The sequence below is a fragment of the Artibeus jamaicensis genome, unplaced genomic scaffold (assembly GCF_021234435.1).
Source record: "Artibeus jamaicensis isolate MK-2021 breed Jamaican fruit bat unplaced genomic scaffold, CSHL_Jam_final scaffold_36, whole genome shotgun sequence".
NCBI lineage: Eukaryota > Metazoa > Chordata > Mammalia > Chiroptera > Phyllostomidae > Artibeus > Artibeus jamaicensis.
This window is the reverse complement of record NW_026522041.1, coordinates 687,040-759,128: the sequence shown is the minus strand read 5'-3', so window position 1 is coordinate 759,128 and position 72,089 is coordinate 687,040. Positions and strand designations below refer to the sequence as shown.

Here is a 72,089-nt window from a genome sequence, read left to right as displayed (position 1 = left end):
CCGTACAGATAGGGACCCCTCCCTGCTTGGAGTCCAGGCCAGAGACTCACCCCAAAACAGGAACGAACACATCACAGAACCAGCCCACAGACCACGTTCCAGCTGGGCAATCCTTCCTTCTCTCAGTTTCACATCCATCTTCTTTGTCAGGGTTGTGGAGTGAGCACGTTGAGGAAATCAAAATTTTGCACAAGTCATTGATTGTATTTTAAGAGTCATGGAGATTAAAGATATGCAAGCAGGTTTCTGAAGAAAAATTTAAGGATACGCAAGCAGATGCAATCTCTTCTCATCTTTCTAATGCAATGTGATATTTTGTAGTGCAACTGAAATTTTGTCAACTACAAATATCAGCAGGTCCTTGATTAGATCTGGAGCGTCTCGGTCTAAGTCGTTCACAATTACCTCCATTCCATGCGCTATTAATTGGCCTCTCAGGAAATTCCACACGATCTTGGCGACAGTGGCAAGCCCTGCCTCCACTAAGGGGTGCATGACTTCACCCTCGCTGATTTCGGCCGGCTTTGGCGGTATGGCAGGAAAGTTGGCTTCTTCCTAGAGAGAAGTAGGCCTCGCCCAGAAGGAACTCTCACTGATGAGTGTTGCATCAGGCCGAGTACCCAATGCCCCTTGCGCCTGTGCGTCATGTGTGACCCCAGGTCGGGCGCCCTGATGACTAAGCAAGGAGGCCAGGCAGGGGGTGGGGCGAGGCAACGGTGGAGTGGGTGATGCAATGAGAGGCCTGGTGGATACCCGGGCAGCCTGGAGCTGTTCAACGATAGGAGCAAAGTACGTTTTATATATGAAGACTGACCGTTTGGCAGGCATTTTAATGTTGTGGTGGGATAAATGGGGTCCCACAAGAGCAGCCTTTGTGCCCACAAGTGGAAGCCCGTCCACGTGGCAGAGAGGGTGGGTGGGGCGCAGCACCACACCCATGCTGACCTCCGAGACTGTTGAAACTCCACATCCATTTTCGCTTTGAGGTTGAGGAACAGGCTCACACAGATGTTAAAAGCCTTCTTTCATAACCCTGACTGCGCGTTTACTGTCACAGGCCCTTAGGAAGCCACAGGCCCTCCCCTTGCAGTGGAGTCCAGGTCCCAGCTGCTGTCCACTGGCGCTGGGCCTCGGGGCGGGCTCGCCACCTCTCAGCTGACATTGGTGTGCGCAAGCACGGGCTTGCTTTGTTTGCTTCACAAATTCGTGTGTCCATCTGAAACAGAGTTCAAAACAGGTCTGTGAGGTGGAGAAACAGCCTCTACCATGTAGGTTGCCTTGCATTTTGAGCATCGAGTTGAATCCTAGAGGATCTTCCCCAGAGGCAGCCAATTGAAAAGGAGGATGTGCTCCTGTGCAGAGTGGGGGTGAGGACATTGTAAAGCCCGGGAAGGGTTTGGGCTGGTGGGTCATTTTGGGATTAAGTGAATGTCCTGGTGCCACAGAGGAGGGGGGGCTGTTTTAAGAGAGGGAGTAAGGATGAGGCTGAGGACTGTGAGGGGAGGGGCAGAACTATCATTTGAGGGGGTGGCCACTGACATTGTGTGGATGAAGTGCAGGGTGCTGTTCTTCCAGACTGGGATGGGTTAAGATGTGCAATATGGAGACTGGAGGAATAGAGAAAACTCAATATGACTTTTGAAAACTCATCTCGGTGCCCTGACATTAGGGACAGAAGGATCTCCAGATGTGTAGGCCAACAGGGGCCATGAGACAGAAGGCAAGTAGGAGAAGAAGATGGGCATCCAGTGGGGTCTGTTAGCCTGGAGAGTGAGGAGGGAATGGAGGTCTGAGGGCACCAGGAACACAGGAATCCTGATCTGAGGGTGTTTGAGGACTTGAGTCTGGAAGGGAGTTTGAGTGGGAGGAAATCAGACTTGAAAGGGGACTGAGATGGCAATGAGGGTGAAGGTGGTGAATGCAAAGTGGGGAACAAATAGAGAGCAAGCCATTTGAAGAGTCAGATCCAAAGTTGTACAGTGTCTATCTGTGAGCAGTATGATGTGTGCAGCTTGTGGCAAAGCATGGTCTGAATTCACACATTTTCAGCATTTTGGGGAGCATTGCAGAAAAGCAAAATGTTGCCCTTCTTTGAAAGTCTTCCTTTATTCCAGTAAGCAAGCTAGCCATGTCCCAATGATTGGTATGAGACTGTGTTAAATCTGAATTGGTGTTTGGAAAGGTTGGGGGTATTGTGGATTGGCCAGGGATTATGGTAAATTCGAATAGATGCTTGGACAACTAGGGGAATTGTGGATGGTTTAGGGATGAAGGTGAAGAATAGACTCCCAGAAGTCCAGAAGGCTCAGAGAGTCCTAAAGAGATTGAACCCAAGGAAGCACACACCAAGACACATCGTAATTACATTTTCCAAGATTAAAATGAAGGAGAGAATCCTAGAAGCAACAAGAGATAAGAGGACAGTCCCCTACGAAGGAGTTCTCATCAGGTGGTCAGCTGATTTCTCAAAATAGACCTTGCAGGCAAGAAGGGGCTGGAAAGAAGTATTCCAAGTCATGAAAGCCAAGGACCTACAACCAAGATTGCTCTATCCTGCAAAGTTTTCATTTAGAATGGAAGGACAGATAAAGTGCTTCTCAGATAAGATCAAATTCAAGGAATTCACCATCACCAAGCCCTTATTATATGAAATGTTAAAAGGACTTACCTAAGAAGAAGAAGATAAAAAATATGAACAGTGAAAGGACAGCAAACTCACAGTTATTAACAACCACACCTAAAACAAAAGCAAATTAAGAGGACAGATAGATCAGGAGCAGAACCATAGAAATGAAGATCACGTGGAGGGTTAGCAACAGGGGAGTGGGAGAAGGAGAAGGGGGAGAAGGTACAGAAAATAAGTAGCATAGACAGTAGATAGAAAATAGATAGGGGGAGGGTAAGAATAGTAGGGGAAATAGAATCTAAAGAACTTGAGACACGTGGTCATGAACTAAAGGGGGGGAATGGTGGGGGAGGGGCGTGCAGGGTGGAGGGGAACAGAGGGGGGGAAATGGAACAAATGTAAAGGCATAATCAATAAAATTAAAAAAGAAACAAGTGAATAAGCAAGATAATTTCAGATAGTGTTTGATAAGAGGCAAATGAAAACAGGTAGTATAATGGGGAGAGTCTGTGGTAGGTCTACTGCCAAAAGCCTCTCTGAGGGGATGACATTTAAGAGGAGGAAACTTGAAGATTTGGGAGGAAAGTGTTCCAGGCAAAGATGACAGCCAGTGCAAGGAACTGTCTTGCAGAGAGAGGTAGAAGCCTGGGTCAGAGAGATGGGCAGGGGGCTGACTGTTCAGGCCTGGTAGGAGTTTACTGCATTCATAGGATTTAGACTTTACAACTATCATTTCTGCCAGGGTGAAAAGAGATCTTAGAGAGCAAGGGTGGAAGCTTTGGGGCAACAAAGAGGCTACGGTATTCATCCAGCCCAGAGATGAATGGGAACAGGTGCAGGGATGGGTCAACAGAAGTAGTGAGAGGTGCTTAGATGATGAGTTTGTTTGAAGGCTGAGCCAACAGCTGGAGAAACTAAAGAGATGCTGATGCTACTGATAGAGATGGGGAAAGTGGGGGAGCAGCAGGTGTTTGGACAGACAGGTGTGGTAGGCTGCAAATGACACCCCTGCCAATTCCACGTTATGATGCCTGGAAACTGTGACTATGTTACTTGATTTGGAAAATGAAAGATGTGATTAGGTTAAAAGTTTAAGATGAGGAGATTATCCTGGATAATTAAAGCAGGCCTAGTGTAATCACGGGGGTATTTTTAAATGGCGGCAGGAGAGTCCTGAAGGTAGGAGTGCTGCAAGGAGGGGGCTGTGAGCCAAGGAACACGGTGGCTTTTGTAAACTGGGCAAGGGTGGGAAATACATACTCCCCTAAGGCCTCCAGAAGGAACCTAGCCCTGTGAACCCACTTGAGGCTTCTGGCCCCTAGAAGTGTAAGAGAATAATTTGGTGCTGTTTTAAGCCACTAAGTTTGTGGTAATTTGTTACAGTAGCTCCACAAAACTAGTAGTGCTGTGGGTCCCAATTAAGAATTGTGCTTTGACCACATTCATGTGGAGACATCCAGGTGGAGAAGCTCAGGAGGGAGGTCAGGACTGGAGTCAGGGGTTTAGGAACCCTTGACAGGTTGATGGAATTTGAACCTCCAGTCCCGACCAAGGGAGGCCTGCAGTGTGTTCCAATCTCTTCCCTGCCAGAGCCCAGTGCCCATAGTGATAATGTCTCTGGGCAAATCTAGAGTCAGCAGCACTGGCTGCTCAGTGTAAAGCAGCAGCCTGGACACTGAGACACCCCAGCTGAGGGATCCCTGTCTTGGAAGCTGCTCCTGATTCCTGAGGCACACTGGTTGGGAAGCCCTGGGATGGGCTGAGTGGAGAGAGTCAAAACCAAGCTTGGGGTTGAGGGTGAGTGGAGGGTGGGACCCAGGAGAAGGCCAGACAGGGGGAGGCCAGGCATCAATAGACACAAAACACAGGGAGGGATTAGGCCTGAGAAGAGGCAGGGAGGGGTAGAGTCACACCCTGTGAGCAGAGTTGAAGACAGACTTCAGAAAGAATGAATGCAGACTCACACTGGGGAATGGACTCTGGGATGCCATTACAGACATTACAGACCCTCTCCCCTCTTCCATCGTCCATTAGTCCCCACACACCCAGACCCACATGGGATTGTGTGCATCTGGACTACTTGTTCTTGGCAGCCACTACTCAGAGTCAGTGGAGCTGTGGAGGCAGCTGAGGCAGGCTGGACTGTTGCCCCCAGGGCTGTGCCCACCCCACTAAGCCTTAAGGTGTGTCCTCCACCAGCAAGAACATTCCAGTGTCTCATGTTTCCACAGACACACTCTGGTGGCAGTTTCTTCTGTGGATCTAGGAGAAGCTGTGAGTGAAGAAATTGTAGGGGCAAGAGTATAGGGTAGGGGTGAAGAAAGAATGAATGAATGGATGTGAATGCATGGATAGAAAGAGGTAAGAATTGAGAACTAGAAATAGAGAGAGATGAATAGAGAAACAAAGGGAGGGAGGGTGGGTGGGAGAGAGGGAGAGGGAGAGAGAGAGAGAGAGAGAGAGAGAGAGAGAGAGAGAGAGAGAGAGAGAGAGAGAGATAGGAGGAGCAGAGTGGGGAGAAGAGACACAGACCCAAATAGTGACAGATAAGAATAGAGACAGAAACAGAGAGATAGAGATGAAAATCAGAGATTGAGAATAGCAACAAAGAGAGCCTGGTATTAAATTCTGAGAGACAGAAAGAAGGAGGAAAAGGCAAAAAATAGAGATGGAAAGACAGGGATAAGGAAAGACAAAGACAGTCTTACACAGAGACAGAGAGACTGAGATAAAGAGAGAGACAGACACCATGAGAGCGAAATAAGAGAGAGAGTACCAGAAAGACACACCCAGGTAGACACAGTGAGGGACAATGAAATGGAGAGTCAGAGACAGAGACAGAGATCAAGAGACTGTGAGAAGCAGAATGGCAGTGAGGGTCCAGACACAGTGAGGACAGGCCCAGGAACACATGTTACAGGCAATGAGGAGGCTAGTATAGGGACCATTCCAATGGGATTTTGCAGTAGAAGAGACAGATTGGGCTCAAGACCAAATTAAGCATGGGGGAGTGGAAATTTGTGGCTTTGAAGCAGTTGAGGTTTAGTGAATGGAAAATGTACCAGTGGGAAGAGGGAATTTGGGGTAAACTGACTCAGCAGAATTCCTGCAGAAGGCAGGCCATGGTGATGAGATATCAGCTGGTGGTTGTAGAGGCTTGAGGAACCCAAGTAAATAAGATATGGAGAGTGTTCTGGTGTGGGGAATGGGGATTCTAGTGAAAACTAGATTTCACAAGGAGATGCACAGATAGGCCTACAAGAAGTTTCATCAGCCTGACTGAAGTGTGGTCAAACACAGAATCTTTGTGAGGTCTTGAGCTGAGACCTACTGGCACTCAGGTGGTGGTGGTGGGGGCATGCTCTCTGGAGTGGAATGCCATGACCCCCACTTCCCTCTGGCAGGGGAACCTCCACAGAGTGGATGTCCAGTTGCTGGACCAGGTGTAACCTGGGGCTGAAGGTGGGCGTGCTCTGGGAGAATCGGATTGCCTTCCTAAAAGAGAGGGAGGATGAGACCCTCGAGGAAGAGGAGGAGGATGAAGAGCCTGGAGGTAGCAAGAGGAAGGACACCTGTGTGTCTCCTGCCCGGACCAAGCCTAACACCTTCCCAAGTTTGCAATGACTATCTGCTGCTGTGCCGGCATGTTTCCCAGTGGCATATGAAATTTTATGCAAACTTGTGCAAAAGAGGGGTGATTTTTCTAGTCAGATCAACCTGCAAATGCTGATTTGTAGTCAACACATGGTCCTGAGCAAGTGTTTTCTCTGAAGATGTGCGATGAGATTCAGGGATTGGCCTATTGGCTGTGGGCATGTTGAGGACGAGGTGGGAAGCTTGGAGGGTAACTGTAGGTGTATTTGCAGATGAGCTGCGGGAGGTGATGAGGGTCTTTGTAAATAGAATAGAGATACGCAAGTCTTGTGGGTGACGTTTTCAATCAAGGCCACCCACTGGCCCCTCGTGGCTATTGAGCACTTAAATTTGGCTAATGCTAATTGAGGTGCACACTAATTGTAATATGCATGGTGAATGATGAATTTGCAAATGCTTGGTATGATAACAAGTATATGCAACATTTCAAAAATCTTAAAAATCAATTACATATAAAAATGATAATATTTGGAGTACATTGTGATACATAAAATATTACTAAAACTAATTTTACCTGCTTGTTTAAGTTTTTACTGTGGATAACTATCCATTAAAATGAACTATTTTGACTATTTTTAAACGTGTAGACCAATAGTGTTAAATACATTCACATCGTTTTGTGACCATCACCATGATCTATCTCCAGAGCTCCTTTAACCTTGGAAAACTGAAAGTGTACCCATTAAACAACTCTTTTCCTCTACCCCCAGCCCCTGGCAAACACCATTCTGCTTTGTGTCTCTATATATCTGACTTCAATATGAACCTCATGTAAGTGGGATTGTTGGCGTAAGTAGCTAGCAAGTTATTAATAAAGAGGGAGAACAAACATTCTTCCTTATTACTAAGCATAATAAACTAGGGAGATGAATGAAAGCTTATTCAATGGAGACACTGAATCCAATGTTGCCCTGCTTCTACTAGGAAGCTATAGCTTTCACAGACTCCTTAACACATTCCAGGGGACTGTAGCCCAAAGTAAAGCAGGTAGGAAAGCCTCCTTCTGGGTACCACAACTGCCCCCTTATCTGGATTATTAAAGGAAACAGAAGGGGAAATTCCACTGCTGGGCATATGCACAGTAGAAACAAGATGACCAACAGAACTACTAGGCATGTGCAGTTGAAGCCAAAATGGTGACCTGAAGAGATGGAGCTTAGCCTGGGAAACTCTGGAAAAAGACTCAGATTTGATAAGGGATGCAGAACCTTGGTATGTCAAGGACAGGGTTGGTTAAGGGGAGGGCCTAACACAGGCTCTGGAAGATTATGAATTAAGTTGGATGTTTTTTAAAATATATGTATATTTCATTGACTATGCTCTTACAGCTGTCCCTTTCCCCCCTTTACCCCTCCACCCTGTACCACCCCTCGCACCTACATTCTCCCAACTTAGTTCAGGTCCATGGGTCGTACATGAAGTTTTTTGACTTGTACATTTCCTATACCATTCTTAACCTGCCCTGTCCATTATCTACCTACCATTTATGCTTCTTATTTATTACCTGTTCCTCTTTCCCTATCCTCCCCTCTCCTTCCCTGCTAGTAACCCTCCATATGATCTTGATTTCTGTGAATCTATTACTGTTCTAGTTGTTTGCTTGGTTGGTTTTTGTTTTTGTTTTTAGTTTCAGTTTTTCATAGCTGCATGAGTTTGTTGTTGTTTTAATGTTCATATTTTTATCTTCTTCTTTTTCTTACATAAGCCTCTTTAACATTTCATATAATAAGGGATTAGTGATGATGAACTCCTTTAACTTGACCTTATCTGGGAAGCACTTTATCTGCCCTTCCATTCTAAATGATAGTTTTGCTGGATAGAGTAATCTTGGATGTAGGTCCTTAACTTACATGATTTCAGACACTTCTTTCTAGTCCTTTATTACTTGTAAGGTTTCTTTTGATAAATCAGCTGATAGTCTTATGAGAACTCCTTTGTAGGTAACTGTCTCCTCTTCTTGTGATGCTTTTAAAATTCTCTCCTTATCTTTAATCTTAGGTAATGTAATTATGATGGGCCTTGGTGTGTGCTTCTTTGAGTCCACCTTCTTTGGTACTCTCTCAGCTTCCTGAATTTCCTGGTAGTCTATATCCTTGGCCAGATTGGGGAAGTTCTCCTTCATTATTTTTTCAAATCAGTTTTCAATTTGTTGCTCTTCCTCTCCTCCTTCTGGAACCCCTATGATTTGGATGTTGGATGTTTAAAGTTGTCCCAGAGGTTCCTAAGCCTCTCCTCATTTGTTTGGATTCTTGTTTCTTCATTCTGCTCTGATCAAATGTTTATTTTTTTTCTTCTGGTCCAAATTGTTGATTTGAGTCTTGGTTTCCTTCCCATCACTGTTGGTTCCCAGTACATTTTCCTTTATTTCACTTTTCATAGCCTTCACTTTTTTCTCTATTTTACAATCATACTCAACCAATCCTGTGAGCATCCTGATTACCAGTGCTTTGAACCCTGCATCTGATAGATTGGCTATCTCTTCATCACTTAGTTGTACATTTCCTGGAGCCTTGATCTGTTCTTTAATTTGGGCTATTTTTTTTCTCAGCATGCCTGTTACATAGTAAGGGGTACAGCCTTAGGTGTTCACCAGGGTGGGGCAACCCTCATTGCTGAATTGTGGAACTGTATGTGGGGGAAAGGTTTGAGGGGGAATAATGCCAGCTGTTCAGGACTCGTCCGGCTTTCAGGCACTTCTTCCTCAACCCACAAGCAAATTGGGACCTTTCGGTGCTGATTCCCAGGGTGGACATGTGGGTTTGCATACATTGTAGGACCCTGTGGGTCTCTCCAACAAACTTTCCTGTGAGGCTGGGAGTTTCTCCCGCCACCTCAACTCCCAGGTTTTTTCAGTCAGAGGTTTTGAGGCTTTATTTCACTGCACTGGAACCCTGGGTTGTGCAGTCTGTCTTGCTCCCCAGCTGTTCCCCGCAGTTTATCCACATGCAATGTGGGACCGCCCACTCTGGCAGTGGCCACTTAGCCCACTTTGGTCCTCCACCACAGCCTTGCCAGAAGTCCTCTCTGCCCTGGCTGACTGTCTCCGCCCCTCCTTCAGGTCTAGGTGAATATTTCTTCTTTAACTCCTTGGTCGTGTCTTTCATATAGTTCAATTTTCTGTCAGTTCTGGTTGTTCTTTGTTTTTAAATTTGTTGTTGTACTTTTTGGTTGTGGGAGGAGACACAGTGTATCTCCCTACGCATCCTTCTTGGCCAGAAATTTGGATTGGATGATTTCAATGGCACTTTGCTCATGAGCAAAAGTCAGGAAAACATCTGGAGGATTAGCAGGACTCTTGGGGAAGCAGCTGCTACAACCTGCCTGCTCTCTACATTCCTGATGTTGTATTATTTCCCCCACCCAATAAAGTCCTACAACCATGTTTAAACTACTCAGTGCACGTGCCCTTTGAAATTCCTTTGTTGCAACACTGCCAAACAGCCCACTGCCACTGGCAACAAGATCACATATTATTTCTCCTTTTGTTCCTGTTTCATTTCACTCAGCATCATGCCTTTAGTGTTCATGTATGTGTAGCATATGTCAGTATTTCCTTTTTTTATGCTGACTAATATCCCATAGTGTGCACTTTCCACATTTTGTTTATCATTCAACTGTCCGTGGACAGTTGGGTTGTTTCTACCTTTTGCCTAGTGTGAATAATGCCATTATAGACCTGGATGTACAGATACATGTTCAAGACCTCGCTTTCAGTACTTTTGGGTCTCTCCCTGCAAGTGGGATTTCCAGATGGTATAATAATTCTAGCTTTAATTGCTCCAGGAATCACAGGATGGTTTTCCACAGTGACCATACCATTTCTCATCCACCCCGAACACTGCACAAGAGTTTTGATTTCTCCACATTGTTACTAATAGTATTTTGTTTATTTTTTGTTAGTTTTTTCTACAGTTTTATTTTTTATTGATTATGCCATTACAGTTGTTCTATTTCCCCCTTTCATTCCCCTCCACCCTGCACCTCCCACTATTCCCCCCTTTAGTTTATGACCACAGGTCTCAAGTTCTTTAGATTCTATATTTCCCATACTATTCTTGCCCCCCATCTATTTTCTACCTACCGTCTATGCTACTTATTTTCTGTACCTTCTCCCCACTTCTCCTTCTCCCACTCCCCTATTGCTAACCCTCCATGTGATCTTCATTTCTATGTTTCCACTCCTGATCTAGGTGTCCTCTCAGTTTGCTTTTCTTTTAGGTATGGTAGTTAATAACTGAGTTTGCTATCCTTTCACTGTTCATATTTTTTATCTTCTTTTTCTTAGATAAAGTCCCTTTAACATTTCATGTTAAAGTCCCTTTAACATTTCATATAATAAGGGCTTGGTGATGGTGAACTCCTTGAATTTGATCTTATTTGAGAAGCACTTTATCTGTCCTTCCATTCTAAATGAAAACTTTGCAGGATAGAGCAATCTTGGATGTAGGTCTTTGAGTTTCATGACTTGGAAAACTTCTTTCCAGCCCCTTCTTGCCTGTAAGGTCTCTTTTGAGAAATCAGCTGACAGTCTGATGGGAACTCCTTTGTAGGTGACTGTCCCCTTATCTCTTGCTGCTTCTAGGATTCTCTCCTTCATTTTAATCTTGGCTAATGTAGTTATAATGTGCCTTGGTGTGTTCCTTCTTGGGTCCAACTTCTTTGGGACTCTGAGCTTCCTGGATTTCCTGGAAGTCTATTTCCTTTGCCAGATTGGGGAAGTTCTCCTTTATTACTTGTTCAAATAAGTTTTCCACTTCTAGCTGTTCCTTTTCCTCTTCTGGTACCCCTATAATTCGGATGTTGGAGCATTTAAAGATGTCCTGAAGGTTCCTGAGCCTTTCCTCATTTTTTTTGAATTCTATTTTCTTCATATTCTTCCTTCTGCTCCACTGCTTTGAGTCCCAGTTTCCTTTTCATCACTATTGGTTTTCTGTGCATTTCCCTTCATTTCAGTTAGTTTAGCCTTCATTTGTTCCTCTAATTTGTGACTAAAATCAACCAGTTCTTTGATCATCCTTTCAAGTGTTTTGAACTGAGCATCTGAAAGTTTGGCTATTTCTTCATCGCTTAGAGTTATGGGCTCTGGGACTTTGAGTTCTTCTTGAGCCATGTTTTGGTCTGTTCGCACCTGTTACATATGAGGAGCAGAGCCTTAAGTGTTCAACAGGGCAAAGCCGCCCAGGTCGCTGGGTTGTGACACTATGTGGGGGCAGGGTCACAGGGGGGCATTAGTGGTCCCCTCTGTTGCTTCCTGTCGCTGGGGACTGTGTGGTCTGTCTCAATGCTCACTCCTTTGCTGGTTTATCTGCACATGAATGTGTGACCACGGTCAGCCTGCCGCCTTGCATCCTCACTGGTTCTGCCCGTCACAACCCCATGCGTGGGATCCGCCAACTGCCGCCCTCACCGGGGTTGGTCTGGTCAAGTTTTCCTGCACAACCCTGCTCTGCCAGTCGCTGGCTCTGCTCCTCTTACCGGTCTGGCTGAATGTTCAGTTATTGTCAGACTTCCATATAGTTCACTTTTTTGTGTTTAGGCTGCATTTTTTGTTACTAAAACTTTGTTGTCTTTAAACTTGATTGTGTGAGAAGGCACAGTGTTTCCACATATGCCTCCATCTTGGCAGAAGTCCCTGTAGTTTTCTTTTTTACAATAGCCATTTTAATGGGTGTGAGATGAAATCACTTTGTGGAGGGTTTTTTTTTCATTTTCCTAATGATTAAAAATGTTCAGCATCCTTTCAAGTGCTTATTCATCTCTTTCTACTGACATTTTTATTTTTAATTAAAAAATTTATTCCTTGTTTTTTAGCAAGAGATAGTAACATCAATTTCATTTTCCACATATGTGTGAATACATTAGTTGATTCTTTTATGTGCCATGACCAGAGATCAAATCTACAAACTTGATGCATTGGGATGACCCAGGGATTCTGTACCCCTGGACCACACCTGTTAGGAACTGGGCTGCACTACAGGAGGAAAGTGGCACATGAGCATCATCATCCTCTGTATCTACAGCTGCTTGAATTACTGCCTGAGTTCTGTCTCCTGTCATTTTCCCCACAACCACTCCAACTTCCATGAAACTGGTCCCTGGTGCAAAAAACCTGAAGCCCATCCTCTCACCAGTTGAGTCATATGACTAGGGCCTCCTCTTTCATTTTTGACTGGAAATATGACTGGAAAAAATGAAAACCACATACATAGTTCCCATTATATGTCAACTGCACAGCACTATTTCAGAGATTTGACAATGGAACAGAGGCTTTGACAATGGATGCTAGCAGATGAGCAGTGAGGGCTTCTAGATGTTCCCAGATGTGTTGCCATTGACTCGCAGCCCCATCTGCAAGGCAGTTATTGTGCATGGTGGCTGAGGAGAAGAGGACTGTAAATATCACTCTTGCTTTGGTGCACATTTGCAGAAAAGATGCCCAAAGCATCAAGTGGGGCACTCCATCCTGAGGAGAAACATGTCTTCAGGAAAGATAGTTGGGCATTCACAAATCATTTTTGCAATTCTCCCTAAAAGTCCTTTGTGTGACTTGGGAGTGACTTTGGAGTGAGAATGTACCCAGAGAAGTGAGGTGTTGGCTGGAGAGGTGAGTCCCTGTCCATGGAGTTTTCCTTCTTGAAGGCAAGGTGCTTTCTGTCATTTGTCCAGTGGAGCACCCCAAGACTGGGGGCTGTTGTGGGGTTTGGGGGTTAAGTGTTAATCCCCACCTGGTCCACTTAGCCAACCTTAGCCAGGTGTGCAGCTTCTGGGAGATGTGCTGGGGAGGGAGAGGCTGAAGAGAAGGCTGAAAGTCAAACCCTGGGACCCAGTTAGGAGGGAAAGACACCCCAAGAGCATGAAGATGAGCAGAGCTTTCTCCCCTTACTTGGCACTCTTGAAAGTGGCTGGACTTTCTAGGGTCTCATGGAAGCTACATTCAAATGTGCTTGGGTCATGCTTCACAGATGCCAAGTCTGGGAGGAAGAGACTGGAATTGGGGGATAGGCACTCAGGGTGGACTGCAGTGAGTGACTTGGGAGGGAATGCACCCTATGTAAGACCAGCATGGTGGGTGGCTTCTGATATCTGGATGGCAGCTCTTCTCAGCCATGGCCTGGACAATGGAGGTGGCATTTATATGGGAGGCACTCAGAGAATTTGGGTGAGTGTAGTGTCTTCCATCTGTATAATCACCAGTGCTGGTGTTACTGAGCTACAGCCAGCGATGTCCAGGTCAGCCTCAGGACTGGTCTCCTGGACTCTCCATCCAGCAGAATGGGGAGAAACCCTCACTACACAGGGACAGTGGAAATGGTCAGGGCTGGGATGGAAGAGGCACAGTTGGCTGAGGGGACTCAGATGAGGCAAGATGTTCAGCCTGAAACATTTGAAAAGTGTCCTTAGAGGAGAACAAAAGGAATAAGAAAAAATTCACCAAGCAAAGAGAGGGAATAGAAAGAGTATAACAAGCAGAAGGTGAACATTCACAAAAGCCATGAGATGGTCTAGTGGTCTAAGCTCTTGCTACTCCAAGTGTGGTCCATGGACTGGCAGTGTCAGCCTGGCTACTGCTATCTACTTATCCACAGCAAACAGCCCCAAATTCAGTTGTTTTAAAATGATGGCAGCATGCAGTTTGCTCACAAATCTGCAATTTTCAGGGATGGCTCATTTCAGGTTTAGCTAGAATCATCTGAAGGCACATCCAACTTTCAAGTCTGCAAGTTGGTGCTGGCTGTTGGCTGGGGGCCTCTGTCCCTCTCCACGTGGTCTCTCCTTGTGTGACAGACTGGGCTTTCACACAGCATGGGGTATGGATTCCAAAGTCCAGGGTCCCAAAGATGAGCCAGGACAAAGCCACATCACGTTGAATGGTTTCACCTCAGAAGTCATACAGTCTCTCTCTTGCAACATTCCATTAGTGAAGCTAATCGCAAAGTCCTACCTGGTTTAAGTCAAGAGAAAATGCAGTTAACATGTTTATGAGAAGCACATGTGGGAGAGGAAATATGACTGTGGTCCTTTTTGGAAAATACACAGCTACAACATCACCTGGGAGCTTGGTAGACACGCTGATCCCCAGGTCTCACCCTAGACCTACTAAATCAGAATCTGCATTGAGTTAGATTCTCAGGTGCTATCCTTAAGTAATGGGTTTGAGAAGCCCTGTTTTAAATTAGAAGTGTGGTGCTGTTTTGAGGGAGAGGGGATATGAGTTAAGATAGAAAGCTCTCTCTGGCTGCTGTATGGAGCCAGCCTGTCCCTGTAGTTTGAAAATATTTTCAGGTGGTAATGATGTAAATATCAATCAGATTCACTTCTATCAGTTCAATTCCAGAGAGAGTGCTTTGTGCCAGTCATGGTCAATGGAACAAAAAACAAATTTCCAAAGTCAAATATTTGGGGCTATCTTGGAGGGAAAGGCCAGTGGAAGCCACTAGAACTGCCTCTGAGATTAGTGCCAACATCAAGGACCTGAAGGCTGCAGAGGTGGAGATTCTTAGCAGCTTCCCACTCGGTTCTTTTATTCGATGTGTGTAGCAGACAGATAGATTTGGAGAATGACAGCATATTGTCTTCACCTTAGAAGGTGCTTAATCCAGCTGCAGCTGCTGTAGCATATGTGGTTCATTGCTTGAGTCAAACAACATAAGCCCTGGTGGCTGCTCTACAGCTATTGATCTGCAATGTTTTCTTCTCCATCCCTGTCAGAGGCCCAGTAGTGTTGTCTGCTTTCAGATGTCAAGGCTGGCAATGCTGCTTCACTGTCCTGTCTCGAGGGTATATGAACTCTCCAGCCCTGTGTCATAATTTAGTTTGCAGAGATTATTACATTGATGAAATTATGCTGAGTGGACATAGTAAGTGGGAAGTAGCCACTCTTAGAGATTTATTGGTAAGTCGTCCATTTGTTAGAGAGTGGGAAACAAATCCTACAAGAATTCAGGGGTCTTTTACCTCAGTGAAATGTCCAGGGGTCTAGTGTTGTAGTTAATTATGACATATCCCTTCCAAGGTGAAAGATGAGTTGTTGAATCTGGCCTCGCCTACCACTGAAATTTAGATACAATCCTTAGGGTGCCTCTTTGGGGCAGCTGTGGGTGTCAGAGTGCAAGCAGAAGTGGGCGAGCCCCCCCCCCCCGTGCAGTTATTGCTTGGTGCAGGGTACCAGAGTCTGAGCAGGACAATGGGACAGCCCACACTTAGGGTGGCTCAGTGTCCATGCAGGGAGTTCTGGTTGCCACAATTTTTCAGGCCATGGAAGACTGATTTTCCTATACTTGCCTAATCATAACTGGGTGATGAAGCACTAAACAGTGCCTAATAGGTCACATGTGTGCCAAGAATATTCTAGTAGCCACCATTGTGTAACATCATCTCCACCTCCTGTGAGTGGGAGAAAGTTGCTCCTGCCATGAGGGTAGTTCTTCCTCTTGCCCTCTTGTCTCTTGGTGCAAAGAGCTCAAAGATAGGAAATAGCAGCCACAGCTCGAAGTTGCAGGGAATTCTTAAAGGGTCTCCTAGTGAAAGCTGTTCCTTTCTAGGACCCAGGCTCTCTAGACCCAAACATCCATAAGTCATGGGGCTGAGAAGCACAGATTTTCTAAGCCATTGCTGAGAGTGAAGTTGGAGTAGAGGAGACATTCCCATACTGATCCCCTAGTTTCTAGGCCCACGTGTTGTATCTTTTGCGGACACAGCACCACAGAATGGCCATTTGCCTAAAGTGTATTCTACATCCTGAAGGCTTGTGTTCTACCTCATGGGGTGTCATCTCCAAACAGATGCCTCTCTAGGAGGTCATTCCAATGCTCTATCTAACTCACACCTGCTGATGACAAACATGAGGTAGGTCCAGCAGGTCCTGCAGTCATGGACTGTCAAGTCTTTGGTGAAAGATGAGAGGGTCAGGATTTCACTCTGGTCTTAGCACCTAGTGGCTAGTTGATCTCCATGAAGTTTAGTGCTATGTTAGTGGCCCAGGGTTGGTGTATTTCTGTAAAGTTGGGCATTCAGTGTGGCAGTGATTACCAGCTTGGTCAGAGGAAGCTCCTGCTGTGGGACCATGTATCTCTTCCCTCTCTGCTGCATGCATGAGCCCATCGCGTGGTTCAGGACCATTTCTTCTGACCATCGTATCTCCATCAGGGTGCCCTTGGGGAGGGTCATGTACCCTCTGTCTGTTTTGTCTCAGAGGCACTTACTGAGCTTCTATCTGTGAACATGCTTAGGCTTTTTCCCTTCTTCTAATCCTGTTGTATTAGTCACAGTTTTCCAGAGAGGCAGAATGAGTTGCAGAATGAATACATATATGTGAATTTATTATAAGAAATTAGCTCTTGATTATGGAAGCAGAAAGGTCCCAAAGTTGCAGATTGAAGGCCTGAGGACCTGGAGAGCCAGTTGTGTGAGTGCCAGTCTGAGTCCAGAGGCAGATTTCAATGTCTAAGCTCAAAGACCATCAGGTGGAGAGAGCAAACTCTGTTTTGCTCAGTCTTTCTCTTCATGCCTCCAGTGACTGGCTATGACCCACCCACATTGTGGAGAGCAGTCTGCTTTATTCAGTTCACCCATTCAAACTTTATCTCATCTAGACACATACACCCTCACAGACACACGAATAATAGAGTTTGAGTAAATATCTGGGTACCAGGTAGCCCAGTCAAGTTAACACATGAAATTAACCATCATGGCTGGTCACACGAAACTCAGAGGTGTGAGTGAGAGGGTCTGAGCCATCTGTCCATGCCTGATACTGTATGTATCCCTCTTGTTTTATGATGGACGTGCTGGGCCTGCCTGACTAAGTGACTTGTATTTGATAGAAAATTTTGGCCCAGCTCCAGATCCCTAGAATATGGCCTTTTTCTCCACAGTAGAACTGCTACAAGCTCCACAAAGCATTTTTCAACTTTCCAACATAGGGTGTTCAATCGAGGCATGAAGTCATTTTTTCACTTTCTGCTGCTTTTCAGTTTTCAGGGCACAGCAGGCTAACAACGCTGGGAGAGGCCCCATTGTGGAGATGAAGAGCATCTAGCCTAACAAGCTTAGACATGGCCACCACCCATGTCTAAGCCATGCTTCCTGCCCACCTCCTGTCAGCATGGAAGAGCACTGTCTCCCCAGATTGTGAAGAGACATCGTTGGGCTGTCACCCAGGACTGTTTCTGAATCCTGACACTTCATTCTTTGTCAACCCACACTCCAAGAGCACTCAGAGGAGCCCAATGCTTTGGTTAGTTTGTATTTTTGGTGGCTTTTTAAGCATTTTAATTACTTGGACATTCTCTTCTGTTTAGGAGAGACCAAGTGAACCTACCTTCATTACAGGAGGGATTTGCTACCTGGCATTCGACAACTTGGCCAGCACTTCCTTCCTTATGTTCTAATATTCCTTCATGAGGACATGTAGGGGAGAAAGAGTTCCCCCAACCTCAGACTCAGCAGGACATGGATGCACGTGAGAATGTGGAAGTCAGAGAGGGTTTACATGAGAGCACCTGCCTCACTTCCAAACAGCTCTGCAGAGCCATTAATTTGAGTTTTATTTATTTCACCTTCCGGTTTCATTGTATAAATATTTACCTTTTAAGTGTAAGTCCATGAGTCCTTTTTCCTTTTGCTCATTCCCTGCACCCCTAACATCCCTCTGCTTAGCTGTCATCCTGCTCTCTATCAGTGAGTCTGCCTCTAATTTCTTTGTTTGTTCAGTTTGTTAGTTAGATCCCACAGATGAATGAAATCATATGGTATTTGTCTTTCTCTGACTGGCTTACTAAACTTAGCATAATGTTCTCCAAGGTCCACCCATACTGTAGCAAAAGTAAAATTTTCTTCTTTTATTTTGGCCAAGTAGTATTCCATTGTGTAAATGTTCCTCTGGGACTTCCGCCAAGATGGGAGCATAGGTGGAGACGCCATGCTTTCTCACACAACCAAGTTTAGAGACAACTAAATATTAGCAACAGAAAACACAGCCAGAACACAGAAAATTGAACTTTTCGGAAGTCTGATAACAACAAATTCTTCAGCCTGACCGGTAAGAGGGGCGAAACCAGCAGCCGGCAGAGCAGGGTAGCACAGGAAAACTTGGTCAGATGGACTCAGGCATGCGGAATCCAGGTGCAGGGTTGGACCTGGTGGGCAACTCAGCAAGCAATCACGGGGAAACAGCAAGGGAGCAGGGCTGCGGGTTGACTGTGGTCATGCATTCGTGTGTGGATAGACAAGCGAGGGAGTGGGCGATTGAACCAGGACCCAGCGGGTCCCGGGGCAAACAGCAGGGAGGGTGCCGCCATTTCCCCGCTCTAACCCCACCTCCATATACAGCGTCATAATCCAGCGACCTAAGTGGCCCTGCCCCGGTGAACAACCTGAGGCTCTGCTCCTCACCCAGCAGCAGAAAACAGCAGAGGGGACCGCCATTTCCCCGCTCTGACCCTGCCTCCACACATAGCGTCACAACCCAGCGACCTGGGAGTCTAAGGCTCCACTCCTCATACTTAACGGAGCGAACAGACCAAAAATGGCTCAAGAAGATCTCAAAGCCCCAGAGCCTATAAATCTAAGCGATGAAGAAATAGCAAAACTCTCAGATGCACAGTTTAAAAGGCTGGTCATCAGGATCCTCACAGAACTGGTTGATTATAGCCACAAATTAGACAAACATATGAAGGTGAAACTAATTGAAATGAATGGAATTGCACAGGACACCAATAGCAATGAAAAGAAAACTGGGACTCAAATCAATGGAGTGGACCAGAAGAAAGCAAATAATGGCCAAACAGAAAAGAGTCAAGAAACAAGAATTCAAAAAAATGAGGAGAGTCTTAGGAACCTCCAGGACATCTTTAAATGCTCCAACATCCGAATTATAGGGGTACCAGAAGGGGGGAAGGCATAGCCACCAGTGGAAAACTTATTTGAACAAATAATAAAGGAGAATTTCCCCAATCTGGCAAAGGAAATAGACTTCCAGGAAATCCAGGAAGCTCAGAGAGTCCCAAAGAAGTTGGACCCAAGAAGAAACACACCAAGGCACATCATAATTACATTAGCCAAGATTAAAATCAAGGAGAGAATCCTAGAAGCAGCAAGAGCTAAGGGGACAGTCACCTACAAAGGAGTTCCCATCAGACTGTCAGCAGATTTCTCAAAAGAGACCTTCCAGGCAAGAAGGGGCTGGAAAGAGGTATTCCAAGTCATGAAATCCAAAGACCTACAACCAAGATTGCTCTATTCAGCAAAACTTTCATTTAGAATGGAAGGACAGATACAGTGCTTCTCAGATAAGATCAAATTCAAGGAGTTCACCATCACCAAGCCCTTATTATATGAAATGTTAAAGGGACTTATCTAAGAAAAAGAAGTTAAAAAAACATGAACAGTGAAAGGACAGCAAACTCACAGTTATTAACAACCACACCTAAAACAAAAGCAAACTAAAAGGACAGCTAGATCAGGAGTGGAAACATAGAAATGAAGATCTCAAGGAGGGTTAGCAACAGGGGAGTGGGAGTAGGAGAAGGGGGGAGAAGGTACAGAAAATAAGTAGCATAGACAGTAGATAGAAAATAGATGGGGGGCAAGAATAGTATGGGAAATACAGAATCTAAAGAACTTGAGACACATGGTCATAAACTAAAGGGAGGGTAATGGTGGGGACAGGGGCGCAGGGTGGAGGGGAATGAAGGGGGGGAACAGAACAACTGTAACAGCATAATCAATAAAAAAAAATAAATTTTAAAAAATGTTCCTCTGCCTGGTTTTCAATGGGATTATTTATCTGTTTGGTGTTGAGTTTAATGAGTTCTTTTTATATTTTGAACATTAAACCTCCACCAGAGTCGTTGCTTGCTAATACTCTCTCCCGTTTGGTGGATTTCCTCTTTGTTTTGCTGTCAATCTCTTTCACTGTGCAGAAGGTTTTCAGTCTCACATAGTCCCTTCTATTTTTGCCTTTACTTCCCTTGCATTTGGGGTTAAATTCATAAAATGTCCTCCCCAACCAAGGTCCCTACATTTAGTACCTATGTTCTCCTCTATGGAATTTATTGTCTCAGATCTTACACTTAGGTCTTTGACCCACTTTGAATTAATTTTTATACATTGGGACAAACTGTAACCATTTCATTATTTTGCATGTGGGTTTCTAATTTTCTCAGCACCATCTATTGAAGAGGCTGTCTTCTCTCCAGTGTGTATTTTTTGGCTCCTTTGTCAAAAATCATCTGGCCATGTACATGTGGTTTTATTTCTGGGCTCTCAATTCTGTTTTATTGATGTGTGTGTCTGTTTTTGTGCCAACACCATGCTGTTCTAATTACCGTAGTTCTGTAGTGTAATTGGAAGTCAGGTAGTGTGATGCCTCTGGCTTTTTTTTTTTTTCTCAGAATTGCTTTGGTTATTTGGGGTCTTTTGTGGTTTCATATAAATCTGATGGCTTTTTTTGTTCTGTTTCTTTAAAAAATGACATTGCTTAAATCTGTATGTTGCTTCAGGTAATGTGGCCATTTTAACTGCATTGATTATTCCCATCCATGAACACGGAATATCTTCCCATTTCATTTTATCTTTCTCAGTCTGTTTTAATAGTGCTTTGTTGTTTTCAGCCTATAGGTCTTTCCCACCCTTTGGTAAGATTATCCCCAGGTATTGTATTCTTTTGGTTACAATTGCAAAAGCAATTGTTTGTTTTTTTCTAATTTCTTTTTCAGAAGTTTCATTGCTAGTACACAGGAAAGCAGTGGATTTTTGTACATTGATTTGTATCCTGCAACTTTGTTTATTGTTTCTAATAGTTTTTTGGTGAAGTCTTCAGTGTTCTCTATGCACAGGACCATGTTGTCTGCAAAAAGTGACAGTTTTACTACTTCCTTCCCAATCTGGATGCCTTTTATTTCTTTATCTTGCCTTTTGCTCTGGCCAGGACTTCCAGAACTATGTTGAAGAGCGGTGAGAGTGGGCATCCTTGCCCCACTCCTGATTTTAGAGGAAAAGCTTTCGGTTTTTTGCTATTGAGTATGATATTGTCTGAGGGTTTGACATCTAAACCAAACCTTCTTTTCTTCTGTACTTATTTTATCGAATGTTTTAATTCTAAATGTATGTTCTATCTTCTCAAATGCCTTTTGTGCATCTGTTGATAAGATCATATAATTTTTTATCCTGTCTTTTGTTGATTTGGTTTATCACATTGATCGATTTGTATACATTGAATCATCCTTGTGCCCCTGGCATGAAGCTCACTTGATCATGGAATATTATTTTTTAAGTATTGTTGTGTTCAATTTGCTAGTATTTTCTTTAGAATATTGTTAAAATGTTTTATTGACTATGCTATTATAGTTCTCCCATTTTCCTCCCTTTAGTCCCCTCTGCCCTGCACACCCCTTTCCACCCACACCCCCCCTTTAGTTCATGTCCATGGGTCCTACATAAAATTTCTTTGGCTTCTACATTTCCTGTAGTATTCTTAACCTCCATCTGCCTATTTTCAACCTACCATTTATGCTTCTTATTCCCTGTACCTTTCCCCACTTTCACTGCCTCCCCTTCCCTGTCAGTAACCATCCATGTGATCTCCATTTCTGTGTTCTGTTCCTGTTCTAATTGTTTGCTTAGTTTATTTATGGTTTTGGTTGTTCATAGCTGTGAGTTTGTTGTCGTTTTACTGTTTATATTTTTATCATCTTCTTTTTCATAGATAGTCCCTTTAACATTTCATATATAGTAAGGGTTGGGTGATGATGAATTCCTTGAACTTGGCCTTATCTGAGAAGCACTTTATCTGCCCTTTCATTTGAAATTATCTAGCTTTGCTAGATAGAGTAATCTTGGATGTAGGTCCTTGCCTTTCATGACTTGGAATACTTCTTTCCAGCCCCTTCTTGCCTGCAAGGTCTCTTTTGAGAAATCAGCTGACAGTCTGATGGGAACTCCTTTGTAGGTGACTGTCCCCTTATCTCTTGCTGCTTTTAAGATTTTATTCTGGGGTGTTTTTTTTTTGTCTTGGCTAATGTAATTAGGATGTGCCTTGGTTTGTTCCTCCTTGGGTCCAACTTCTTTGGGACTCTCTGAGCTTCCTGGACTTCCTGGAAGTCTATTTCCTTTGCCAGATTGGGGAAGTTCTCCTTTATTATTTGTTCAAGTCAGTTTTCAATTTCTTGGTCTTCCTCCTCCCCTTCTGACACCCCTATGATTCGAATGTTGGAATGTTTAAAGATGTCCTGGAGGTTCCTAAGCCTCTCCTCAGTTTTCTTAGTTCTTGTTTCTTCATTCTGTTCTGGTCTAATGTTTCTTTCTTCCTTCTGCTCCAAACTGTTCATTTAAATCCTGGTTTCCTTCCTGTCACTGTTGGTTCCCTGTATATATTTCTTTATTTTACTGTTCATAGTCTTCATATTTTCCTCTAATTTGTGACCATATTCAACCAATTCTGGGAACATCCTCAATACCAGTGTTTTGAACTCTGCATCTAATAGGTTGGCTATCTCTTCATCACTTAGTTGTATTTTTTATGGAGCTTTGATCTGCTCTTTCATTTGTGCCATTTTGTATTGTCTCCGCAGGGCTGCTACATAGTAGTGGGTGGAGCCCTTGGTACTTACCAGGGCAGGGTAACCCACATTGCTGCATTGAGATGCTATATTTAAGGGAGGGGTCAGAGAGGGAACAGTGCCACTTGCTCTGCTCTCTGATAGTTTTCAGTCACTTCCCCCACTACCCACAATTAAATTAGGCTCTTCTGGTGCTGATTCCCAAGTGAGTGAGTTTGTGTACATTCTAGGACCCAGCGGGTCTCTCCAATGAACTCCCCTGTTAAGTTGGGAGTTTCTTCTGCTGCTGCCTCAACCCCACAGGTGTTTTCCATTAGAGACTTTGAAGCTTTATTTACCCTCACTGGAATCCTAGGTTTCATGGTCTGTCTCGCTCCCCAATTGTTCCTCTCGGTTTATATGCATGCATATGTAGGACTGCCCAGTCTGCAAACCACCACCTCACTCAGTCCTCCAGCTGATGACTTGCCATGGGTCCTCTTTACCCTAGCCACCCATCTCCACCCCTACTACCAGTCTGGATGAATATTTCTTCTTTAACTCCTTGGTTGTCTAACTTCCATACAGTTTGATTTTCTGTAAGTTCTGGTTGCTTTTTGTTTTTAAATTTGTTGTTGTCCTTCTTTGGTTGTGTGAGGAGACACAGTATGTCTACCTACTCCTCCATCTTGGCTGAAAGTCTGAAGCAAATTTTGATGGACATAAAGGGAAAGATTGACAGAAAGAGTCATAGTTAGGGATTTCAACAACCCATTGACTTCAATGGAAAAATCTTCCAGACAGAAAATCAACAAGGATACATTGGCCTTAAATGACACACTAGATCAAATAGATTTAATTGATATCTTCAGAGCATTTCAACCTATACTTATCAAGTGCACATGGAACGTTTTGTAAGATTGACCACATGCTAGGACACAAAACAAATCTCAATAAATTTGAGAAGATTTAAATCATATCAAGCATCTTTTCTGACCACAATGCTATGAAACTAGAAATCAATCACAAGAAGAACACTGAAAAAAACACACAAAGACATGAAAGCTAAATATCATGTTATTAAACAATGAATGGGTCAACAATGAGATCAAGAAAGAAGTCAAAAGGTAGCTTGAAACAAATGAAAATGAGGATGAACCAATCCAAAATCTGTGGGACATGGGAAAGCAATCCTAAGTGAAAAATTCATAGCATTACAGGTCTATCTCAGAAAACAAGAAAAAGCTCAAATAAACACTCTAACTTCACACTTAAAACAACTTGAAAAAGAACAGCAAAGTCCAAAGTGATTAGAAAGAAGAAAATAAAAATCAGAGCAGAAACAAATTAAGTAGAATCTTAAAAAATGATACAAAAGATAATGAATTCAAGAGATGGTTCTTTGTAAAGAAAAACAACATTGCCAAACCCTTAACTAGACTCATTAAGAAAAAAAGAGGAAGATTCCAAATAAATAAAATTAGAAATGAAAAAGGAGAAATAACAACTCACACCAAAGAGGTACAAGGGAGACTGTAAGAAAGTATTATGAACAACTGTGTGCCAACAAACTGGACAACCTGGATGAAATGGATAAATTCCTAAAAACATACAGCCTTCCAAAACTAAATCAAAAACAATCAGAGAATCTGAATAGACAGATTACACCCAGTGAAATTGAAGCAGTAATCAAAATACTCCCAACAAATAAAAGCCCTGTGCCAGTTGGCTTTGCATGTGAGTTTAACCAAACATTCTGAGAACTAACCTATCCTTCTCAAACTATTCCATGAAATTCAAAAGGAGGGAAGACTCCCAAACTCATTTTACCAAGCCAACATTATCCTAATTCCAAAATCAGATAAGAAACAACAAATAAAATTATAGGCCAACACCCCTGATGAACTTAGACTCTAAAATCCTCAACAAAATATTAGCAAACCAAATACAGCAATACATCAAAAAGATCATGCACCATGACCAGCTGGTATTTATTCCAGGAATGCAAGTTTGGTGCAACATTTGCAAATCAATAAATATGACTCACCACATAAACAAAATGAAGAATAAAATATCACATGACCTTATCAATATATGCAGAAAGAACATTTGATAAAATCTATGACACATTTATGATTAGTACTCTCAGCAAAGTGGGGTTAGAGGGAACATACCTAAACATAATAAAGGCCATATATGACAAACCCACTGCCAGCATCATACTAAATGAGCAAAAACTACAAGCATTCCCCTTAAGATTGGGAACAAGACAGGGATATGCACTTTCACCACTCGTATTCAACATAGTGATAGAAGTCCTAGCCTCAGCGATCAGACAAGAAGAAGAAATAAAAGGCATCCAAATTGGAAAGGAAGAAGTAAAAACTATCTTTATTTGCAGATGACATGATACTGTACATAGAGTACCCCAAAGAGACTATAGTACCCCATAGAGTCCACCAAGAGACTACCAGAACTGATCGATGAATTAAGCAGAGTAGCAGGATACAAAATTAATATCCAGAAATCATTTGCATTTTATATGCCAGTAACAAATAGATAGGGAAGTTAAGAAAACAATCCCATACACAATCATTATAAAAAGAATGAAATACCTAGGACTAAATCTAACCAAGGATGTAAAAGACCTGTACATGGAAAATTTTAAGACATTAAAGAAGGAAATAGAATGGATAGGTAAGTGGAAGCACATATCATGTTCATGGATAGGAAAAATTAACATCATTAAAATGTCCATACTACCGAAAGCAATCTATAGATTCAATGCAATTCCTATCAAGATTCCAATGATGTATTTCACAGAACTAAAACAAATATTTCAAAAATTTATATGGAACCACAAAAGGCCTCACATAGCAATAGCAATTCTGAAAAAGAATAACAAAGTTGGAGGAATCATGCTACCTATACTATAAGACCATAGTAATCAAAACAGCATAGTACTGTCATAAAAACAGAGACATAGATCAGTGGAACAGAATAGAGACCAGAAATAAACCCACACCTTTATAGTCAGTTAATATTCAACAGAGGAAGCAGGCACATACAATGGGCTAAAGATAGTTTATTCAATGAATAGTGTTGGAAAAAATTGGACAGATACATGCAGAAACATAAAACTAGACCACCTTATTACACCACACACAAGAATGAATTCTAAATGGATCAAAGACTGAAATGTTAGACCCAAAACTATGAAAATCCTAGAAAAAAATAAAAGCAGCAAAATCTCAGACATTGCTCTTAGAAATTTTTATCAGATATATGTATCCCCAAGCAAGGGAAACAAAAGAAAAAATAAACAAATGGGGCTACATCAAACTAAAAAGATTTTGCACAGCAAAAAAAAATTATCAACAAAATAAAAAGACAGCCCACAGAATGGGAGAACATATTTGCCAATCCATCTGATAAGGGGTTAATGTCCAAAATTTGTAGAAATGACAAAACTCAACACCAGAAAAATAACCCAATTAAAAAGTGGACAAAAGACCTGAATAGACACTTCTCCAAAGAGGACATACGGATAGCCAATAGACATATGAAAAGATGTACAACATCACTAATCATCAGAGAAACACAAGTTAAAACCACAATGTGATATCACCTCACAGCTGTCAGAATGGCTATCATCAAGAAATAAACAAACAGCAAGTGCTGGTGAGGATTTTGAGAAAGGGGAACCCTCATGCATTGTTGGTGGAAATGCAGACGGTGCAACCACTGTGGAAAGCAGTATGGATGTACCTCAAAAATTAAAAAATGGATCTGCTTTTTGAGCCAGCTATCCCACTTCTGCAAATATATATGAAGGAAACCAAAACACTAATTCAAAATAACATAAACACCCCTTTGTTCATTGCAGTATTCTTTACAATTGCCAAAAATGGAAGCAGCCCAAGTATCCATCAGTAGATGAGTGGATAAAACACCTAGGGGGATTTACACAATGGAATACTACTTCGTCGTGAATAAGAATAAAATTTGCCCTTTTTGACAGAATTGATGGGCCTGGAGAATATTATGCTAAGTGAAAAAGCCACTCAGAGAAAGACAAATATGCTTTCACTCATATGTGGCATATAATGAACAAACTCAACCAACAGGCAAAACAGAGACAGACTCATAGATGGAGAACAGAATGACAGCTAGGGGGGAGGGAGGTAAGGGGATGGAGGGATTCAACAAATTCAAAAAATTGTTGAATTTTGGATTCAACAAATTGATTAACCTAGACCACTCCTGTCGTGGAGTGGGAGTGCTTTGTTCTTATTGGAAGAGACACCTACTCTGGGTACAGACTTGCCTTCCCTGCACATGGAATGCTTCAGGAGCTGCCGTCCACTGACCACAGAGCCTGTCCTGCACCTCAGTTCCCCACGGGGCACTGCTCTGACTGAGGGCCTCACCTCACGGCACATGGAACACAGCAGTGGGCTCCTGCCCATGGAGGCCACTGGTCTCACAGTCCTCAAAGATCTGACTTGACAGAACAGTGAAATGGCCTTTTGGAAACTCAGTGACAGCACCAGCTAGATGACTGTACCTTGCAGGGTTGGGGAAGGCACTCCAGGAATACATATATGGTCTGAATAGGTGACACCGTGTCTCCCAGAGCCAGGTATCACAGGTTCAGGGATCAGGGGGAGGAATAGGAGAGACACCACTCATTCTTACCTCTAACGATCCACTAGCACATGCCCCAACCCCTGTGCCCCAAACACCATGCTCTCTGCTGGCCTAGAGGGCTCAGTTCTGGCAAATGAGAGAGGCTTCCACCCAGAGACACAGCAGTGTCTCACCAGGACTCACCAGGGCCCCTCGCCCTCCAGCTCTCCAGACAGTGCAGCACCTTGGAGAGCGCCAGCCCCAGCTCCACCCTTCCTCCCTCACTGGGGCCAGGGCTCAGAGCAAGTGAGAGGCTGCTCAGCACAGAGATGGTGAGGGGGCAGCAACCACAAGGACAGCTGCCTGGAACAGGAACAGGGGAGGCACTGGCTGAGGCTGCCCAACAGAGCCCAGGAATAAGGAGGAGCAGGGCAGGAACCCCAGGAAGGGGGAGGGGAGGCACACAGCATTAGGGGTTCTGCCTGGGCCCTGGGTGGGACTGTGGGTGTGAGGCAGGCTCAGGACCAGGACTTCACCCTCACAGCCCACGTGACAGAGAGCTCCCACCACAGCCCTGGATCAACGTGGACCCAACTACCAACAGCTCAGCCATAGGCACAGAGCACACGTGAGGCCCAGGTCACAGTTAACTGCACAGGAAGCAGCTCCACTCACCCAATCAGAACCACAGAGAAGTGTGTGGTGCTGTGTATCCCAGAACCTGGGCCCCTCTCCTGGGCAACAGGGACTGGGAATGAGAAGGGACAATGACTTGTCCATCCTGTCCCCTCTGCTCCCCTGACACAGACTTTCCCCTCCTGACACACCTGGTTCCTGCTCCTCCTTCTCCCCACAGACCCATCACCCAGCACTCCAGCCACACACACTGCTCCACCCAGGGGCACCCTCAGGTAGCCTGCTGGAGACAACCACAAATAAATACACATTCCTGGAACTGTGAGCCTGGTGACATCTCTCTGAGGGAAGAGGCAGGGCCAACATACTTGTAGGAAGAGAGACTGGGACCCACGGACATGGAACATTAATATGATATGTTTGGCCCCTGTGAAATGTCTATGAAATCTTGTCAAATAAATATGGTGACTGCTACACTCCCAGCTCTGTCCACCAGAGGGCAGCAGAGATACTCAACACTCAGGAGCCACCCCAGGGAGCTGCTGAACCCAGGCCTCTCTCTCCTCTTCCCTGGCAGCAGTACCCACAGGCCAGCAGGGTTTGACCCTCCCCAGCATCCCTCAGTCCTCACTCCTTGCTCTCCATTCTCCCCACACTGGACTTCATCAGCTCCTGCATAGTCAGGTGTCTCTTCAGAAAAGGCCAGCCCTCTGCAGGCAGCTGCCCCCAACACACCCTCCATGTCCTTCCAGGGGTGAATGCTCACTCACACTTCAGTCACAGCCAAAAGGCCCCTTGCTCAGAAGGGCTCTCTGTGATCCCCAGACCAGCTGAAACTCACGTGCATGCTCCAGACGTACCACACACTTGCCCTTCACAGACCATCCCTCAATAATTGACTCCTTTCTTCCATGATTTCACTGAGTGACAACAATATCTCTGTAACAGAGTAATCTCCATGAGCACAAGGCCCCCTGTGTCCTCTTCTCTGTGCAGTTCCCAGGGCCCAACACAGGGCCTGACATGTCACAGAAGCTCAGTAAATGCTCATTAAATGGATGAGGAAACAGCACAGCAGACACCTGTAACCCATGTGACACCTGAGGTCAGCACATGTTCCTTATACCTGAAGGCACTGGTGTCAGCATGGGAAGAAGCCACCAACTGCCCATGGCTGTCACAGGGACAGCCCTGTACTCCTTGTAGAGTCATCATGAAGGACATGGACCTCCCAACAAAGAGAGGCTGGAGCCCCTTCATTCCCAGAAAACCACAGCCCTCCCCACCTCCACCCTGCTAGTGACTTCTCCTGGGGAGGGGGTGGGGCAGGCAATGAAGCCCTTGCTCTTCTCACAGAGACCTGACAGGGTGCAAACTCTGGGTTCTCCACACCAGTGAGTCACCATCAGGGAGGCAGAGAGTCCCTCCTGACTACAGAAGAATCAGGGGTGACTTCCCATCCACAGGGTCCCTGGTTCAGGGGGACCCCTGCCTGCGGTCCTCAGCAGACATCCCACCAGGCAGCCCATGGTGTCCTGAGGAACAAGGGGCACTCCCCATGCATGATGGGACTGAAGGACCCAGGATCTGGGTGGCTTCCATCTCAGATGGTCTGAGGGTCCCACAGGGCCTCCCCATCCCCTGCCCAAGTCTCCATGTGGAGCTGCTCCAGCTCCTGGGCCTGTGAGGAGGCCTAGAGCAGATGACAGGCAGCCACACAGATGACTTGTGGTGGGGACACACAGGACAATCTGTGGACCAACCCCCAAGCTTGAGCCCTCTCCTAAAACACTCAAGAGACCCCTCACCTGGCTTGTCCTTTGAAACCTCAGGGACAAAGAGCTGCTCCTGAGACAACACATCCCCCTGGGATACAGTTCTCCTGACACCAGATCAGGACCCCTCTGAACAACTCTCTCTGGGCTCAGTCAGTCCTGGGATTGAGTCAGGAATCCAGTGATCAGGACCCAGGCTAACTGGCCGCTTGGCACAGTGGTCAGAGAGCCCAGGTCTCCCCAGAGTTCAGGGTCGGCATCCTTGTACAGCCTCTGACATTGGCCGCAGGTCACCTTAATGCCCTCCAGGGGGCAACATTGAGACACACAGGCAACACAGGAAACTGCAAGAACCTGGCTTTGGCTAAGGAGGTAGAAAAAGAGCCTGATTTCCACATCACAGACCCTTCTGGGCCCCTCCTACATGCCCACTCTGTCCTACTGGCTCCTTCTTGGGGCCTGGGAGCACCTGCTCTCCCAGGGGTCCTTGCGCTGCTCCCCACTCCCTGTCTGGCACCACCCATGGGCAAGGCTGAGTGACAACAGGCAGTCCCCAGGCAGAGGACAGAGGCTGTCCCCATGATCAGGGAGCACATAGACAGCATCACCCAACAGGCACAGAGAGAGAGTGTCTCCCTGAAATTGCCCCTTGAGGACCAGGGAGCCCACAGCCACCAGACCACCTACCACCCTCTTTATTGCCAGGACACGCAGGACACCTCTCCCTTCACACCCAGGACTGCAGGTCCTTCTGAGATACCCAGTCCTGGGTCTCTGTCCTTAGAAGCAGAAGACACACTGGTGACACCTGAAGACAGAGGGTGGGTCCCCTCACCAGTCCTCACCCAGCTTGCCCCTTTCTTACCCCAGAGTCACCTCTGTGACCTTCCTGCTGGGAGGACACCCACCTCCCCAGAGGATCTGAGAACCTGGGGGAGACCCGGTGCCCAGCTGGGCTCCTGTGTCACAGAAACAATCCCCAGGTTTGGGGGCCCCTGGGGCTCTCTGTGTGGTGCTGACAGACTCAAGACCAGGACACAGCAGAGACCAACGCTGGGAGGACAGGGTTGTCCTCTCGGGAAGGGTCTCCATCTGCCTCACTGTTAGACTGTGCTCCCACGCTCCTGTGATTTTTTTTTAATGAACAAGTTTAGATGTTTATGAGAAATGTCAAATGAAACATTCTGATGGATTTATTAAGGGGAATTTGATTTCCATTTCCCTGGATTTTTTACTGCCATATGCCCAGGTTATTTGGTATAAGCCCAATAATTACTTGGTAAATGGAAGAGAGAGAGGGAGGGAGGGAGGAAGGAAGGGCTTCACAGGCCAGTAAGATCAACCTCCCCTGACAGCTTGTTAGATGCAAAGTCTAGGTCCACTGCACACCTGCCAAGTCAGAATCTGCATTTGTAATGGGACCTGAGACCCTCCCTGTGCACTGGAAGGGGAGAGTGTCTGCCCCACCACCATATCTCCGGGCCACACCTGGTTGGGCATCCACCTTAGCAGGACAGCTGCCGATGCATCATTTCTAAGGTGTCATCTCCACACTCACAATCTTTACAAAATTCCACAAGGGATTCCAATATACAACAGGGTTACATCCTTGTGACAAGAGTTCCTGATGATGCCCCAGGGCTCCTGCTCTGAACGAAAACCCTAGAGAAATCCTGACCTGTGTGGCTCAGTTGGTTGGACATGTGAAAAGTGACAGGTTTGATTCCGGGTCAAAGCACATGCCTGGGTTTCAGGTTCAGCTTGGGCCTGGGCACATACATTGCAAGCCAACTGATGTTTCTCTCTCACGTCAAAGTTTCTCTCCCTCTCTTTCTTCCTACCTTCCTTCCTCTCTAAAAATAAATAAATAAAATCATTTTTAAAAAAAACTAGAAGAGATAGGAAGGGCTTGAGGGTGACACTGCGCTGCACCCTACGTGCAGCTGTGGGGAACGCCCCCTCCCGGCTGTCCCCAGCCTGGGCGCATCCACACGGGTGGTGCCTGCGCGCGCAGGAGGGTTGGGGATGGAAGAGTGGAGAATCACTGTGAGGAAGGGCAGAGGTCTCAGCCAGTCCCAGGATCTGAAATCTAGATGGAAGATAAAGGGAAAGGAGGAAACAAGGAAGACTGAAACGAGAGGCGATAGAGGGAGATAGAGGGAGGGACCTGGGTACAGACCCCGCCCCCGCACCACGTGACCGGGGAGCGCTCCCGGAGCGGGCTCGCCACACCTGGAGTGGACCGGCAGCTCGCACACTTCGGACAGCGAAGCCCGTGAACATTTCTGGAATCGAAGCTCCTCTCACAGAGGGAGGGACGGAGCAGACAGCAAACGCCATGGAGTCCCGCTTAGCCACTGCCGGGCAGGGGGTCCTGCTGGCCCGTAAGGAGGGGACAGTCCCTGGGAAGTGGACAGGAGGATGGGGACAGAGACTGGCTGGGTCCCCTGGGGAGGACAGGGGTCTGAGAGGGCACAGGGGCTTCTGTTGGGCCCTGAGGGGAGAGGACAGGGAGCAGAGTAGGATGGGGTTTGGGGGGCTCAGCAGCAGGGAAATCCCATGACCCACCTGTAAGTGTGAGGGGCAGGAAAACCTCGATTGCGGTAGGTTTTAAAAGTTATTTATCATAATAGTAGTTATAATAGTAGCTAACAATTACAGACTATTTCCACTGTGTGTGGCTTTTTGCTAAGGTTTTAACTGATCATTACATTAAATATTTAAAGCAATACCATGAAATAGGTCCTCTTATTGTAACTTCCAGTTGTGGAATATGAGGCTCAGATAAATTAAGAATCTTGTGCAAGAAATTTGTAATTGTAAATGTAAATCATAATTGTAAATCATTCTTTACAAAAGAAGAAAGATCTCAAATCAACACCCTAACTGTACAACTTAAGGAACTAGAGAAAGAAGGACAAAATAAACTCAAAGCTAGCAGAAGGGAGTAATAAAAATTAGAATGGAGATAAATAAAATACAGAATGAGAAAAAACAGTAGTGAAAATTGATGAAACCAAAAGTTGGTTTATCAAAAAAGCCTAACAAAGTCGACAAACCTTTAACTAGACTGGCTAAGAAAAAAGAGAGAAGATTCAAATCATTAAAATCAGGAATGAGAGTTGGAATGTTACTGCCAATTCTACAGAACAAATAAGAGTTCTGATAGTACTGTGAGTGACTGTATGCCAACAAATTAGACAACTTAGGTGAAATAAACAAATTACTAGCTCCAAACCTTCCAAGATGGAATCACAATGAAATAGAAAATATGAGTAACAGCATAATCAATAAAAAAGGCAAAAAAAAGAATGAATTATACAATATGATATAATTTATATAAGAGCAAATTTTATTGCCAAAAATAAAAAATAATGAAGACCTTTAAAAAAAAAAGAAAATATGAGTAGACCTATAAATAGTAAGGAGAAGAATCAGTGTGAGCATTTGACAGAAATTCATCATTTTTAGAAAAAATAAAAACAAACTAAAAATGGAAAGACACTACCTCAATATTATAAAGATACTTTATGAAAAAAACCCACAGCTAACACCATTCTCAACTGTGAAAGAGTAAAACTTTTTCTAAGATCAGGCAGAACACAACAATCTCTGATTTTGCCGTTTTTTTTCCACAAACACTATTGGAAATTTTGGCCAGTTATTAGGTTAGAAAAAGAAATAAAATGCATCCAAGTTGGAAAGGAAGATGTAAAATTACCTCTGTTTGCATATGGCAGGGACTTTATGTAGAACACACTAATGATCCCACAAAAAAAAAACTCTTAAAACTAATAAACAAATTACTAGCTCCAAACCTTCCAAGATGGAATCACAATGAAATAGAAAATATGAGTAGACCTATAAATAGTAAGGAGAAGAATCAATATGAGCATTCGACAAAATTCACCTTCTTTATTTTTATAAAAATACTCTAACTAGAAGTAGAAAGAAACTACTGCAATATTATAAAAGTCATTTATGGAAAAAGAGAATTAATTTCTGAAAACTGGTGAGAATAATAACAATTTATATCAGGGGTGACACCAGGAAAACGTAACCAGGGGCACTAAACGTCCTTACCACCAACCTCAGAAAGAAGCAGATGCACCCCAGGAGGAGCAGGACCTGGGACCACCCACTCATTGCCCCACAGGTGCTTGCAGCCTGTGGGAGGCACTGGGGGTACAACAGGGTCAGACACGCCTCTGCCCCAGCGGAGCTCACGTTCTGTGGGGAGGGGACAGACAAGGAAAGATCTGGATGTGATATCAGGTACCCAGAGGTGCAACAAAAGGAAAAGAGCCAGGGCAGGTCAGAAGGTGAAGACACAGGGTCTCTGGAAAAAGTGGGCAAGAGAGAAGTGTTTCGAGGATGCTCCTGACTGTCCGCAGGGGCCTGAGGGCAGTGAGGGGGTGAGACAGGCGAATGCCTAGAACAGAGTTTCGAAACAGAAGAAATAATGGGTTTAGAAGCACTGAAGTAATGGTGGCTGTGCTGCTGACCTTGACCGTGGGAGACACACACACACGCTTGCACTCATACATGCACTAAGGTTGAGATGAAGAGACCTGCTCAGGACCCATGGCTTCATCTTTCCCTCCCAACACATAGACCCGAAAACTGATTGACTTCTCCTTTCCTCCTAGTCTCCCTGTTAAGCTTCAGGAGCCCACCCACCACTGCCCAACTCACTGTTGCATCAATCAATGCTACTGAAGGGGACGATGTGCTTCTCCTTGTCCTCAATCTGCCCGAGAACCTTATAGGCTATGGCTGGTACAGAGGGGAAAGTGTGGACAACAACCGTGTAATTGCAACATATGTAATACACACTCAAGAATTTACCCCGGGGCCTGCCCACAGCAGTCGAGAGACCATATACCCCAATGGATCCCTGCTGCTCCAGAACATCACCCTGAAGGACACAGGATACTACACCGTACAAGCCATAAGGAAAACTTTTCAGAAGGAAGAAGCAAAGGGACACCTCCGTGTGTACCGTGAGTGATTGCTCTCTGCCCTCTGGGGGTTGGGTGGGGTGAATTCTACTCACACTCAGGTCTCACTCCCTGGACTCTGCTTCCATCCCCCTCTGCTTCACGTCCCGGGGGGGAGTTGGACATTTAGTGCAGGACACACATGGTGGAGACAAACTTCCTAAGATCAGAATTCAGTCCTGCACACATTCATTCACCACAAACAGAGTACCAGTCTGATGGGAGTAACTCAGCAGAAAGAGACCACTCTCAGTCAAGCTTCCTGGACCTCTCCCCATGACCATGACCCTGAGAAAGACCCTGCAGGGCTCAGACAGGGCCTGACCTGAGGGTGCCCTTTGGGAACCTCATAGAGCTAAAAGTGGCAGTCCTTCCACAGACGCCTGTCCTAGGGAGCCTGGGGAACCTGGGTCAGGCTAGTTTCATGTGTGGGCAGGGCTGACTGGGAGCCACAATTTCCCAGGTGCCTGAATCACAAGGCTCTTGAGCTGGTCACCAGCGAGGGCTCAGGTTCAAGAGCTACATCTGGGCACTGGTAGAACATGGCCCTTCACCTGAGACTATCAGTGGAGACTATCATGTGGACAAGGTCCCCAGGCCATTAGCTACCTGCCCTGGGGAACATAGGAGATTCCAGAGGAAGGTCAGTGTCCCCAGGGGAGGAACAGAGAAGATGCTGCTCATAGCCCCTCGTCCACCAGGAGTCAGGCCAGGGAGTCCTCTATCAGGGACACAAATGGTCACAGAGGCTGTTAGCTGGGTCAGCTCCTCTGTTCCAAGTGTTAGGTCAGGAAATTGGGAAAGATTTAAGGATCATCTAGAGACAGCCTGGCAAGCCCAAGACCAGTTACAGGGGCACATTCATGCAGAGTCACACAGACCAGGACTGTCCAGTCTGAGTCACGCCAAGACCTGTCTGCACTCCCAGCCCATCCTCCCCTCCACTCCAAGGGCCTGTCAGGCATGTGTAGACCCTGACACCAGCTGCCAGTTCAGATCCTTTCTTCTTAGATGTGGCCAGCACAGAGGGAGAGATTTTTTTCTTTTCTTTTTTTTATTGATTATGCCATTACAGTTGTTCTATCCCTCCTTCATTCCCCTCCACCCTACCTCCCGTCCCCATCACCCCCCCCTTTAGTTTATGACCATGTGTCTCAAGTTCTTTAGATTCTATATTTCCCATACTAATCTTGCCCCCCCCATCTATTTTCTGCTCTGGGAGTCAAAGGAAATGGAGAATTAATCTGTTTTTACTCCAGAACCAAAGTACCTGCAGTAACAATCAGAGTCAGTGCTGGGAACGCCCAGGGCTCCCCCTCAGGTGGCCCATCCACACCTCCCTGCCCTGGACTTGCAATCCCTTCTTTGCTTCCTGATGTGTTGGTGTCACTCCCACTGGATATGAAGGGAAGGACTTTGCCTCTCACTCCTCACTCCACACCTGCAACCAGCTCAGGGACCAGCACTCAGTAGCTCCTTGGTGTAGGATAGGAGTGAGAGGTGGAAAAATGAATGAATGAATGAATGAACCATAATCTGTACAGAAACTGGAACCTGGATATAGTCTTAGTAGGTTTTGGCAACACCTGTTCCCTGTCCCTCCAGGGACAGAGACCCACGTTCCATCCCTCTGACCACCTGCCCTTGAAGCCCCCTCAGGAGCCAAGTTTCACAGAGACTGTGGGGCTGCCCAGCTGCGGGAGGGACTTTCCCAGCTGCACTGATCCTGCCCTGGGGCAGCCCTGGGCTCTTGGCCCCTGGGGTCCTTGAAGTCACCTATAACCCCCACTGCTCACCAAAGACATTTCTGGCTCTCTCTGCTGCTTCCATGTCCCTCATCTGCCTCCTCCTTCACTCCAGCCCCACTGCCCTGCTTTGCTCTGCTTCCTCCACCCTGCAGGCTCCCCAGGTTCTCCTGCTCACACCTGTTCCCAGGCCCATCCTCCTGGGCAACAGGAAGGACACAGAAGTCAGTCAGAGCAGCAGCCCTGCCTCCATCAGGAGCCAGGTTCCCAGGTCACAGGAGAAAGAGCCTCCACTGTGCCCCATCCAGGGCTCCTTCCCTCCCTCATGCCAAGAACAGGAACAGGACACCTGACAGGGACATGTAACCATTGATCTACTCTCTGCGTGACTCTACCAGGGAGTCAAAAGCAGAAGGACAGGCCTCAGTCTCCAACAGGGCTCACTTCATCCCTGAATCGTGACACATCTGTGTCTAGTGTGAGTCTCCTGTTCGTTCCAGCATCTCCCAACTTTCCCAAAGTGGGGCTGGTGACGCTGCCCCATCTGACTGGTTCACTGCCTGTGTCACACACGTGTTTCCTCATGAGGCACCTTTGCCATGGGATGGGACCCTCTCAGACAGTGAGGTGCACCAGCCTCTGTCTTTTCTCTCAGACACTGTTCAACTTGAATGAATTTGATCAAAGCTCAGTTCTGTTTGGTGAGTTAGGTGGGGGCTCCTCCCACTAGCCTGACTGTCCACAGAAACTGGTGATGGGGACTTTCTTCCTACGTGTACCAACATAATATGTGTCTTTTCTACCAGTTTGGTGTCATCCCTCCCTTTACACAACAGACACACAGGCCCGTGCTCTCTGGTCACTTCTGTCCCCTTAGCAGGACTCACAGTCTCTCTCCCCAGGAGGCACTGACTTCACACTCACTGTAGTGTCTTCCTTTGGTCACAGTGTGTCCCTGGTTGGACTCAGAACTTGCTCTGTGACCTTCAATGTTCTCTTGACGAGAGATCCCTCCAGAGACTGGTCTTAGATCTTTGGGAAGTAATAATGATTTTCACTTATTCTTTCACTATTTAACTCAAAGTTCTGTCTCATAATGCCAAACACAAATGGTACACAATGGCCATATTTTAGCAAGTTCCAGCTCCCCCAGTGCCCCCAGTCACCCCTTCTGTAGTTGCTGTTGTCTGAGTGTTTGAGGAAGGGTCCTGCCTACTTCAGTGGGAGACAGGACACTAAAGACTGAGGGCAGAGAGCCTGGTTCTGCTGCCAAAGCCAGCCAGCTCTTGATGAACCTGTCTTGTCTCAATCATTCCTGGACTCTGCTCTACCTTTTGTGGGGTCACTGTCACGTCAGTCATAAATTAAATAGTCACCAGTCTTGGGCACACTGCTCATTTCATGGCCCTGCATCCTGAAGCCTGAACTGACCCCCAGACTTGCTCCTGGTGTTCCCATGTTTCGTTTCTGCTCAACCACCCAGTCCCAGGCCACACCGCTCAGTCTTCTGAGGGTATAAGCACTGTGGGATGGTCCTTCATGACTCATCTTTAGAATAAGCCTGGAATGTGAGTCTTTAGTGGAAACACATTTTTTTTAATAAATTCTTTTTTTAAGGATTTTATTCATTTATTTTAGAGGGGAGCGAAGGAGAGAGGGAGAGAAATATCAATGTATGGTTGCCTCTCATGTGTCCCCCACTGGGAACTGACCTGCAACCCAGGCATGTGCCCTGACTGGGAATTGAACTGATGCTTTACTTCACAGACCCGTGCTCAATCCACTGAGCTACACCAGCCAGGCTGGAAACACATCTTGATCCAGCATTGTAGGTCTGTGCAGCTCGAAGGGACTCCGCACCTGCACATCCCAGGAGAGACACCAAGGTTGGTCAGGCAGTCAGCTGGTCAGCAAAAAACCAGGACAGGTGTCCAGTGGTCTCTTTCTCCCAAGGGTATGTCTTTCCATGATCAATCCCGCATACTTAACTGACACCTGAGACAGTCTGTGCTTTCTCCAGACACTCACTGGAGGCCTTACATTCTCTCAGCACTCAGGCCCTCCTTTTGTTGTGCAATAGACACACCTGCCTTGTTCTTTTAAAAAAACTTGGGTTGACTGAGAGGTGAGAGGTGAGAGGTGTCAACCCTTGAAGATGCCTTTGGAGGAATCAAAGGTACCACCCAGGGCACTGTTCTCTCTGCTAACTAAACAACAGAGTTACCCAAACCCAGCATCACAACCAACAACTCCAACCCCGAGGAGCACAAGGACCCTATCCTGTTCACGTGTGAACCTCACACTATGGACACCACCTACCCGTGGCTGATCAACAGTCAGAGCCTCCAGGACAGTGCCAGGCTGGAGCTGTCCAAGGACAACAGGACTCTCACTTTGCTCCATGTCACGAGGAACGACACAGGTCCCTATGAGTGTGAAACCCGGAACCCAGTGAGTGTTGGCCACAGTGACCCCTTCACTCTGAATGTTCTCTGTGAGTAACTTCTGTCCCTGTGTTGTCCAGACAACCACCTGAATCCACAGACCAGAGGCCAGGCTACATCCTGCTCTTCCTAAGGGCACAGACCCTCACCCCAGACACCCAGGGGAGCCAAGATTTTCTTTCCTAGACAAATTCAGGGTTGAATCTGGGTTTGAGACAAACAGGTTAATGTCTCAGCCTCAAGCTCACTGAACACAGAGGTTATGGTTAGAACTTCCTTCCATCACCATTTATCCCCTCTACACCCTCTTCCACTTCCAACCACCCCTCTCCACCCTGGAACCACCACACTATAGTCTACGTCCATGAGTTTTTTCACTTTTTTTTTTCAACGCCCCACCTTCCCAGTCCCACAGAAACCCCCAGAGCTCTCAGCCTCTCTCTATATGTCAATCTGTCTGATTGGAACTTTGTAAATCAAGGATGTGACCAATTTCAGAGAGACACTGTGGCCCTTACACAGGCCAGGAGCTTTCCTTTCCCTCTGATGACATCATGTGTGGCTTTGCTTTGTTTGCTCCAGATGGCCCAGATGCCCCCTCCATTTCCCCCTTAGACTCCCATTACTCACCAGGAGCAAACCTCAGACTCTCCTGCCACACAGCCTCTAACCCACCTACACAGTGATCTTGGCTTATCAATGGAAGACCCCAGCAACCCACACAGGAGCTCTTTATCCCCAGCATTACTGTGAGTGACGGTGGACCCATAACTATGTCCCTGCCTCAGTAGGACCAGAGTCAGGACCATCACAGTGACTGATAAATGTCTCCTAGACTATCAGCACCAAGCTCTGGGGTGGAGGTTGGTCTTGGATATTGTCTCCATTGTGTGGCCATGGACACAACAAATCACAAATCCTTCCCCTGAACCCTCCCCCACATCTCTGTAGTCTCTCTCCTCCCCTTGCTCTTCTAAATTCTCATGGCACCAGGGGTCCAGTCTTAGAAAGAGAGGAGGGGGTTCTCTCAGCCTCAGAAAAGCCCCATGTGGTAGAGGGGGCCTCACAGAGGGGAAAAGCAAGGGGCCTCATGGTCAAGTTGCTTCTTCTGTCACTAACTCATTCCTTTGGTCACCTCCTCCTTTTCTGTGACCACTCCATGTGCTCCAGGGAACATACAAGGCTTTGAGTCAAGCTCACCTCTTTCTCCCCAAACAAAAGGGTGAAACCCCCTCCAAGGAGGGTGAGCAGGACAGACCCCTGGTCCCTGCTCTGCTCCAGGCTCACCTGGTGCCTGACTCTGTGCCCCCTGTGCTGGGACAGGAGCCCTGGAGGAGTTGCACGGGTGCCTTGTCCTCCATCTGGTCAAACTGTTCCACCCACCAACACCAGAGCCTCCCTCCAGCCAGGCTGCTGGAAACAGAAACAGTGTAACCAACTCTGAGTTGTGTCCTGGCTCTGAGGTCACCAGCTATGTAACACTGTGTGACACCAGTGTGTGTAATGTTCCAGAGGAGAGCAGTGAGCGATGGTGCTCACCTGACTGATGGGTAGACTCCTTTATGAAGTCCCTTCACAGGGCAGAAGGGGCAGTGCCACAGAGAATGTAGACTCCAGAGGAGGCTGAGAGTCCCAGCCTTTGCTAACCTGTGACTGCTTCTCTCTAGAGGTTTCTCTTCTCTGTGATAATCACTCCACGGGCCAGGAAGTGAGAGTCCTATTCACACTGAGAAAGCCTTTGGACTGGAATTTATTGAGGCCCTAAGGTCAGGAATACTGGCTGGGCTGTTCTCATTGTCTTATAAATTATTTAACAAACAGGAAAAGCCTTCCCTTGCCTAGGTAAAGCCATCATATGGAGAGAGGGTTTGATCACATAGAAAGTCAGAGAAAACTACAGGAAAGAGTCACAGAAAAGTCAATGGGTGAAAAATTCCACTTGAAACTGAGGATGCTGGACACTTGGGCTGAGAAGAGGTTCGTGGTGCTGCTTCTACAGGTGTGCAGGGGGAGATGTCAGAGGTCATCCTGGGGTGATCTGGAGTCACAGGGAGAGACATAGACCTCTCCTTACATATTGTCACCTGAACAAAGATACTGGTCCTCCTTCAGAAGTCAGAGCCATCCTCCAGTGACTATATCAGAGCTCCGTGGGGGCTGTGATTGGCTGAGGCTCTGAGGAAGAAGCCTGCTCTCAGTCAGTTACCTTCTACTTTCTCCACAGAGCCCGTGGGGAAGCCCTTCATCCAAGCCAGGAACACCGCTGTCACAGAGCATAAGGACACTGTGGTGCTGACCTGCCTCACAAATGACACTGGGATCTCCATCTGGTGGTTCTTCAGGGACCAGAGACTCCTGCTCACAGAAAGGACAAAGCTGTCCAGGGACAACAGCACCCTGATCATAGAGCCTGTCAGGAGGGAGGATGCTGGGAGCTATCAGTGTGGGGTCTCCAACCCTGTCAGTGCCAGCAAAAGTGACCCCTTCAGGCTGGGTGTACAATGTAAGTGACCCTTGGCCCCATCCTCCACCTTCCTGGGACGATTGCTCTACCAATGGTGTGTGAAATGGAAAGCAGTCCCGGGGGCAGAAGGTCAATCAGGAGAGCACTACAGAATGGCAAAATGGTTAAGAGTTCAGTCTCTGAATTGCATAGACTTAGTTTCTTATCCTGAGTTTGGAATTCACTGTGACCTTTACGAGGTCATTTTATTACCATTTTTATGTGGTAAAATATACATAAAACTGGCCATTTTAACTATTTTAAGTGCACAGTTCAGTGGCATTAGTACATTCATATCAATGATTATGCAACTATCACCACTTTGTATTCCAGAACGTTTCATCTTACCACACTAAAACTCTGTATCCACTAACTCCTCACCCTGCCACTGCCAACCCCTGGAATCCACCATCCTGTCTCTGTGAATGTGACTATTCTAGGTACTTCATACAAGTGGAATCACATGATATTTGTCCTTCTGTGTCTAGCTTATTTCACTTACCATGATGTCTTCAAGGTGCACCATGTTATGCATATATCACAATTTCATTCCTTCTTAAGGCTGAGTAATATTTCCTTGTATGTGTTCATCATGTTTCATTTATCATTCATCCATCCATGAACTTCTGGATTGTTTCTACTTTTCCCCTTTCATACGTGATGCTGCTGTGAACAAGGTTGTACCAATATCTGTTCAAATTCCTGCTTTCAATTCTTTTGAGTATATACCCAGAAGGGAAATTGCTGGATTAAATAACAAGTCTTGGTTCAATTTTTTTATGAACTACCATGCTATTTTCCATAGTGGCTGCACCATTTTATATTCCTTCAGACAATGCACAGAAGTTCCAGTTTTTCCCCATCATCGCCAATGCACTGTTTTCTGCATTTGCTTGTTTGTTTGTTTGTTTAGTAATAACCATATTAATGGATGTGAGGAGGTATCTCATGATTTTGATTTGCATTTCCCTAATGATTAGTGATGCTGAGCATCTGTTCATGTGCTTATTTTCCAGTTGTATATCTTTGAAAAAATGAATATTCAATTCCCCTGGCCAATTTTTAATTGGATTTTTTGTTGTTGAGTTCTAATTGTTATTTACATATTCTGGTTATAATCCTTTATCAGGTATTTGACTTTCAAATATTTTGTCCTATTCCGGGTCTTGTCTTTTCATTTTGTTGACAATGTCCTTTGATGCACAGAAAGTTTTTAATTTGATCAAGTCCAATTTACATATTTTTTCTTTGATGTCTGTGCAGCTGGTTTCCTATTCAAGAAATCATTACCAAAGCCAGTGTCATAAAGCTTTCACCCAATGTTCTCTTCTAAAAGTTTTTTAGATTTAACTCTCACACTTAGATCTTTGATCCTTTATGACCTAATTTTTGTATAGTGTTAACTAAGAAATCAAATTCATTCTTTTGGTGGATATCCAGTTTCTCCAGTACCATTTCTTTTACTTTTTAAGATTTCACTTATTTATTTGGGGGTAGAAGGGAAGGGCAGGAGAAAGAGAGGGAGAGAAACATTACTGTGTGGTTGATTCTAACATGTCCTTTGCTGGGGACTTGGCATGCAACCCAGACATGTGCCCTGACTAGGAGTCAAACCACAACCCTTTGGTTTGCAGGCCCACACTTGATCCACTGAGCTACCACCAGCCAGGCTCCATTTCTTGAAAAGATTCTCCTTTCCCTGTTAGATGGTCTTAGTACTCTTGTCAAAATCATCTGACCATATATGTGAGGGTTTATTTCTGGGCTTTTCTTTATTTTTTAAATTAATTTATTTATTTAGAAAGAAGGGAAGGGAGGGAGAGAAACATCAGTGTGTGGTTACCTCTCACACAACCCCAATCAGGGACCTGGCCCACAACCCAGGCATGTGTCCTGACTTGGAATCGAACCAGTGATCCTTTGGTTCACAGGCCAGCACTCAATCTACTGAGCCACACCAGCCTATGAACCAAAGGGTTGCTGGTTTAATTCCCAGTCAGGGCACATGCCTGGGTTTCCGGCCAGGTCCCCAGTAGGGGAGTGCTCGAGAGGCAACCACACACTGATGTTTCTCTACCTCTCTTTCTCCTTCCTCTCCCCTCTCTCTAAAAAAAAAATAGTTAATTAAAAAAATAAAGGAAAGCCCATAAATAAACCCTCACATATGGCTTTCTATTCCGTTGGTCTAAATACTTGTCTTTATGCTAGTACCATACTGTTTTTCTTACTGTAGTTTTGTAGTAAATTTTGAAATCAAGAAGAGTTGAATCTTCCGACTTTGTGTTTCTTTCTCCAGGCTGTATCAGCTATTTGGGGTCTATTGAAATTCCATATGAATTTTGGGATAGATTTTACTATTATTGTTCCAAAAGAGTCATTGGGATGTTGATAGGGACTGCATTGAACCTGTAGGTCACTTTGGGCAGTACGGTCATCCTAACAATATTGTCTGCCAATCCATGAACACAGAATGTCTTCCCATTTATTCATGTCTTTAATTTTTTTTAACCAGTGTTATTTCTAGTTGTTCAGTATATAAGACTTTCACTTCCCTGTCTAAGTTAATTCCTAAGTATTTTATTCTTTTTAATGCTACTATAAATGGATTTTTCTTAATTTCCTCTCTTGTTTATTGTCGACATATAGAAACACAACTGATTTTTACATGTTGGTTTAGTATCCTACAACTTTGCTGCATTTGTTTATTAGTTTTAAGAGTTTTTTTGTGGGATCATTAGTGTGTTCTACATAAAGTCCCTGCCATATGCAAACAGAGGTAATTTTACATCTTCCTTTCCAACTTGGATGCATTTTATTTCTTTTTCTAACCTAATAACTGGCCAAAATTTCCAATTGTGTTTGTGGAAAAAAATGGCAAAATCAGAGATTGTTGTGTTCTGCCTGATCTTAGAAAAAATTTTACTCTTTCACAGTTGAGAATGGTGTTAGCTGTGGGTTTTTTCATAAAGTATCTTTATAATATTGAGGTAGTTTCTTTCCATTTTTAGTTTGTTTTTATTTTTTCTAAAAATGATGAATTTCTGTCAAATGTTCATACTGATTCTTCTCCTTACTATTTGTAGGTCTACTCATATTTTCTATTTCATTGTGATTCCATCTTGGAAGGTTTGGAGCTAGTAATTTGTTTATTTCAAATTACTAAGTTGTCTAATTTGTTGGCATATGGTCACTCACAGTACTATCAGAACTCTTATTTGTTCTGTAGAATTGGCAGTAACATTCCAACTCTCATTCCTGATTTTAATGATTTGAATCTTCTCTCTTTTTTCTTAGCCAGTCTAGTTAAAGGTTTGTCGACTTTGTTAGGCTTTTTTGATAAACCAACTTTTGGTTTCATCAATTTTCACTACTGTTTTTTCTCATTCTGTATTTTATTTATCTCCATTCTAATTTTTATTACTCCCTTCTGCTAGCTTTGAGTTTATTTTGTTCTTCTTTCTCTAGTTCCTTAGTTGTACAGTTAGGGTGTTGATTTGAGATCTTTCTTCTTTTGTAAAGAATGATTTACAATTATGATTTACATTTACAATTACAGATTTCTTGCACAATATTCTTAACTTCTCTGAGCCTCATATTCCACAACTGGAAGTTACAATAAGAGGACCTATTTCATGGTATTGCTTTAAATATTTAATGTAATGATCAGTTAAAACCTTAGCAAAAAGCCACACACAGTGGAAATGGTTCATTTTAGCTACTATTATTATTACTATTACCATTAGCCTCTAGGTAGTCCAGTAACCCTAAAGTCAAATCCCAGATCCACCTCGTACTAGTTTTATGACTTTTGGAAACTTTTCACCACTCTAAAGCCTCTCATTTTTCACCAGTAAAGTAAAATAATATCTATCAGACAGGATTATTATAGGAATCAAATGAGATGTAAGTAGAGGATTTAGCACAGACCCTGACACATAGTAAGTACCCCTAACAGTAGCCATCATGAATATGAGTCATCGATCTTGAGTTCATTTGTGAGGGCAACAGAAATAAAAAGAAGAAACAGATGAAAAGTGATTTATATTTGAGGGAGTGGCAGGGGCATTACACACAAAATTCACTGGGACATGGTCACTGACTAAATACAGGAAAAGAAAAAAGGAGTTGAATGCAGTTTCAAGCCTAGTTTGTTAGTTTTCATCCCCTGAGATGCAGCCAACATAGGATTAGACATACAGAGTATTTACTGGAAAAAATGTCTGTGAAGGAAAGTGGGATGGAAGTGGGAAGAGCAGCTCTGATTCCTGTGAAGGACAAAGAGAAGAGAGTGTTAGGCTGCAGTGCAGTTCTAAGAGAGTGTCTGCAAGGCTGACAGGGAGACCCTGAGCTAAAGTTGCCCATAGGAGGAAACCGTTTCTCACAGAATTGAGTTTATTTTGTGTCCTTGCTGGGAGCCCAGGGAAGCATGGTCTCTGTGCAAAGGAGGTGGTTAAGGCACCACTGTTCATCGCTTAAGTCCCCTACCACAGGAGACCTGAGTGGCACATGTTCATGGCCACCATACCTGATACACAGGAAACATGCAACCATGAAAAGGTGGAAAGTGAAAACCTACAAAAATGGCAATCAGCCTTTCTCACATTTCCAAAGCTCTAAAAATATTTTTTAAATGAATGAAAAATTGCCAGGCTAGAATTGAGGCAAGTCTGACCACCAACCTAGAAATACAGTGAGAGGGAAAAAAATACAAGGATATAGTCAGTTAATGACAACACAGAAACCTTCCCACAGAAAATGTATTCCTAGGAGGAACAAGTACAGACTTCTTCGTGTTGAGACTTATTTTCCAGGGCACCCCACTGTAAAATAATGTCACTTTCATTCATCCTTCCCTTTTCATGACAGATGTTTCGACACCACCAAGTCCTGGCATCTCAGGTGGGGCCATTGCCGGCATTGTGATTGGAGTCCTGGCCGTGGTAGCTCTGACAGCAGCCCTGGTGTACTTTCTGTATATCAAGAAGACTGGAGGGTAGGATGGCCTTTCCTCTTGTCCCATATTCTCCAAAGCTACACTCCATGCTTGGGAGAGAAATGGAGACTTCCTCTCCATCTCTGAACTTGGATCTGCTCCTCCTCCTCTCTATCCTTTTGCTTCTGAGCACTAATCCCTGAAGCCTCTTCTTCCCTGGTCTTCAAGATTCCTGTGCCCTATTCTCTCCAGCACACACTTATTGTTATTACCATGTGGCTTAGAGGGAGCAGATCTCATTATGTTCCTTTGTCCCCTAGTCAGGAAACCAAGGTCCAAGAAGGGAAATAAATGAAAGTATGAAAAGAGGAGGTGAAAATGAGTTGTGTGCTCTGTCAACCGCAGGAAGAGAAGAAGAGAGGGATAGGACAGCAAAAGAACCTAAGAAAAAGCAAAAACTAAAGGCCCCTTGGGCAATAAATAAAGTGAGAATAAAAACAGCATTTACCTGCAAAAGAGAAAGGTGCAGGGTAGAAGCAGGCTCAGAAGCAGTTGATAAAGAAGGGATCTATGTGAATGTCAGGCCAGAAAAAAAGGGGTGCTCACTAGAGGGGGTGGTGGATGGTCAGTACATTGAGGAGGCACTAGGAGGAAAGGCAGTGCTGACCCTGGTATAGATGAGCACTGAGGAGCCCTCACCCAGGGAATTACCTGCTGACAGTGTCCTTCCTACTTCAAGGAGCAAAGATCCTATGCTTGGGAACAGCAGTCACAGTCTCTGATATTTATTTAGGGCAAACAACCAGAGCAATCTCACAGAGCACAAACCCTCAGCCTCCAACCACAGTAAGTAAAGCTATCACCTGGTGTGAGCTGGTGTGTTCCACCATGTGGCCTGCCCTAGCAGGGAATCCTGGATTCTCACATACCCAGTACCATCTGAATTTTTAGAAGGGAATCTCGATTCCCCAACCTTAGTTTGAAGTAGGCCCTCACACCCTTCTAACCACAGAAGATTCCCCTGAGACCCAGCCCTGGGTGAGATTCAGCCACCCAGGCAGGCCTGGGTAAGATGGACAACTTTCCAGGAGCCATTCCCACCTTCCCCGCTGCCTCTACTATGGATGCGGGCTTCTTTCGTGAGACTTTTCTTGTCTTGTGGTGCTCTGGGTGCTGCAGGTCTCAATGCCCCTCCTTGCCAATGGTGCCTGGTGCTGAGAAACTCATATGGGCAAAAAGCAAGTCCTTGTGAACAGGAATAAAGCTTCAGAAGTGGACTGAGGCCTCTGTAGCTCTCCTCCTGCCCACCAGCTGGTACTAACACCCTGGGTCTGGACCATAGGCTCTGAGGGAAACACATTCCATAAGTGATCACAAGATCCCTCCCCACCCACCTTTCTCAACACCTGCCACTTCCTTCAGCTAGAAATCAAACAGCCTAGAAACACCATGGCTGGAAGGCCATTAGTCATCTTTACATTTTCATGGATTGGTGACTCTTCTTTTATTTCCCCAAAACAGGTTCACTCTGCCAACTCACCTCACAAGGTAAGCATAGCCAGTGTCACTGGCTCATTTTCTCATGGAAATACCTCTGTGTACAGTGGGTTACTCATGAAGACACACATGTGATCAAGTTTGGGTCAGAGTTCCTCAATGCAGCAATGAACGAAGACATATTGGTGTACTACTCCCATGATCCACCTGGTACTTGAACGTAGGCTCTGGAGTCATCCGTATCCAGTGTTGGAATCCTCTTCCACAGTGACTCTTTAGATAGTAGCTCTGTTACAGAATGGACCCATGGAGTGGGCACAGATATGGAGTCTCTCTGTCACTGCGGGTTTTCCTAGCACTGCCACCAGGTGTCAGGAATTATGGCTGTCAATGCCAGAGTTTGGTAAAAAGGCACTATTTATTCAAAAGTTATACAGATTTAGAGTAATGGCAGAATGGTGCCATTAAAAATTTCGAAGTTCCTTGAAACACCCACAAACACACACAGTCCTTCCTTCCTCCCTTTGCCCAGTCAGGCCAGTCAGGGGTACCATATCTCAGGAAAAAATAGAAGTCCTTAGCTCAGTTAGACTGCCAGTTCCTCCCAGTAATCTGTGCTTGACTGGCAGGCCTCCCATGGTTCCCAGCACCATCAGCATCATCAGATTACCAAAATCTCCAGTTCTTAACCCCAAACCATGTGGCACCTCCTCATGGCCCACCAGCAAGAGTCTTTTCACCCCTTTTCCTCCAGCAAGGTCCCACATTCTTCCAAACTGCTGAGAGTTCTGCATGGCTGCTATATCTTGCTCTCCTGCTTCCTAAACCACAGGGTTCAAGGGAGCCCCCCTCTGCCCCCAAAACCCACTTGGTTGGACCCTGCGTGGCTGCCGCACCTGGGTTTAAATCCCAGTGTGAATCTTCCTCTGTATCCCCATTTCTGACTTCTCTCACAGTTGGCTACACTTGCCAGTACTCCGGCATTTTTCAGCCTTTCTTGGTTGCTATAATAAGTCTGGGCAGGTGTGGCCCCATGGCATGGAGCCAACCACTTCCTAGGTCTTACGTAGGTGCTGTAAGGGGAGCTGCCTCCCAGTTACAACACAGGCCAAAGTTATGCATATCTCCCTAGCTAAACTTGTTGATATGCAAAATAACCATTTTTGCATATCATGTATGAAGCTGGCCATCTGTTGATATGCAAAATAAGTCTCAATGGCTCTGCTCCACATGTCCCATCCCCCAATCCAACTTGTAGGGGTGGGCATAGCCTATATTTTTATATTTCCTTGACACCCAAGTTCTGGATCCTGTTTCAAATCCTTTGTTTGGGGGGCCTTGGCTGCACCCCATTATGGCTCTGTGACCTTGGGCAGGTAACTTAGCCTCGTTGATTCTCCGCTTTGTCATCTGTAAAAGGGATGTAGTGCCTACATCAGAGAGAAGTTGGAGGAATGAAAGGAGATAACAAATGCAGAGCGCCTGCACCATGCCCAGCAGGAGGGCACTGGGTCATTCTCCCTGCTCCACCTTCAAAGAGTAGGCACTATCCTGACTTCCAAGGCACTACATTAGTTTTGCCAGTTTGTGATCTTACATTGAAAAACACAGTATATCCTTATATGCACCTGGTTTCTTTCATTCAGAATGGTTTGTGAGATCCATCCATGCAGTTGTATGCATTTACAGCTGCTCATTCCCATTGCTGTGTCATCGTAATCTGTTGTATGAGTGCCATAGTCTGTCTCTTCCAATGACCATTCAAAGGATGCCAGCAAGCAGAGAGAAGGGGTGATGAAAGCCCTTCTCCAGGGGTAGGAGTTTCAGAGTGGTGAGAGCAGGGGTGCGGAATCACACCAGACAGGTGAGGTGTGGGCCTGCGACACTGATTTAACTGACTGCTGCTCATGCCTTTCAGATCCATGACTTTGAAAAATCTTCCCTTGACTTCAATGCCCAAGAATTAAAGAAACCAACTTCAGCCTCCCCATCCCCAACAGCCACAGAAATGGTTTCTTCAGAAGTGAAAAAAAGAAGTAATGCAACCTGCCCTGCTTGCTGCGTTGCTGGCTTACCCCAAGCTTCTCATCCCCATAACCAGGAGATCGCTTTACCCTCAGGGAAAGAGAGAAGAAGCCTCTTCTCCCCACCCTCATTTCACACACTCCTGAGACAGCTCCAGGCTCCTGGTCACAGGCCTTCAGTGTCCACAAATGAAAAGGCACATCGGGGTCTGTAGCAAGCCCAACCTACCTTGTCATTGAAATTGGCTTGTTAATATGTACTACAATCAACAAAGTCTAAGATGGTTCTTTAAAAAGTGAACATCTGTTGATTAGGTTCCTGTCAAAGGTGAAATCATATGGTATTTTGTCTTTCACTACCTGGCTTATTTTGCTTAGCATAGTGCTTTGCAGTTCCACCCATGCTGTCACAAAGGGTAGAAGCTCCTTCTTTTCGTCTTCTGCATAGAATTCCATTGTGTAAATGTACCATAGTTTTTTTATCCATTCATTTATTGATGGGCACTAGGTTGCTTCCAGCACTTGGCTATTGTACATTGTGCTGCTATGAACATGGGGGTGCATAAGTTCTTTTGGATTAGTGTTTCAGGGTTCTTAGGGTATAATCCCAGCAGTGGAATTGCTGGGTCAAAAGGCAGATCCATTTTTAGTTTTCTGAGAAAACTCCATACTGTTCTCCATAGTGATTGCACCAGTCTGCAATCCCACCAACAGTGCACTAGGGTTCTCTTTTCTCTAACCAACAAAGCAAACAAACAAGCAAAATATAACTAAAGACACTATAATTGAGAACAGGCTGACAGTGACCAGAGGGGAAAAGGAAGGGAATTTCAGAGGAAAAGTGTGAAGGGTTTGCAGGAACAATTATAAAGGACACATGGACGATAATGTGGGAGAGGGGTTGGAAATGGGAGGGAGGTGGGGAGGCCTGGGGGTTGGGCTGGGGTGGGGAAAAAAGAAAACTCTACTTGAACAACAATAATTAAAAACATACCAAAAAAGTTGGCAGTAGAAAGAAAAAACTTGCAAATAAAATAAATTGGTCTTGAATGAAAATAAAAGTGGACATCTGGCCAAATTATTAAGAAAAAATTAGGACAGGCACAATAAACACTATCAGGTACAAAAAAGAAAACAGTGCCAGACAGTGGCCATTAGGAGCATTCTAATTGCAAATATTTGAAAAGTTACATAAAATGAATAAATTCCTAGAAAAATAAAATGAAACCAGGATGGAGTCAAGAAGAAAGAAATGTATGAGTAGTCCTATAAACCAATAAAGAAATTGAGTTAATATTTTTTTTATCTTTCCCATAAAGATACACATAATCTAAATTACTTGACAGGGAATATCCCAAGTGTTCAAGGAAACTTGAAGTCTAATCTGACACATAATCTTACAGAAAATAGAAAAGGGACAGCACTTCCCCAGCTCTTAGAGTATAATGAGTATAATCTTGACCCTCCCCCAAAAAAACCAGGAAACTCAGAAAGGAAAATGACAGGCCAGTGTCAGCATATGCAAACATCCTCCATGAACATTAGCAATAATTCAGCAATGAATAGAAAAGGTATTGTGCATTAAATGTGGTTTTATGGTTTTATTTCAAGAAGGCAATTCATTTAACAGTAGGAAGATCACTTTCATTCACAGCAATAAAGGTTTAAAGGAGAAAAACCGTATAAATTTTGTAAAAGTACACTTTCACAATAAGTCCACCTAACATTCAGCCTCTACTATGTTAAAAACTCAATCAACCAGAAATAAAAGGAACTCCCTTAATCCAATGAAAAGTGTCTACAAAATGCTACAGCTCAGGTGTGTCTGCAGACCAGGTGGCCAGGTAGCTGGCCACCATCACCACTTTGAACTGTAAGGGGGTGTTTGCCATTTGGTAAGACAAAACAATGAAATAGAAGGTGTGAGAACCAAAAAAAAAGGAGAAAATATCAAAATGTAAAGGTGGTATTGCTGCCCATTGGGGAAACTAAAAAGAGTCTGATGATAAGTTATCAGAATTAATGCTGAAGTTTACCAAGTTTGGCAGACACGTGACCCATAGTGACATTCAATGGCATCGCTTTATTTAGCAAATGCATTTTTTGGAAAAGATTATATTTGTAACAGCAAGATAGAAATAAACAAGGCCTTCATGTATGAGGTCTTTATTTAGAAAACAGGAAACTTGGCTGAAAGACATTCAGCCATAACTGAGAGACGATAAATAACAGGTGAACAAAGAGATATTATATATTTGCATCAATGGGGGGATACCATGTGATGAAAATCTCCATTCTCCCCAAATTATCTACAGAATTATGAGTTTCCAGATCAAATTCCAGTTGTTCCCTTTTAACTTGAGAAGCCAGTTCTGAGCTTAAACAGTAGAACAAAGGGCCCCAAGGAAGAGCCACAAGGCAGCACCCGCCCTGCTAAATGTCAAGGAGCACTGTCGCTGTGCTCTCTGAGACACGGTGCTCCGGGGACCCTCGGGCCTGTGCAAAACCGAGAACTCACCCCCTTCCCCCCACACACAAACCTTATAACCGAGGTGGAATCACAGGTAATTTGGGAAAGCAAAGCACTTTCATTAATGGTTCTGGAAATATGGGTCACACACGCACAGCCTTGGGAAAGTATCCTAAATTCGGCAGAAAAAAAGCACTAATTTAAGCATAAGGGGGTACATTCTACCATAGTAAAATGGACACCTATTTATGAAAGGGCACTATAAAGCATTAAAAAATACAAACCACACACTGGGAAAAGAGATGTACAGCACGGACCCTGAGGAAGACTCATACCCAGAGGTTGTGAAGGAGCCTCCGAAGCAGCCGGGAGAGGACCACCCAGCAGGACACGGAGGAGGGCACGCCCAGAGGTGTGTGTCTGCTTGGGACAGCAGACCCGTGTGCAGCGAGGTGCTCGTGGCGGCAGAGCTCGTGTGGCACAAAGACCAAGACACCGGAAATGAACACAAATAGCTGATTTTGAGGAAAATAGAATGTGGTCAGTTACCACCATGGGAGCCTGTACAGCCACAAACGGACAAAGGCCCATCAGCCACAAACCACCAGCAGCGTGGACTTTGAGAACATAATTTTTACTGAACAAAGCAAGTAGCAGAAAATTCAGTGTAATCTCACTTGTACGAAGTTCCAAAAGACTGAAAATAAAATACATGGTTTTTCAGGGTGCAGCCCGCGGTGGAAAGTCAAACAAGAAGGGCAGGAGGCCGCGGTGCGTACTGCTGCACGCAGTGGGCTGGGGCTGGCGAGTTGGCGCACTGGGCCGTGGGGTGCTGGCGCTCCTCGTCCTGATGCTGGAGAAGACCCACAGCGTGTTTTTAATAAAGTCGTTGCCCTCCATGCCCCGTGCAGATGTTATAAATAACTCTTTGGAATGTATGCAATGTGAAAATAAAAGTAGTGCTTAATTTTTTGTGTCTTCCTTTTTAAGAAAAAGAGAAGCTCCAATATAGACAGAGCAGCTTCACCATAGGTCCTTGACGATCAGTAAATAGCATAACACATTTGTGAACCATCCATAATAAAACAAAAAGGGGGGCAATGAAGGAGAAAACCAAGACACACGTGTCGTGAGGACTTCGAGGGTAGGCGAGGTGTAGAACAAGGGGATGGTAAACTGACGAACCCATGACGGGGTGGGGGGGGGGGGGGGGAGCTTCGTTTAACAGTTCAGAGTCCTGACCATTGGTTCGGTAGGCACCCCTGTGGGCAGAACAAGAAACAGTTCCCAGAAATTAAAAATGCACACAGAATAATTCGTGTAATTGCTGAGTAACTGGAAAGTAATTGCTGAAAGACCGACCAGATGATTTGGAAGCTGCAACCGAGGAAACCAGCCCCAGCGGGAGGGGCAAGTCAGAGCTGGGAAGTGAGAGAAGTGGGGTCGGGCAGGTTTGTCTGAGCTCCGTGGGCACCACCTCTGGTCTGTCGCGTCACTCCTCTGAACTCGCCCAGTCTCAGCCAGCTCTGTGAGGACATGTGTGTTTCTCCTTCCGAGTATGAGGAGATTCATACAGCTTTTGCTCATGAATCTTGTAAAATAATTTGAATTTGATAAAATTATTTTACAAAATCTTCTGAGATCAGTATTTTTCTACTTTAGTCTGTTGACACGGAGAATAATAACATGCTGATGTTAAAACACAGTTGCATTTCTGATATAAACCTTCTTGATCATGATAACTTTTTGTTTGTTATTAATTCTTAATTTGGTTCACTAATACTTAATTTGGTTTTGTAAGCACTGGCCCGTAATTTTCTTATCTGGTTTGAGTATCAACTATACAGTCCTCATAAAACAAATTGGAAAATGTTCTGTTTTTAAACCTCTGAGTTCTCTGAAATCACTGAGGATGCTCTTTCCCTGGAGGGTTTGTCGGAACATTTCCCCCTCACCCTTGTGCAGCTGAATTAGCAGAGGGGCCACACTGGCTCTCACGCTGATGTCCTTACTGGTCAGGGCTGCACTTACAGCAGACACTTCTTCTGAGTCAGTTTTAGTGACTGACAGTTATCTAGCTAACTGGCCATTTAATCTAAGATTTAATAAATATCGGCGTAGGTTTTGTAGTTGTCTCTGATAATTTATAAAATCGCTCATATCTCCTTGATGTCCTCCTTAAATTTATATTGTTTTATCAACTCATCCCTTTCTCTCTCTCTCTCTCTCTCTCTCTCTCTCTTTCTCCCTGCACCACGGTTATCAGGTGAACGGCACAGGACAGAGGAAAACATGCACCAAAGACCCTCTTCTCAACCAGACCTTAGTCAGGCTCCTCAGAGCCCTCTGCTCAACCAGACCTGACCTTGGGTTTCTTTCTCTGTCCTTGTAGAGTCCACAATTCAGCAAGAATCCTGCTAAGTCAGTTTAACCAGAATCCCCTGGCTAAACTTGTGTCTAATCAGCCTCTATGTCTGACCAAATTCCTCCCCACTCACCCTTCCAGGTAATATCTGATCACGCTGGCCGGCCTCCAGTAAGAATCCTGTGAGGTCCATTCAGCAAGAACTACTCCTCCCTCCGGATGGTTTTCCATCCCCCGAGGGCGCAACCTGCTCCTTGGCTGTAAATCCCCACTCTCCTCTGTCATTCAGTGCTGAGCCCCATCTCTGTCCCTGCTGCAAACCCCAGTGCAGCTGTCCCTCTGGGTAAAGTGGGTTCACTTAGTGCCTTTCACAGGTGTCAGAATAACATTTTCTTTAACACACGTAAACAAATAACTACAATACGGTTGAGGAGTGCTACAGGGAAATCCATAAAAGGGGCTCTGGGGTTGCAGAGGAACCCACTCATTGCATGGTAGGGTTTGCAGAGGCTCAAAAATTTGGAAAATATGGAGGAAAGTGGGAGAAACTGGGCTTGGGGGGGGAGTGGGGATGGGCAGTGCTGAGCACTGTCAGGGCCAGACTGAAGGGGGCATTGGGGCAGTTCCACAGCTCTCAGTCACCCAAGGAGCATATCCTATGAGGGGGCACATGCACTTCTAGATGCCACCTCAGGGAAAGGCACAAGTTCACCACATTAAATACCCACGGAGCCTTTTGCAGCCGCATCTGGATGATCACTGGACCAAGGGCACCTGGGCCCTAGATGCAGCAGCAGCAGCTGAGCCTATGCAGCTGCACAGCGAGGTGCCCTGCTGTCCAGCCTGGGATGGAGTGGGAGCTGCGAACCCTGAACTCTAGCCTGATGCACGTTTTAGGGTTCCTTCCTGAGGACAAATTTCTGGGCCAGTTAGCACCTATGTTTGTATACAAATAACAACCCAGCACAAGGTGACTTTAGCTGCAAAGCGGGCAGTGTTACCTCATAGAACTGGAATTTGACTACAAACTGGGCTTGGATATGACGTGGTCCAAATTCCAACCATCTCACTGCATCTCCCGGCAATGGAGGAGGGGTGCTTTCTGGTGTAAAAAGCAAATAAGGTCCTGGTTGGTGTAGCTCAGTGGGTTGAGGGTGGGCCTTCGAACCAAAGGATCACAGTTCAGTTCCCAGTCAGGACACATACCTGGGTTGCAGGCCAGTTCCTGGCAGGGGACGCATGAGAGGCAAACATACAATGATATTTCTCTCCCTTTCTCCTTCCCTTCCCCTCTAAAGATAAATAAATAAAATCTTTTTTAAAAAAGCAAATCAGTGGTGGGAATGGGCAATGTGGAGTGGAGAGGAGGAAAGTGCAGTCAGCTTTGACTTTGGACTCTCCAGACCCTGCATCCTTTGGTTTCTGGCCGCTCCTCAATTCTCAGTGCTGCGTGCAGCTCAGCCTGTAGACACTGGTGTTGATGCTGAATGGCTGAGGCCTGTGCTTGAAATGTTAGGGCCCAGTGGCCTTCCAGGATGTGAGTCTGGATGTGGCCCCAGGACCCTTCTCAGAGGACCCTGTACAGAGAGACATGATACTGCAGAACTATAGGTACCTTCTCTGAGCAGGTGGGGACAACATTGTGCAACCTCACACAGCCCATGGCAATGGGTCTCTGTCTCCTCAATGTCAGGGGCTGTGGGATGCTTGAGATGCCTATGAAGCTCATGAAGTCCCAAGCTCATAAACTGTGGGTCTAGAATTCAGTGTCCCAGGCTGCCTGAAACCCTAACAAATAGATAACGAGACATTCTTTCCTTGGGTAAAGACTGTTCTTGCTAAAGTTGTAAAGGGGTAGTTTTGCTGGGTTGCTTCTGAAGCCTTGTCTTATCACCTGTCTTTGAGAAACTTCAAAGATAACATCTGGCTAGTACTACATTTGGGCTAATTTATCTCTCTGCATACTTTTCCAGGCCCTTATGACTTCCCTCATTCTTAGAGAATCAACTCTACAGCAGACTCTATATCTGCACTAGGCCCAGAAGAACCACTTGGCATGATGGAGCATAAACCCTCCCAAGAGGTATGGCTTAGGTGAGAGCATTCAGCTGAGGGTCCCGGCAGGTAGTGCTCAGGTCAGCACTGCCCAGGGCAAGAGTCACTCCCCATGTGTGGTTCCTAAGTCCTGGAAACAGGATGAGCCCAAATGGACATTTACTGTGAGTGTAAACAAATACTGGATCTCAAAGACTAGAATGAAAAAAAGTGTAAAATACTGATAATTTTACATTGATTATATGTTACATAATAATATTCTTGATTGAATAAAATATAACTAAATTAACCTGTTTGTTTTTACTCTTTTCTATTTTATTGATTTGTTTTTGGACAGAGGGGAAGGGAAGGAGAAAGGGAGAGAAACATTAATGTGTGAGAGATACTGGTTAATGCTCTCCTCATACACCCTCTTACTCAGGACCTGGCCCCCAAGCCAGGCCTATGCTCTGACTGGGAATTGAACTGGAGACCTTTTGGTTTACAGACCAGCATTCAATCCACTGAGCCTCACCAACCAGGTCTGTTTATTTTTACTTTAAACGTAGTTATTAGTTTGCTAGGGCTTCCATTATAATGTCTCAAGAACTGGATGGCTTAGAACAACTTAAATTTCATTATCTCACTGTCCTGAAGACCAAAATTCCAAGATCAAGGTGTGGTCAGCATTGGTTCCTTCTGAGGCCAGAGAAAAAAACATCTGTTTCATGCTTCTCTCCCAGCTTCTGTGGTATTCCTTGGCTTATGGCAGCATAATTCCAACCTTCACATGGCCTATAAAAATTTGCTTCTTTTATATGAACACTAGTCATATTGGGCTAGACCCCTTCCTAGTGATGTCCTCCTAACCAATTACACCTGTAATGGCTGTATTTCCAAATAAGGTTACATTCTGAGGTACTGAGGATAGGGCTTCAGTACAGAAATTTGGGGAGAGAGAGAGGCACATTTCAACTGATAACGCAGCCTCAAATTTTTATTACACAGAGCTGGCCTAGGTAGTCAATGGAACAGGGCTGCCTGTTGACTGGGATCATGATGAGGCATGTTCATTCATTCCATGACAACTCAGTGACAATTTATTACATGATTTAGCTCTGGAGGTCGAGCACAGGACAGTTAGCCAAAATATATTTCCCCCTCAAGGCACTTGCACTTTAGTGAGGGACGCAGAAAACAGTCAATAAGCATACACATTTTAATTGCACAGTGGGCTAAGTGCTATGAGAGACAAGGATGGGTGTAATGGTGTTGAACTTCACCTGTACCCTGTGCTTCCAGCAACCAGCAATGGTTAGAACCCCATTCTAGGGGAGACCCACCCTACTATGCTAGAAAAAACAGTCGACTTCAAGGAAACTACCTTCCCCAAGTGACTTAGATAAGACTCTCAATGGCCCCTTGTTTTCCTATGATGAGCCCAGACATAGAGCCCCAAATTCCCATTCTTGTCTCATGAGTAAGCGTGGCCTTGTTCCAAGAGCAGTGAAAGCTGTGAAGAGAGCAACCTGTCCAACTGACAATTTGAGACAAATATGGTGCTTCTCCACTTGGACCTTCTTTCCACTTGTCAGTAGTGTCCCATTGATATCTCAGTATTTAAGGTGTTAGAGAGAGTCACCTGCATTCAGTGTTGGTGAGAGTATGAATAAAAGTGCATCCAGACCCTGGTTAGTGTGGCTCGATGGAATGAGTGCTGGCCTGTGGACCAAAAGGTCACCAGTCCGATTCCCGATCAGGGCAAGTGCCTGGGTTGTAGGCCAGGTCTCTAGCTGGAGGCATGCGAGAGGAAACCAATCAGTTTATTTTCCTCTCTTCCTCCCTCCTTTACCCTTTCTTTAAAAATAAATAAATAAAATCCTTTTTAAAAAGTGCCCCTGGATGTACTGACCCCCTTCATGCTACACACAGGCTTTTGGCTACCATTTTTTGAGTACTCACATGTTTTCATGTGTTCTAGACACTGTACTAAGCCCTTTACACACATTTCATTACTTAGTTTTTAAAACAACCCTATGAATTAGATACTTTTAATATTTCCATTTTTAGGATGAGAAGCTAACTTTTTTAAAAAGTTATTTATTTATTTATTTATTTATTTATTTATTTATTTATTTATTTATTTAGAGAAGGAAAGAAGGAAGAATGAAAAGGGAGAGAAACATCAATGAGTGGTTGCCTCTCGAGCATCTCCAAATGGGGACCTGGCCCACAACCCAGGCATGTGTCCTGACTGGGAATCGAACCAGCGACCTTTTGGTTCACAGGCCAGCACTTAATCCACTGAGCAACACCAATCAGGCCTTTTTAAAAATTAAATAGTACCCCAAAATTATTTATTTATCTATCTATCTATCTATCTATCTATCTATCTATTTATTTATTTATTTATTTATTTATTTTAGAGAGAGGGAAGGGAGTGAGAGAAACATCAGTGTGAGAGAGAAATATTGGTTGGTTACCTCATATACATGCCAACCTGGGACTGAACTCACAACCCAAGCATGTACCCTGACCGGCGATGACACCAGTGACCTTATGCTTTGCAGGACAATGCCCAACCAACTGAGCCATGCTGATCGGGGGTACAGGCTAATTTGACAAAGGGCTCATAGCAAGTGATGGGGAGAGCAGAGACTCTAAGCTAGTTGTGTTCTAGTCTGAGTCTGTAAAACCCACAGTTCTCCAAGTCATTTATTTACAATGTGTCAGTTTCTCTTGACCCTGACTTCCTAGAGATCAGAGACTGAGTGTTATTCCGGTTTGAATCCCAAGCATGTGACAACTGATTATGGTATATGAAGTTAGTCTGGTGAATATTTAGAATTTGAACCCTCCAAAAAAAATGAGAACTTTTCTGGTTACGAGAGCAACATGAACTAAAGCCCAGCATTGGAAATGGGTGTGGTCCGTGGGGTTGGAGACAAGTGGGCAGAGCAGAATCTCACCTGAGTGGAGCAGTAGATAATACACTTCCATTCACTGTAGGTACCCCCAGAAGTGCTCTGCACACCCAGGAGAGGACATGTGAGTTATATGCTATAGTCACTGGGGACAGGGACATTGATGATGGTAGAGGTGAAGAGTTAAGAGAATCCAATGAACAGCAATCTAATTGTACTTTTGGGCAGCTTCAACTTAAGGGAACCAAAGGGGAACCAATCTTAGCTCAGCACCTCTTTAGTGCCAAGTGTCAGGCTGAGTCCTCTACTGTGCAGGGCCCCTTTCAATTATAGAGCACTAAGAAAGGCATTAGAATGTAAAGGCTCAAGAAGATTGGCAGTTTGTCTGATTTCACAAAGGTTATTTTCACTGCAACATGCTGCCTTTGCTGGTTCTGTTAAAGGCCAGGTTTCTGGCAGAAAATCAACAGCCAAGGAAACATTGGCTTTAAGTGATACACTAGACCAGGTGGGATTAATTTATATTTTTGGAGTACTTTACCCAAAATCAGCAGAATAATATACATTCTTTCTGAGTGCACATGGAACACTTTCCAGAATAGACCATATGTTGGGCCACAAAAAAGTCTCAATAACCTAAGAAGACTGAAATCTTATCAAGCATGTTTTTTGACCACAATGGTATGAAAATAAAAGTCAACCATGTCCTGACTGGTGTGGCTCAGTGAGCTGAGCACTGGCCTGTGAACCAAAATGTCACCAGTTCAATTCACAGTCAGAGCCAATGCCGAGTTGTGGGCCAAGTCCCCAGTTGGAGACATGTGAGAGGCAACCAATCAATGTTTCTCTCTCACATATCAGTATTTCTATTTCTCCCTCCCCACTCTCTAAAATGTAAATAATAACCTTAAAAAAGTTATAAGAAGAAAACTGAAAAACACACAAGCACATGGAAGCTAAATCACATGTCCCTGACAATGAATGGGTTAACAATGGAATCAAGAAAGAAATCAAAAGATACCTTAAGACAAAAGAAAATGAAAACAAAATGACCCAAAATCTATGGTGCACAGCAAAAGTAGTCCTAAGAGAGAAATTCATAGCAATACAGACGTACCTCAAGAAACAAGAAAAACCTCATATAAACAATCTTAACTTACACCTATGGGAACTAGAAAAAGAACAACAAACAAAGACCAAAATGAGGACAATAAAGGAAATAGCTAAGATGAGAGAAGAAATAAACAAAATAGAGTCTTTAAAAAACACAAAATATCAATAAACCAAGTGCTGGTTCTTTGAAAAAATAAACGACATTGAAAAACATTTAACCAGACTCAGAACAAAAAAAAGAGACATGCCCTGCAAAAATAAAATCAGAAGTGAAAACGAGAAATAACAATTGACACCACAGAAATGTAAATAATTGTAAAAATGTTACTAACAACTATATGCCAACAAATTTGAACAATCTAGAAGAAATGGATAAATTCCTACAAACAATACAATCTTCCAAGATTGAATTAATAAGAAACAGATAATTTGAGCAGACCAATTATAACCAATGAAATTGAAGCAGTGCTCAAAAAACTCGCAGCAAACAAAAGTCCTGAACCACATGACTGCAAAGGTGAATTTTACAAAACATTAAGGACTCACACCTATCCTTCTCAAACTGTTCCAAAAAATTGAACAGAAGGAAAGACTCCCAAGCTCTTTCTACGAGGCCAGCATTACCTAATCTCAAAACCAGATAAAAACACTGCAAAGAAAGAAAATTATAGGCCAGTATACCTGATGAACATAGATGCTAAAATATTCAACAAAATAGCAAAGCGAATCCAACAATATATTAAAGATTATATACCCCAATCAAGTGAAATTTATTTCTGAGATGCAAGGTTGGTATAATATCCACAAATTACTAAATATGGTACACCATATAAACAAAATGAAGAACAAAAACTATATTAGCATATCAATAGATGCAGAAAAGGCATTTGAAAAAATTCAGCACCATTTATAAAAACTCTCAGCAAAACAGGAATAATGGAAACACACCTAAATAATAGTAAGAGTTATATATGACAAACCCACAGCCAACATCATACTCAACAGGACAAAACTAAAAGTATTTTCCTAAGATCAGATACCAAATAGGGATGTCCACTTCCACACTCTTATTTAACAGTGTTGGAAGTCCTAGCAGCAGCAATCAAACAACAAGAAGAAACTGAAGGCATCCAAATTGGAAAGGAAAAAGTAAAACTGTCATCATTCGCAGATGACATGATATTATAGAAAGAGAATCCTAAAGATTACACACACACACACAAAAAAACTCTGCTAGAACTAATAACTGAGTTCAATAAAGCAGCAGGATACAAAGTAAGTTTTCAGAAATTGGTTATAGTTTTTACAATTACATATTTATTATGCTATTACAGCTGTCCCATTTATCCCCTTTGCCCCCTCCACTCAACACCCCCATTCCCTCAGGCCATCCCCACTATTGTACATGTCCACGGGTCATGCATATAAGTTCTTTGGCTACTCCATTTCTTATACTGTACTTTACATCCCCATGGCTATTCTGTAACTACCTATTTGCACTTCCTAATCTCCTTACCTCTTCACCCATTCTCCCCCTTCTCCCCAGAACACCCAGGCATGTGTCCTGACTGGGAATCGAACCAGCAACCCTTTGGTTCACAGCCCCATGGTCAGTCCACCAAGCTACACCAGTCAGGGCTCAATTGCATTTTTATATACCAATAATGAATTATCAGACAGGGAAACCAAGAAAACAATCTCATACAATATATAAAAAATACATAGAAATACATTTAACCAACGAAGTAAAAGATGTATACTTGATAAATTGTAAAACACTAAAGAAAGAAATTGAAGAAGATATAAGTGAATGGAAGAATATATCATGTTTATGGATAGAAAGAATTAACATCATTAAACTGTCTATACTACCCAAAGCAATGTATAGATTTGATGCAATGCCTGTCAAAATACCAATGCCATTTATCACTGAACCTGAATAAATAATTTTAAAATTTATATGGAATTACAAAAGACCCTCAAGAGCCACAGCAAAATTGAGAAGAAAAGAATGAAGTTAGTGGTATCATGCTACCTGCTATCAAACTATATTACAAGGCCATAGTAATTAAAATAGCATGGCACTGGCATAAAAATAGGCATACAGGTCAAAGGAATAGAATATAGAGCCCAGAAATAAACCCTTTATGGTCACTCCTTCATGGTCAATTAATGTATGACAAAGGAGGCAAGAACATACAGTGATGTAAAGACAGCCTATTCAATAAATGGTGTTGGGAAAAATTGGACAAATAACATGCAAAAAATGAAACTAGACCACCTTCTTTCACCATAAACAAAAAAATTCAAAATAGATTAAAACTTAAATGTGACAATCAAAACCATAAAACTCCTAGGAGAAAATATAGGCAGTAAATTCTCTGATATTTTACTTAGCAATATATTTCCTAGCAATATTTTTCCTGACATATCTCCTCAGGCAAGGGAAACAAAAGAAAAAATAAACAAATGGAACTGCATCAAACTAAAAAGGTTTTGCACAGCAAAGAAAAACATCAACAAAACAAAAAGACACCTTGTTGAATTGGGGAAGGTACTCGCCAATGATACATGTGATAAGGGGTCAACATTCAAAATTTATAAAGAACTCATGCAACTCAACATCAAAAACAAATAAACAATCCAATTTTTAAAATGGGCAGAAGTCCTGAATAGACACTTCTCCAAAGAGAACATACAGATGGCCAATAGACATAAGAAAATATACTCAGTGTCACTAATCATCAGAGAAATACAAATTAAAATTACAAAATCAACCTGTCACAATAGCTATCATCAATAAGTCAACACACAAGTGTTGGTGAGGATGTGGCGAAAAGGGAACCTTTAGGCACTTAACACTGGAATGCAGATTGGTGCAACCACTATGGAAAACAGTATAGAAGGTCCTCAAAAAATTAAAAAATGAAACTGCCTTTGACCCAGTGATGCCACTTCTGGGTATACATTCGAAGAAACCCAAAACACTAATTTGAAAGAATATATGCACTCTTATGTTCATTGCAGCATTATTTACAATAGCCAAGCCATGGAATCAACCCAAGTACCCATCAACAGACAAGTGGACAAAGATGTGACACATATATACAACGGGAGGTTACTAGGTCATAAAAAACTGAAATCTTATCATTTGACAGATTGGGTGGACATCGCAGGTATTATGCTCAGTGAAGTAAGTCAGTCAGAGAAAGACTAATACCTATGATTTCACTTACTTTATATGTGAAATCTAAAGAGTAAAGTAAGTGAATAAAGAAAGTAGAGACAGACTTATAGACACATAGATCAGACTGATGGTTGCCAGAGGCAGGGGTGGTTGGGGGGATGAAAAAGCTGAAAGGTTTAAAAAGTACAAGTTGGTAGTCACAAAATAGTCACGAGGATGTAAAGTACACATAGGACCTGGATCAGGTGACTCAGTCCTGGTTGGAGAACAGTCCTGTACAACAAAAGGCTACAGGTTCAATCCTCAGTCAGGGCATATACCTTGACTGTGTGTTTGATCCCCAGTCAGGGTGCATACGGTAGGCGACCCATCGAAGTTTCTTTTTCATGCCTGCCTCTCTCTCTCTCTCTCTTTTTCCCTCTATCTCTAAAATCAATAAGCATGTCCTCAGGTAAGGATTTTATAAATAAGTAAATAAACAAACAAACAAACAAATAAATAAATACATCATAGGGGAAATAGTCAGTAACGTTGTATTGCTATGTATGATGCCTGGTAGGTACTTGAAAATCGGAGGACCACTTTGTAAAGTATATGATTGTCTAACCACTATGTTGTGTACCTGAAACTAATACAAAATGATATTCAATGTTAACTGTAATTGAAAAATAAAATTTAAATTTTAAAAAAGGCCAGCCCTGACTGGCTTGGCTCAGTGGATTGAGCACCAGCCTGTGAAAACCAAAAGGTCACCACTTCAGTTCCCAGTCAGGGCACAAGCCTGGACTGCAGGCCAGGTTCCCAGGTTGGCACGTTCAAGAGGCAACCAATTGATGTTTCTCTCACACATTGATATTTCTCTCTCTCTTTCCTGCTCCCTTCCCCTCTCTCTAAAAATAAATAAATAAATTCTTTAAAGAATAAAATAAAAAATTAAAACTGCCAGGCTTCTGGGAACCAAGACAAATTATAAATAAATCTGTCATATCAGGGTTTAAGAGTGGAATGAAAGACTGGGAAAATAACCAGTTAGAGAGACGAAAAGAAATTAGCCCATCTTTATAGGCTGAGTAAGGTCTCCATGGAACGAGTGTCTAAAATATTTCCCTTGTCTAGGCATCTCAATGTTTTATGTCTAAAATGAGTTTCTTGGGAGTTTTTTTCCCCTCAATGTTTTTCTAGTGTTCTCCATAGCATAAATTGGTAACATTATCCTCACACACACACACACACACATACATACACACACACACACACCACTGATCAAACCAAAAGCTTGGGAGTGAGCTCTGATTCCTCCTTTTCCTCTCAACTCCTTCCAAATCCAATCCGAGAACAAGTCCTATCAGTTCCACCTGAACGGGAGCTGTCAATCTTTGGTCCACTCTTTCTGTCCACCTCTGTTGCCAAAAGGCCAGTCTGAGCCACCATCCTCTCTCATCTTTACTTCTGGTCCACCCAAATCCGGTCTCCACAAGTGGTGAGAGCCATCTTTAAAACTTTAGGTACTGCCTCACTTCAGCATAAGACCTTTCAGTGGTCCCAGTTGCTCTTAGAATACACCAACTCGTTCACATTGCTTTAAAGTACTTACATCAGCCCTGGCTGGTGTGGCTCAGTGGATTGAGCACCAGCCTATGAAAGAGTCTCCGGTTCCACTCCCAGTCACGGTACATGTCTGGGTGGCAGGCCAGGTCCCCAGTAGGGGGCGTGGGACAGGCAACCACACATCGATGTTTCTCTCTCTTTCTCCTTCCCTTCCCCTCTCTCTAAAAATAAAATAAATAAAGTTTTTAAAGAAAGAAAGACCTTATATCATACACAACTGTCTCTGAACATATGTCATATCATCTGAGCCAGGCTCTGTTCTAAATACATACATTAGCTCATTTAATCTTTGCCACGACCCGTGATGTAGGTACTATCAGCCCCTTTTTACATCTGAGGAAACTGGGGGCATGAGGTGACTAAGGGACATGCCTAAAATCACAGTCTCACCATTTAGGTGGTGAAGGCTAAAGTTCCCCATGGTCGAAATGGCAGGGTCAAAGCCACAGGATGGAGTGAGCCTTGTATTCTTTAGTTCTCACTCTGTGAATTAGGACTCAGAAACCGCCATTTCTTTGCTCAGCCATGGAAAGGGACAATGAAAATCCAAAGACCTGGCCCGCACAATTGCTCTAGGAGTGTTTGTGTGGCCCCAGTCTGAAATATTAAAATAGGCAACCATAATAATGACTTATTGTTACTGAATTTGCTTTATTTTTAAGAGTAGTAAGAATGGAGTTTTTTACTCCATCTACTCAAGTTTCTTACTGTAAGAACCATATGGTGAATATATTTGTTTGCTGGGCTGCCATGACAAAATACCAAAGAAAATTATTTTCTCACAATTCTAGAGGCTAAAAGTCTGAGATGAAGTTACCAATTGCTTTGGTTTCTTCGGATGCCCTTCTCCTTGGCTTCCAGCTGCAACACTTCCTCACTGTGTCTTCACTTGATTGTCTCAGTTCCTAGTCTCCCCTGCTTAGAAGGAAGTCAGTCAGACTGGATTCAGGCCCACCCCTAGTTACTCCTTTAAAGACCTTATCTCCAGATATAGCCACATTCTGAGACCCTTGCATTAGGGCTTCTACATAAGTTTTGGAGAAGTAATTCAGTCCATCATGGTCAATCTTAAAGAGGATGGTACCAGTAATTTAGAAAACTAAAAAATTTCAGCTTACAAAGATGAATTTCAGACAAGAAAAGCAACAGGAAAAACCATTTCCAAAGCAAAAGGTAAAGAGCAACCTTGGGGGCCAGGAAAAAAAGCGATCTTACCTGGAAGAGGTCAAGATTTTGAAGGAGGTTTTCTAATGTGAAGTTGGGAATGGGGATGGAACATTTTACAGACTAAAGGTCCTCAGCACAACCACGCAGGTTGTGACATATAAGTGTAATGCTACAGAGCAGGTATGATCACTACCTCCTGCCCCTGAAACACTAACAGGATTCTCTTGGTTAGTTGAGCCCAATCAGCAAAGCTCCTAAGGTAAAAGTCATGTTTCCTTAGTGATTCTCTCACCAGACATGCAACATACCAGAAGCAGCCCTAGCACCACTAAGACAATGGAATCCTCTGCTTTTTCTCAACACAAGATGTAATAACACAGCTGAACTGGGTAGAAGGCTATAGTTTGTCACAACTAGATGGTCTTTGTGGCCCTTGTTGGGTCTGGGATTTGATTTTATTTAATTTTATTTATAAGCTAATAAGTTTGCCTGTTACTGTCCTACAGGTACTTGCTGGCAGAAGACAAGATTCCAGGGTCAGAGACAAAGGATCTTATTTCCCTTGGCTCTGCAAGAATGACCACCTCCTGTATCTGGTCCCCTTGCTTCCTTCCTGGTTCCACAGCAAAGCAGAGAGGCCCAGGGCCGTGAATCTACACTGTAACAGAGGAACATGGAGCATGGGGAACCTGCTGCTGTGTGGGAGACAGTAAATCACCTGCTCCTTGTCCCAGAGGAAGGCACCACCTCACCCTTCAATGTTGCTCACTGCAAACACAAGTCTGAGAAGTGCCAGGTAAAGACAGTTAGGATCTTGCATTCTTGGGCACCTACCAAGTGCATGCAGGGGCACTCATGGCCCAGGATGGTGGCTTTTCAGAGCCTGTAGCCTGCCTGGGAGGCCCTGGGAGTTCTGATGGCTGGAATTACCAGGCGAGTCAATGACAGCAAGGGGTGCAAGGAACTGTAGGAGCATCAACTACTTTAATAAAATATGAGAGTCCTGGGTGAAGAAGTACAATACAACAAATTTTACCCATTTTCACCAGTGATGATAGAAACAGGAGACTTGATAAACTCTTATGGTGTCAAATATGCAGTAAAATTCAAACTTTTAAAGTGTGCTTTATACTGACAAACTGAGTCACAGTCAGAAATAAGGCAACTGGTAGTTCATGAGCAAAATGACCCTTTTTCCAAATAATACTTCCAGACTCTTTTGTCATTCTCTATAAAAATCTGTCCTTTCACAAGCCAAAGATGTCTCAAAAACCTAAACTAAATTATAGGTATCTGGAAGAACTTTTTAAACCTGGGATCTCAGATAAAGATAAGTCGGTAGATACCCCATAGGTCTAACGTTTTAGAAATGTAACCAAACAAGTTTTTCTGGGATGTTGGTCACCAGAAGAAAACTGACGATGTTCCTTAGGCCACGATAACTCTTACAAAACCAACATTCCTGTCATTTTTCAGGCAGCACAGGACCTCTAGAGTGAGGCTGACGGTTCCCCAGGGCATGGCTGGTCACAGGGCTCCAAGGAGCAATGGCCGCCAACTCCATGAGATGGAGGCGTGTGCGGTGTGAGGAGCAGAGTCGTGGGCTGTGTTTTATCATTCCCCAGTCCATGTTCCATCAGTCCCCGTTATTGTTCACAACTGTGTTGGGAGAAACAGTGTCTGAGGTCAAAGGAAGAATAAATCTTGTGAGCAAAAGGGTATTTATTTGCTTCTGCCAGTATAATGGTGATGGTAGAACTTTATTTTTTTTAACATATTCAAGTTGCATGAGAACAAGAAACAAAAGATAGTAAGGACAAAATGCAGTTTGAATTATTTTCATTCTATTTGGGCCAGTAAAGTACAGGCATGCAATTAATCACAATATAACACCAAAAACAAGGAAAATGGGGGAAAGCAAGTAGTTAGTACTTACCTGACCAGGTCCCTCTGACTCTTTAGCTGTCACACACAGGACAGTGCTGCCACCAGCAGGACATCCAGGAAACAGCACGATGTGCTGCAACCCAGGAAGGTGCCATTTGAGGCCTGTTAGCTGTCCCACTGTCCATCAAATTCATCCACATCTCATATGGAGTGTCTGGAGACTTCAAGGCTCAGGCCAACATGTAAGAATCACCAGTCTGAATGCACTGCACCTGCCACTCCTCTCTGGCCTCTCTTCTAAGCTGGGATCATGCTCACTTGGGGAAACCATTCACTTTCCACCATCTTAACTGTACACGCAATTTAAAAGTTCAACTCGGGCCTCCACGCAGGCTCACTCTGCATCCATCTCATTCTATTAAAGGTCTTTCCATACACCTGGTTATTCAAGCAAGAATCACAGGAGTCTCAATTGATTATCTCCTCATGCTCCTGCCCCAAATATGGCAACACCAGTCCTACTGATGCAACCTTAAAACACACTATTTAGGAAAATGCTTCTCAAAAAATTCTCAGTGTTCTTGAGAATTACCTGGGGTGCCTTTTGATATGGAGATCCCTGGACTCCATGTTCTTATGGCCAAGCCTGAGATAAACAAGGCAGGAAATGTGGGAAGAGCTGTAAGGGGCAGGCAAAAAGGTGGGTGTGTTGAGATGGAAGGAAAGGAGGGAGTAAGGAAGGCTGGTTAAGAAGAGTGATTCCTTCTATAACGTGAAACTTTGTTAACTAGATGCAGAACACCTAACCATGAATCCTTGCATTTAAAATAGATACTCATTAAATGGCTCTCAAATTCTCTTACCTTGAGTCTTCACATGTGTGCAGGGCTCACATGCACACACACACACACACACACACACACACAACCTTCAGGGAATCTCATGGTCACGTGGACAGCACCAGGCAGGCATCAGGAGCAGAGCAACAGGAGTGAATGGCCCACACAGTGACACTGAGGCAGTCGACTCAGAATCTGCTGTGGGGGCTGAGATGGGGCTGGGAGGGACAGGGCTGCAGGGAGGGGGAGGGTACCAGGTTGCTGGGCACTGCTGTCCAGGAAGGCGCACTATTCCCACCAGGAAACACATCTCTCTGCAGCCCTGGGAATACAGAGGGTCCCGGCACCCACCCTGAAGCAGCAGCAGAATTTGCAGTCTGTGCCCCAAGTGGATGGGACTGAGGTTGATGATAAAAATCAAGGGAAACCTCTAACTCCAAACTCAAAGCCTGTCCTTCAAAATTAAAAAATATCCAGAACTCTCTATTAGAGTCCCAAGGCACACCCCACCACACTGCTGACATCCGAATTCACACGAAGCTCAGTCAGTTCCTGGGTTCCTCCCCCACGGGTCCACTTGCAGACTCACAGGGTGGTAACAGTTCTCTCTGCATCTCTCCTTTGTTCAGCTGCTGCCACCTCCTGGCAGGTGACTGGTACTCAGGACCTGGACCCTAGGAGCCTGCTCCCATTGCTGTCCAGGAAGACAGGGCTGGGCCTCCACACTGGTGGGGGCAGCAGTGACCACTCTGCAGACCTGGGAGTCCTGGGCAACTGGGCAGTCAGAGCTGCCCAAGGACAAGAGGGACTGAGCGTTGATGTGAGACTGAGTCAAGGATGAGGACTGAGGGGCTTTAGCCAAAAGAACTGAGATGGGAAGTACATGAATGTTGGCAGGGAAAGGCTGGATTCTCCAGAGGAAACACTCTGGGCCCTGACTCAGCTGCAGCTGCTCAGCCAGCTGTGGGCCTCCCATCTGCCCATCACCACCCAGCTCCCACCCCCAGGAATGAAGGTCTCTCCTCACGTCCACCTGCGCTGCCCCTCCTGTGCTCATTTGGGGTCCAACTCTCCATGAAGGGGCTCTGGGTCCCTTTCCTGTACTGCAGGGAGGAGGAGGGGAGACAGAGCCCCCACAGACAACCCAACAATGGAGTCCTGAGAGGTGGGGTCAGGCAGGACCTCACACTCCCACATCCTGGGTCCTGATCTGGCCTTGATGGCAAAGCCCAGACACCACCTGCTCCCTCAGGCCCCGACAGAACCTCCCTCACCACCCAGCACAGGCCTGACCTTGGGTGCCATGGTCATTACCTAAGCATTTGGGTGCCTTTCTTTTCTCACAGTATTCAGTGTGTTCCAGCTCTGGGGGGACATGCGACTCTCTGTGTACAAGTATGAGTGACAGAAACGTGCAGAGAAACTGCATTAGTGTTCACAGAAGATGATCTATATGAACTTATGGAAGCTTAAAATCATAGGAGAGTCTATGTAACATCAACATTCCTAAGCAGAAACATAAAGTGTAGGCCACTTCTGCCATTTCCTTAAGAGCTAACTTGCAAAAAAGTGACATTAATAATGAACTAGAAGTATATATGTGACATTACTGGTAAAACTAAGTTACTTCTTTTTTTGTTAAGAGAGCATTCCAGTGCTTTACTTTCACTTTTACCATGTATTGTAGAAAGGGAGTGCCTTCTAGTCAGTGTGTCTTCCTGCCATCCTGAAGCAGCTGGCTATAATTATTGGGACCAGATATAAGTGATCCTTTCTCCCTTTAAATATAAAATACAAGCCCTGGCTGGTGTGGCTCAGTGGACTGAGCACCAGCCTACAAACCAAAGAGTCGCTGGTTCGATTCCCAGTCAGTGTACATGCCTGGGTTGCAGGCCAGGTCCCCAGGAGGGGGAGCTGGAGAGGCAACCACACACTGGTGTTTCTCTTCCACTCTCCTTCCCTTCCCCTCTCTAAAAATAAATAAGTAAAATCTTTAAAAAACATATCAGTGGGCCGGCCAAGATGGAGGCATAGGTATAAACACTTCACTTCCTTGCACAACCAAAAGAAAAATAACAACCAATTTTAAAACAATGAACAACCAGAACTGACAGAATATCAAAATGCATGGAACTCTGACAACAAGGAGTTAAAGAAACATTCATCCAAACCGGTAAGATAGGCATAGACAAGCAGCCAGGCAGAGAGAACCTGCAGCAAGACAGGGCATCATGCTGGCGAGGCAGGGCTGGCTGAATGGGAAACTGAAGTCTCAAAACCTCTAGCTGTAAAACACTGCAGGGCTTGTAAAGGTAGGAGAAACTCTCGGTCTCACAGGAGAATTCACTGGAAAGTAGGGCTAAAACAGAACAAGCGAGCGCCATTCTTCACTCTCTGACCCCTCCCCAACAGACAGGTCCACAATGCAGCACCATGGGTTACCCCGCCTTGGCAAATACCTAAGGCTCTGTCCTGTTACAACACAACAGGT

At 44.5% G+C, this 72,089-nt stretch overlaps 1 protein-coding gene across 1 annotated transcript; it reads left to right on the top strand.

The window, feature by feature from the left end:
• Window positions 1-22,360: 22,360 nt before the first annotated feature.
• LOC119038241 (carcinoembryonic antigen-related cell adhesion molecule 1-like) lies at window positions 22,361-50,899 on the top strand. Its single transcript, XM_053657144.1, has 6 exons — window positions 22,361-25,515; window positions 34,508-34,861; window positions 41,272-41,550; window positions 46,417-46,543; window positions 48,005-48,031; window positions 49,899-50,899. Exons 1-6 carry the CDS (start codon window positions 25,425-25,427, stop codon window positions 49,945-49,947), a joined length of 927 nt encoding a protein of 308 aa, XP_053513119.1. The 5' UTR covers window positions 22,361-25,424; the 3' UTR covers window positions 49,948-50,899.
• Window positions 50,900-72,089: the final 21,190 nt, after the last annotated feature.

Excerpts from the sequence above, each read along its gene's own strand:
- LOC119038241 (XM_053657144.1), top strand. The coding sequence starts at position 25,425 with ATGAAATACCTAGGACTAAATCTAACCAAGGATGTAAAAGACCTGTAC. Across the intron at positions 25,516-34,507 it reads GAAGGAAATAGAATGGATAG|TCTCCCTGTTAAGCTTCAGG; the intron begins GTAAGTGGAAGC and ends CTTTCCTCCTAG. Across the intron at positions 46,544-48,004 it reads TATATCAAGAAGACTGGAGG|GTTCACTCTGCCAACTCACC; the intron begins GTAGGATGGCCT and ends TCCCCAAAACAG.